This window comes from Nicotiana tabacum, chromosome 11, assembly GCF_000715075.1.
Source record: "Nicotiana tabacum cultivar K326 chromosome 11, ASM71507v2, whole genome shotgun sequence".
In the NCBI taxonomy this organism is placed as follows: Eukaryota; Viridiplantae; Streptophyta; class Magnoliopsida; order Solanales; family Solanaceae; genus Nicotiana; species Nicotiana tabacum.
The window spans coordinates 172,780,217-172,844,795 of record NC_134090.1 but is presented as its reverse complement, the minus strand read 5'-3'; the positions used below and the strand labels follow the sequence as shown (position 1 = coordinate 172,844,795).

At 36.5% G+C, this 64,579-nt stretch overlaps 1 protein-coding gene across 1 annotated transcript; it reads right to left on the bottom strand.

Annotated features, from left to right (window-relative positions):
- Positions 1–10,232: 10,232 nt before the first annotated feature.
- Positions 10,233–18,222, bottom strand: LOC107782287 (E3 ubiquitin-protein ligase SDIR1-like). The gene is made up of 9 exons (XM_016603156.2): positions 18,085–18,222; positions 14,336–14,505; positions 14,157–14,211; positions 14,018–14,070; positions 13,691–13,919; positions 13,451–13,565; positions 12,790–12,835; positions 11,393–11,518; positions 10,233–10,615 (listed from the first exon to the last, which is right to left on the bottom strand). The coding sequence occupies exons 2-9, from the start codon at positions 14,411–14,413 to the stop codon at positions 10,496–10,498; spliced, it is 822 nt and encodes a 273-aa protein (XP_016458642.1). The 5' UTR covers positions 14,414–14,505; positions 18,085–18,222; the 3' UTR covers positions 10,233–10,495.
- Positions 18,223–64,579: the final 46,357 nt, after the last annotated feature.

The window sequence follows — 64,579 nt, the reverse complement described above, 5'->3', positions numbered from 1 at the left end:
AGAATAATTGCTAACTTAATATGGAAAATAAAGACTTACCTTGTAATGGTGGCATTTAGGTTTTACTGGGGGAATATGAACTGTAGCGTCCTGCAAAAGAATTTTATAATTGACTGACGGCGATTTGTATTGAAGGAAGACACGTGAAGTACTTCTCTATAATATACATATACATATAATGAAGTATTTGTTTTAACTGTAACTTAAATTTTATTATATCGTTAAATCTATTGTTACGTAATTACAAAAAATGTTACATTATGTAACGATTGATTTGGTATGATCGCGTCGTTACCTTAATTTTTTCCTTCTCATCTTGCCCTTTCTTATTATTAAATAATAATCTTATTTTATTTTTTACCCTATGTTTTATGTAATAATTATATATGTAATTTACTTTTTATTTATAATATTGCAAGTTTATTCGTTATTATTGGAGCATGACATCATGAAACGACGTCAAATAATACAATATATCCAACATTGTATACATCAAAACAATACATTATAATACAATGCAATATGAAACAATACATAACAACCACCCAAACAAGTTGTTAAGGTTTGCTTCAGTAGTTTGATATATGTTTATGGGTCGCATTCACGTAGAGTCCGAAGAAAGTCTCTATACCTCAAAGGGTATTATGTTGTAGACAACCTACTTTAATGCAAGCATTAGTTTTTACTTTCGCAGCTTGAACTCGTGATCTATAGATCATGGAGACTATTTTACCGTTTTTCAAATGCTCCCTTTCTCGTCTTAGTTAGTGAATTTGCATTAAATATTTATATATATAATAATTGTTTTAAACAAATAAAAATTACTCAATTAGTTCGAACACATCACTCATTCCATTTTGGTCCTTCACTAAACCCTATTAACAAGTACTCACTCTTTTCAAAACTTATGTGTGTTATCTAAACCCTGGCAAAATATTATATTACGCCACCACTATAATGTTGATTATTATTATTATAATCTACACTTAACCATTGTATTTAGCTATAGACGGGTCGTTGAGACAAAAAAATTAGTTAAAAGAAGACCAAAATATTATGGTTTCACGTTAGGCTATGGTACAACGAAGAGTTTGGGGGCAACCGTAAACGTTAAGGCAATGTTACAATGATTAAAAAAATAAATACTTTTGAATCTTATGATTTTGAATATGTTATAATGATCGGGAGCTACAAAAATTTTGAAACTTTTAATTTTAAACATGTCATAATATTTATATGATCGTAATAGCTTCTCATTGAAAATGAATATAAGAAGTTTATATTAAATTAAGAAATAGTTTGCTATTTGTCCCAATTATGTGATATTCTTTCCTTTTTAATTAGTTTAAAAAATAATAACATATTTTTTTTATGTAGTGATAATTTCACTCTAAACTTTTTATTTTATCCTTAATGAAATGAATTATAATCACAAAATTTTAATTGACTTGTTTTAGATCATAAATTTCAAAGTAGTATTTCTTTCTTTTTTTAAATTTTATATCCAATCAAACAACATCACATAAATTAAAATGAATAGAGTATCACTTTTCAAAAACATTGGACTAATAAGAAAATAGTGAAATAATATTATTCTTAACAAAATGTGATATTTATAGCCTGTTTGGCCAAGATTTTTTCTGGGCCAAAAGTGTTTTTTTTTTAGCCAAAAACACTTTTGGCCAAAAGTTGAGGTGTTTGACCAAGCTTTTGGAAGGAAAAAAAAGTACTTATTTTTTAGGAGAAACAGAAGCAGTTTTTAAGAAACAGAAAAAAGTAGTTTCTCTCCAAAAACATTTTTTTGAGAAGCATTTTTGAGAAAAATATACTTAGAACCAGTTTTCAAACCTTGGTCAAACACTAATTAATGCTTAAAAGTACTTTTGAGAAAATCATTTCTCAAAATAAATTAATTTTAGAAACTTGGTCAAACAAACTATTAGTCTGCAATAAAGCCTGCCTATAAGGTCAACCAGTACAAGTCTAATCAATATATAGTAAAGTCTCTGTGAAACTTAATTAGTAGATGTGCCCAATGGACCAGAGAATGCTAATAATAATTATTAACGCAGAGATAGTGACAATCAGAGCCGTAGCCAAAATTTCAATATTATGATTTCTGATATTAGTCTGATAGGTTCTTGTCTTACGTTTGCTAGTGATTAATATTTTTATACTATTCTCCCCTTTTTCATAGCGTTAGATCTTATTTATTGGTTACTGATTATTGTTTTGCTTTTCATCTATTTATTGGTGTTCGTGATGCTGGTATTTTTCCCCCTATGGTTTCTGTTGATAGTACTGATATGCTGTTTCTTTCCTCTTTTTGATTTTTTTTTTATATTTTTGAGCTGAGGGTCTACGGAAATAGCTTCTCTACTGCTTCGGGATAAGGATAAGGTCTACATACACACTACTCTCCCCAAACTCCACTAACGAAATTTCACTGGATCGTTATTATTGTTGTAATACTTAGGTTTAAATTTTAATTTTTATATATATTTAATAAATTTTTTAATATAAATATTATTTGAGCAAAAACTATTAAATTTTGTCGAAGATGTAGCTGACCTAACACCGGCACGGGGACAATAAGCGGCGAACACGGCGTAGTGGGGAGGGGCCTTTTGGGCCACAATTCAATGCAATGTTTAGAATCTGTGCAGATATTTGCAGCAATGCCAAAGCCCAACTCCTCACATTACCTCTCATTTCCGTACGGTCTCTTTGAATTATTCCCACAGTTTTCATTACTTTCCACGCTAGCACTGATGAATGTTTGTTTTCTCTGAGAGATGGTTTGGTACGAGGAACAAGAATAATAATTTCGGGATAGAATTTAGACTTGTATTTATCTCATATTTGATTATAAAATTTAGTTAGTTCCGAAATAAATTTTTATATTAAAATGGTGGGATTGACTATCTTATATAAAATGTGGTATAACTAGTTCCATGTGATATTCCATCCCATAAGATATCTGTATACGGGTGAACTCGGGGTTAGCACACGCTCTGAATTCCCGGAGAGTCAAACGAAGTAAGAAGCATGAGTGTATGAGGTAGATACCGAATCCGAGGACCTTTGAATCAAGGCTAGAACGGGGTGCTCGCCACTGGGCCTGACAAGGCGGCACCCCAAACCTGGAACGAGCTATAAGACCTCGGAAAAAACTACAAACAGTTGCACACGACTAACAGAGGGTCGTGATATCCGCATCCAATCGGATATCACGGCACGGAGCTCGGTAGTGCAACAGTGATTGATGTACAAAGAGGATTTTTACCTTTTTTAGAATTGTACGAGGGGTAAAACTCCCTATTATATAAAGGGGAAGTTTTTTTATTCAATGGACACATTATAACACGCATATCAAGGCAATAAAAACTTATATCTTTGTTTTCTATCTATTGAAAAGTTCTTATTTTAATCATAGTTCTTCTTACATATTTGGCTTTGAATCGAGGGTACGGTCGAGGGTAGAGCGATTGTTAAGCTTAAATCCGAGCCCGGACTCAACGTTACAACTAGTTTGGTTATTTATTTTATCTTTAATTCGTTTATCTAACATTCTTGATTACTTGTGTTGAATCAATCCACATATCCTTAAAACTGCGTACAAATTTAATTGTTATCCGTTTTAAAGGTAAACAATATCCTTGTTTATTCCACCATTATACCAAACGACTTCTAAACATCCATGCTCCGGAATATGATTAACTCTTTGTTTATTACACTAAATAAATATTTGTCACTTTAATTAATTAAATTTATATAAAAATTATTGCAGTTCTAATTAATCTAGATTCTTAAAAAAAAAAATAGTTGAGACAAGTACACGTATAACTAAAACTATTGAAGGGTGTGTCAAATTCTTAAAAGAACAAATACTATGATCTAGGTAATATTTTGTTATTTTCCATCTTTTGGGATGCCTTTCATTTTTTATATTGTTTCTAGTGAGATATATACCAGTATATAGGTAGACTATGCTCTCCACTCCCCTATTCTTCAATAAAATAAAAAAAGTAGCTCGGTGCACTAAGTTCTCGCTATGCGCAGGATCCGAGAAAGGATCAGACCATAAGGGTCTATTGTATGCAGCCATACCATACATTTCTGCAAAAGACTGTTTCCACAGCTTGAACCCGTGACCTCCTGGTCACATTCCTAGAAATCTTTCCAATTTCGTGAAGGTCTGTATCTATGGGAAGAAAATGTATGAGGTTTTTTTGCTGTTAAATAAGTAGCTGAATTCTTCAATATTTGGACAGAACAGATATAAATGAAACTATAACGAGGATTCATATAGTTGATACCAAAAATCTTAAAGTTAAGTTATAATTGTGTTCTTGTATGAGCCCCAAATTTGAAAACCAAAATCACACTCTCATGATGACCTATTTAATCTAGAAAAGGTAATAATATCAAACGTATAACAAGTGATATTTAAGAAGGAAAATTAGATCAATTATCCTATTGTTATCTAAATTTCCTTAAGTTAAATTAGATCCATATTGAAATCTATCAAAAACTTATTAAAGGTAACTGTCAACACTAAACATATATAAGTTGACAACATATAAAATATATAGTAAGTAATATGTTATAAACCAGTATTTGCATCCACAAATAAGTTTAAGAGTTGTATACACCATCAAGATAATTTTTTTATATTATTGGGCCATTTAAAGGATATTTGAAAGTAAGTGGCGTTTGGACATTATAAGAATTGTAAAATTTTAAAAAAAAAGTGAAAAATTTTTCAAGTGAAAATGGTATTTGAAAATTAGAATTGTGTTTGGACATGAATATAATTTAGGGTTATTTTTGAAGTTTTGTGAGTGATCTGAGTGAAAATTTTGAAAAACAGTTTTTTTTTGAGTTTTTCAAATTTTTGAAAAATTCCAAAATGTATCTTCAAGGGAAAATTGGAAATTTTATGAACAAACGCTTATTTCTAAAAAAAATTAAAAAAAAAATTCTTATGTCCAAACGGGCTCTAAATCTTCTTGAAATGCGAGATTTGTAATTATAAAATAAAATAGATTATCTACAACAACAAGTATCAAAAACAACATCTCAACTTTCACAAGGTAGGAATAAGGCGTGCGAACACACTATCTTCCACATACTTCACCGGTGAGATTTTACTAAATTTTTTTTTTATCATTGTTGTTATATCTACTAAGATAATTTGATGGTGATTTTTTTATATAAACTAAATATTAGTAAATCCATTGTTACTGTCGAAAAACAAAACACAAGCACGAGTTTCATGATCAAGTGCAATGACATGACCATTGAACTTCGGAGAAACTAATGTACCTTTGCTTATCATCGTAGGTTTGATTATTCTCATTTAAAATGCCTTAGCTTTTTCACTCTTACCTATGTATATTACCTAAGGATTCTCATGAGAAGTCTATTTGATTTATGTCTGGACAGGACAATAAATTTGTTTGTCAAATCAAAGTTGTTTGTTACCTTTACCGTGAACATCTACCGCCGAAGCTAACACCAATCAAAACTTTTTCATTTTCATTGTTTTGGTAGGAATAAAAAATAAAAAAGAAGAAGTAAAAACTAATTCAAATAACCGTTCATCCAACATAAACAATAATTCAGTGGAGTTCCACAAGTACGGTCTACGAAGGCTAGTATGTACGCAGACCTTACCTCTATTCTCGAAAGATGGAGAGATTTTTTACGATAGAATCTCGGGTCAAGAAAATAAAATAAAAAGTACAAAAATGTAATATCAATAAATAGGGCCAGAAAGTAGGGGTGTTCATGGTTCGGTTTGGGTCGGTTTTTTCCTAAAAAGAAACCAAATCAAGTAAGTCGATTTTTTAAATATTGAAACCAAATCAAACTAATTGAGCCAGTTTTTTATCAATTCAGTTTTTGTCGGTTTTTCGATTTTTTCGGTTATTTATCATTTTTTTAATATGAGACATACACTACCAAACGCATATTCCGACAACTACATTTTCAACGTAACACTATCAAATCAATTGCTCTTTGAGAAATCTATCATTTTCAAGATATATTGATGATAATTGAATCAAATGGTGATGAAGAATTTAAATACTCAATTATAAATCAATTATTTTTAACATGAAATAAATTCTTGTACTTATTAAAAGAAAACTACCAACTAGAACGTAAAGGTAAATAATTAGATTATTATAATAGCAAAGAATTAGACTGAAAATACAAATAACTAATATGTACCATAAATTTTTTGAAATTTTATATAAAAATATACATATATATAAGTGTGTAATAATAAATTTAAATAACTACTTTTATAGTCGGGTTGGTTCGGTTTTTTCGGTTATTTTTTGAATAAAACCAAAACCAAACCAAATTTGATCAATTTTTAAAAAGCCGAAACCAAAACCAAACCAAACCTAAAAAGTATCGATTTTTTGGCCGATTTAGCTCGGTTTTTGGTTTGATTCGATTTTTCGGGTTCTTATAAACACCCCTGCCAAAAAGATAATGACAACAAAAGGTAATATTAGCAACAAGTTGTAACAACAATAGAATACTAAGAAATCCAGGTGGAAAATAATAGGAAAACAGCCTAAACTACTAGCAATCTAAGATAAGAAAAACTACAATATTGACCGTAAAACCATCAGAACTAACCATTCATCCAATCATTTAAATTAAAAATAACAAACAAATTTATAATATTAAATAGAAAAGTAATTTGAGCCGGCTATTTGTATAAAGATTCCCAGATATAAAACATACTCTATAAAAAAACAAAAAAAGAAGTAAAAGGAGTAGCTCAATTTGTGACGACTTGGTTTTTCCTCGTCCACACCTAGTAGCCAATGATGCGGCGAGTTTTGCTTTTCAATTTGTACATAATTTTAGTAGTCATGTCAAGTAATTTTATTACTCCTATATCAAAAACAACAACAACAATCCAGTATAATTTCACTATTGGGGTCTGGGAAGGGTACTGTGTACGCAGACCTTACCCCTACCCTGGGGTAAAGAGGTTGTTTCCTAATAGACCCTCGACATCCTTCCTTCCAAGAACTCCCCATCTTGCTCTTGGGGTGACCCGAACTATTACTCTTATATCATTATGTAAAATATTTGAGCATATGTACCGAAAAAATAAAAAATGGACCATACTATATAAAATCTAAGCAATGTATAAACGTTATCAATTTCTTTGTAACTAATTTAAGAAGAGAAAGTGTCTCATAAGTGATCAACATTAGCCCTCTGTTAATAGTTAGGGTTACCCATAATTATTTTACCGTTAATAGTTGGGGTCACTAGTCAAAATATCCATGTCGTTACAAAACTTGGCTAATTTAGCTCTTATGTACTAATCGACTCAGCTTTGGGACTAATTGATCTCTAATTAACTTGCTTACCTCTAGAATATATCACGTTTCTCAATATTAAGTCTTTTTTTAAGGCGAGCCTTGAGAACGGTAAAGTTGTCTCGATATGACCAATAGATCACGAGTTCCAGTCGTGAAAGCAGTCACTAATATTTGCATTAGAGTAGGCTATTTATATCACACCTCTTGGGGTGCGGCCACTGCGTGAACATGAAATAATTTGTGCACCGGACTGCCCTAATCTTTTTTTTTCCCTTCACTTTCTCCTTTCTTCACCACCTCAACCACATTTTAGCATCACTCACGAGAAGGTAAAAAAATATGTTGTCTTTGATGAGAGATAGTCCGTTCTAAAATGACAAAGGGGTTTGATAGAACGTCTCATTTTTTAAGGTTAGGAGGGTGTGAAGGTCGAAAGCTAGGATAAAAGATTAGTAGGCAGTCGAGTGTTATTCTTCTTCATACCAGTACTATTAGTACGTATTTTCATATTTTCTTACTCTTAGGTTCCTATTGCTACCTATGGTTTCTTTCGTTTTGGTCATCTTACTATATCGTCGTTGTTATTGTTTCGATTCATAACTTCTACACTGTCGTTTTTCTTTCCCAGTACTATTGTGCTTCTGCTTTCTTGAGACGAGGGTATACTAAAAACAACCTCTCTATCTCCACAAGGTAAGGGTAAGTTTTACATACACACTACCTTCCCAGACCCTACTATACGGGATTATATTGGGTACGTTATTGTTGCCGTTTGACGGAGAAATTCACATGAAGGTTATAAAAGTTATGAGCTTAATTAGGCCAACCTACATTTAGATATGAATTTGTACTTGTGTCAATAACCTCAGAAATCGTAAAAAGTGATGTTTGCATATTAATGAGTAGAGTTGAAATCTGCATTAGAAAGATAGCCCAGAAATCTCGCTGATAACATACACATGGGAAGTTGACACATACTACACAACGAGTACTTCATTGCTTGCGCCCTATGTTGCTAGATTTAGCTTTCTTAATTAGGAAACTCTATTGTCCTTTGCCTACTTGTCTCTCTTTTCTTTTATACGTTAAGGATTTAAATTATATGCATTGATAATGTAGATTTTTTATTTACATTATCAGTGTATTTTTAAACATGTTATATAAGATTAGTTTTCGTTTTTATCAGGTTGCCATTGTTGATTATCATCGAGTTTTACACGTAGAATTTTGTTATTGACCTGATTGCATGGATATTTTAGGTATCTTCAGTGCATAGAATTTAAAGTACTCCACTATAATGCTAACATTTTTTTTTGGCCTTTTTTCCCCATACATTTTTGTGATTGTGATTTCATTAAACATTTAAACCCCAATTGTTATAGGAGTAGCATAAATCATAAATTGAATTTTATATATATCAGGAAGTGCTAGTTTTTAAACTGAATTGACGGAAAATATATAAATTGAATTTATATATATATTAGAGCAGATTCATGATTTGAATTTTATGGGTGTAATTTTTTGGAATTTACCCGCCCACCTAATTTACTTGGTCGCAATTTATTATTTGTACTTATTTAGTGAATTTTAAAATGCATATACTGCATTTGAGCTAAATTTACTGAATTCAAAGGAACCCATAATGAGTACTCTACATTTGGCCCTGGATATTGGAAGAGGATCCGTGTAAACAAGATTACATTTGTCATTCATTATTTTAATAAATCCAAAGACTTATGTTGCTAACCATTGATCTGGTAGTACTAATCCTTCACTTTAATGTTGATTGACCAAAATGCATGATCTATGTTTGCTATAATTGTCATTTTTTTAGGGACAATTTCGGTCCATGTGATTTTAGGCTTACTGCATGACCAAACCATATCATCCACCAGTCTTCTCTGATTGTATCCTCTGTGTAGGCTACTTGCAATGTGATCATTTTTAATCATATCGTACATTCATTTGATAGCGTGTTTGGCCAAGCTTATTTTTGGTCAAAAGTACTTTTTTTTTTTTTTTGCCAAAAACACTTTTGGCCTCAATTTGAGGTGTTTGGCCAAGCTTCTGGAAGGAAAAAAAGTGCTTTTGAGGAGAAGCAGAAAAAATAGCTTTTCTCCAAAAGCACTTTTTTGAGAAGCGCTTTTGAGAAAAATACACTTAGAAGCAGTTTTTTAAAGCTTGGCCAAAAACTAATTGCTGCTCAGAAGTGCTTTTCAAACTAATTAGCCAAACACAAACTGCTTCTCACCAAAAGTACTTTTGAGAAAAGCACTTTTAAAAAAAAAACATTTCTCAAAATAAGCTGATTTTTGCAGCTTGGCCAAACGGGCTATTAGTATTCGCACTTTTGCAATAGCCGTGTTACGAATATGTTAGACATCTTTAAGGTCCAATAACACTCCCGTATCACTTTCTTTTATGAAGTAAGAAAAATGGCCTTAAACATAGTATGATCAAACACTAATTTCCGCAGTGATGTGAAAAGACTAATACTCCTATGCGAATGGAAATATTGTGAAGAATCTTTTTAGGTAGTCGCATCAATCAAATGAAAGCCAAATCATGTCGACAAAAATCTAAGGGGCAAGAAAAATCAGACCTGGCTTTCACCATGGAGGAATATATAGACGGCTGACATTGTATATCTGTGGAGTTGATGTTCCATAGCCAATCAGCAGTAGTAATCAGTACAGGGATTTCTACTTTGAGTTCCTCCTTTTGATGCATTTGTTGCAATACAATATTTTTGGTTAATCCGCCATATAGCGATCGGATTAAGCATCGACTCGTGTATAAAAATAGCCACATTCGACAAATACATTCCCTCAACAGCTAAAATTTTCAGAAAACAAAATTTTCAGGACAACGATGGGAGGAAACAGATACATTAATCTGCACAGGCCAAAAGGTACATGTATTTCGTGGAGTCCTCGATCGAGAGCTCTCACCTCTACAGCCTGATTAAGATTAGAAGACTAAGCTAATATTTACCAATGTGACATATTTCTGCTACTTTGCACAATTACAGAGTGCCATACGAGACTCTCAGGCTTCTGCGTGCATATACATGTATGTGTATTGGCGTTGGTATTACAAATAAGTTAGAGATACAGTAGTCTATCACCCTAGAGAAACTACACCATATCATAAGCATCAACTTCTCCTTGTCCATTCTCATCCCACCCGGCCCTAAATTTGCAGACAGGGCAAGTTCCCCGCTGCCTTAGCCATGGGTCAATGCAGTTTGCATGGAACTGCAAACACAAAAGATATAAATTAAAATACACACCTGCTCTGCGACAATATACACATATACATATACTAAATACTATTAACTCCGCTGCTACTAGCTTAAACTAGGGAAATTTTTATCCTCAACAACACCCCCACCCATGGGCGTAGGCACCTTATCTAAAGCGGTGTCATGTGACACCGTTTCGTCAAATTTTTTCGTAAATATGTATGTAAAGTTCATAAGAAAAATGAAAATATTTGGTATAAATATATAAAATGATACAGCTTGTTATTATAGTGATTTATTTATTTGTTAACTTCTTCAAATGTTGACACAGCTTGTCAAAATTCCTACGTACCCCCCCGCCCCCACCCCCAAAAAAGAAGAGAAAGAAAAAAAGAAAACCGTCAGTTGAAAAACAGAAAGGATCTCCTTGAAAACTTGAAAGCATAAATCGTGGGACCCTGATAATAGAGCTAAACTATACTATACCAATAAATAAAACAGAAAAAAGAGACAACACTTGGTTTTCTCTATGCAAGACTATCCACAAGTTCTTCTAGGTGCCTGTTGGTAACTAAACCATAAATCTCTTCCCTGTCTAATGATACTTACAATAATAAAGTGAGATCTCAAAATAGTTGAGATGATTGTCAATAGTAAAAAAGAAAACAAAAACTCTTACTAATCTATGGAAGTTGAGATCTCAAAATAGTTATGATATACTTTGATGCTAGAAGACTACCCTTCTCATGGGCTGGACACAAAAATAAAAGTAACTATCAAAATACTTAACCTGATGTAAGCACGGCAAGCTACGAACAAGTTCCCCAGTATCGACTTGTTCCAAGCAGACACTGCAAGTTAGTTCGTCATCGGGGTTCTTTGTACCTCCTACAGCATTTGCAGGTTCTTGCTTCTTCTGCTTGAAATACAATAATGAGTTCATCATTTTTCTCGTAATGAAACAATAAACTTTTGATGAATAAAAAACAGTTGGCAAATAATATAAGTCAGTCACGCAAAATACAGATCGCCGACATGACTTGGTTTTTATTTCATCAAACATGAGGAAAAAGAAGGGAAGGTTTAGTAGTAAAGGATGCCAATGCAGCAAGGTAGTTCTCGTCTTTTATTGTCTTTATGAAGCTATAATCTCCTCCTTCAAATTTACTCTTCCATTAATTTTTATTCTGCCTTCTTCAATGGTTAGCTTTTCATCCTCTAGATGAAGAAAGAGCTTCATTGCTATAGGCTTAATAGTCATAGATCAAAATGTGCTCCAATCTTTTTGAGAATCTTGGTTTATGGTAGAGTTGAGGAGAAGAACCTCAGAATATAAAGTAAATGAAGCAGTTTCTCAAAGAGCCGGGAGGTTCCTACCAAAGGTTGAGAACTTCTCCGACGAGGCTCCATATTATATTTTCTGTCTGAACATGAGCTCTAACGTCTCTGGAGGAAGACTCTCTCAGAAAGACTAGTTTCAATACGAAGAGACAGACATCCCAAAAGGAAAGAAATAAGAAATGGCTAGGTTAGGTACACAGCTTAGGGGCTGCACAATGCCATGAGCATAGGAGCAGCATCTACTGTAAAACATGAAATTAGATCAATGATTCACTTGAATGCAACCGAAACACCTCTCTAATATTAGATTTAACTTTGCGCACACACTTCATGTCACTGGACAAGGATCAGTTTGTCATCAAAACATAAATTGTGGTAAATACATTTGGAACTTATGAAAAAAGTCATAATTAAAAAAGTCATACGCCTTCTGTTCCATTTTATGTGGTGTTCTTTCCTTTTTAATATGTTCCAAAAAGAATGACACATTTCTACTTTTGGAAATAATCTAACTTCAAATTTCTCATTTTATCCTTAATGACAAGCTTTTTATAGCCAAAAATGTCTATGGTATGTTTAAAACCACAAGTTCCAATAGTCAATCTTTCTTTCTTAAATTCCGTGCCCATACAAACACCTCCATGTAATAAAACAGAGGGAGTAGTGAAAATAGGATGCAGCAACACATTGTGTCTTATAGATAAGTCATGCAAATGCCATTCCTGCAAATCAATTGTTCACTCGAAAAGGACACTAGAATGCAAGGTCAAAAACAACTTCAAAAGATAAACTATTGGGTAGGCATTTCTTTTACAAGCTTCAAGAAAGGGCTAGAAAATGAGGTACCTCAGTGGACCCTGAAGAAGATGCCGGGTGTGTTGATGAACCAGCACTGTCAAGAAGAGCAATCATCAGGATCAAGAGAAGCCAAGATATTACTGAATGCGAGTCATGGCATCATATTATCAGATAAACACTAATCAATTCTAACAAGATTATTGCAAAAAAATATTTTACGAGGAAGGGAGTCTCCGGCACAAATAAAAAAAGAGAACTGACATACGGATACTTAATAGCCCATAACTTCATCAGAGAAATTGAGATAAAAAAATTCCTAACCTTCCAAAAAGGAGCAAGAACAGTGAAAATAATACTATAACTTATGCATTCTAACAAAGCTCGCTGCGCAGAATTTTAGGTTTTGACTAGATATAATACAAAACTATGTTGTAGTTAATAAATTTCCAGCATGCAAGTGACCAAATCAAGGTGGACACCAGCAACCTGAGAGATCACAAGTTGAAACCATAGTTTGGTAATCTTCTGACAACTGATTAAAACTGGCATCAACCTCCTCATTTCGCTAAATCACAAGCCACAGATGGAAGTTAACAAAGAAGAGCGGAAGAAGGCAGTCGACTGTTATAGGTGTCAACTTGGTACAGCAAACGCTGGAAGTCAAAAATATGGGGAAGCTAAAAGTAGTAACAAATTTCACATGACAGACCTTTGGGGTCCAGAAACCTTGTACTTGTGAACAGGAAGAGCATTTATCTCTTCCTCGGTCATTGATGGTGTTGTAGGAACATCATCAGTATCCAGTGCCCTCAATGTTTCATAATCTGCTAGTACCAGAAAAATATCAATAAACTTCCCAGACCTTTTAAGATTATTTTAAGACAAGATTTGGTTTCTGGATTTTATAAAGCCATAAAATGCTCAAGAATAGAGATGCTTGCATTTTCACCTAAGTCATCAAACTCCCTGTCAAGAAGTGCAAGCTGTAGTCTGAGCCCTCGCAACCGTCCTCTGGTTGCAAGTGCTATAGATGGGGGCATATGTAGCCGCAACTCCGTAGGACCAAGAAGGCCACTGGCAGCAACAGCATGAGCTTGTGCCTGGGCTTGAAGCTGCTGACAGGTTGCATACATCCTAAGGGTCGTTGCCATAAAGAAGACACCGAGCACCAACCACAGCTGCAAAATAGACAAAGTTCCAATTAAATAAAATAAGGACCAGATTTAATTCAATAAAATACACATGCTCCAATATCACTCGTTAAGAGGCTACTTACCAGAAAATTGGGTGACATTTGATGAGAGTTTAGAATCATGAACAGCAAGAGCACTGTCATAACAAAGTGGTTACACTGAAAGTTGTAGGTAAATCAGACCAGAAAATAAAAATAACAAAGGGATCTAAGCTACAGGTACCCGTGACAAGAAAAGCTAGTGAGTTAGTATTAACCGGCCGGGCTGCATGGACTCGCTGAATGTGGAAGAGAAAAAAAAAAAGGTACACCGAGATGAGTAAAACAGATAATGAATGTAATTATCACTAGAAGCATTTAGAGTAATCTAGATCAACATCAAGAGGAGATGTAGGAAATTACCACTGCACGGCGCTCGGGGATCAATCCTGGAAAACCAGGTTCTATATCTGCTCTAGTGCCTCGGAAAACAAAACTCATGTTTGAAGTTGTACAAAAGCTATTTCAGCACAAAAAAATTGATAGTTCATAGAAGGTCCAGCACCCAAATACCACTGAAGAGCTGAAATTAACTGGAAATCCAGAGAAAGTGAAGTGAGAAACCATGCCCAGTAAAAACATTAATCTACTACACCAAACAACACCAATGCAAACTGTAATCAATGAAGATTAATAGCTCAATTCACAAGAAGCAGAGATGGACTTGGACAAGAAATACCGAGAAAAATGAATGTGTCCATTTATGTAAGAAGAGTAAAGTATGTACAATACCAATTTTCTACCCATAACGACCTACTGACTATCTTATGTCGTTGTATTATATACTTCCTCGCCGCAATCGATTATGTTACCACCTAGAATCACTGCCAATGTGGCTTTTTCAACACTCCTCAAACTTGAGAGAGTAGAATGTTTAACACCCCTTGCCAAGAAAATGATCATCTAGTGTCCTGCCCAATCTTTTTGCTAAAATTTCAGCTATTAGCTCCTTAGTGGATACTTGTTTGGCTTATATGAAACCTTGTGGAATTTTTTTCTCCCACAAAATGCCAATCAATTTTAATATACTTTGTCATCTCTTGAAATGAATTTCCCCCGATTTGGATTGCAGACGTACTGTCACAATACAGAGCTTCCCAAGCTTTTGCATTTCAACTCCCAGCTGCCTTAAAACGTCACTCAACCTAAAACTTCAGCCACTGCAGAATTCATGCCACTGCCTCTGCTTAGCTCCTAATGGCTAATACAGTATCAAAACTTCAGCCACTGCAGAATTCATGCTACTGCCTCTGCTTAGCTCCTAGTACAGCATCTTGTATCTTTGAATTCGAAGAAAGCAAAGAACTCCAAGCTTCATCATGTATCCCATGATTGATTTTCTAGTGTTGGAACACGCAACCCAATTAAAGTCACATTGAACCACACTGTACTTGGAACAATCTGCAGCCATCAGTATACCTTGCTCCTTCTTATGTATTTGACTACCACTAAAGCAACCTCCAAGCATGATTTCCATGAATAACCAAAGTGTTTGGATTTTTATATACAAAAGCTATATCAAGTCTTGTCATGGTTAGATACAACAATTTGCCAACTAATCTTTGATAACAACTCACATCCTTCAAAGGAGTATGTCTTTCCATCTTCACATACTGGTAATATTTTGTAGAGAATCAATTAAAGTTTATGCTCTAGTGGGTATGACTGGTTTCGCTTCCCTAGCCAGTTCAGATATCAGCAGTAGAGCATATTGTTGCTGATTCATCAATATTCCTCTTTTTAACCTTGCAAACTCCATCCCTCTGAAGTATCATAATTCCCCTAGATCTTAGATTTCTGCCGCAAGCTCCTCTTTGCTTCTTGTTTTAACTCAATATCATTCTGTGTCATCAAATATCATCTACATAGATGAGAATACTGACAACCCTATTCCCTCTTCATTACTGAACAAAGAATAGTCATAGTGGCTTTGGATTATCCTAGATTCCATCGAAGACCTCGTGAGTTTCAAGTTGCATTAATTTGACGCCTATTTAAGGCTATGCAAGGATATTAATAGTTTTAAAACTTTGATCTTTCCCTATATACTGACACCCGAGGCATTCCATATACACCACCCCATAGAGGTCTCCAAGAAGGCATGCATTGTACACATTCAGTATGAATAATTCCAATTTTCAACCGCCACAAGTGTTATAATTGACCAGACAGTGACCGTCTAAGTACAAGTGAGAATGTCTCTTGATTTAGATCTTCTTTGACTATATCTTTTATCACCAGCCTCACTTATTCTTAGCTAGGAGAAAAAACCATCTAGCTAAGAGTTAACGGTTTTCCAAGCGAATAAACTAAATCAAAACTAGACTAGCACCTTTAGAGTCAGACATATGGAAATATAGGGCATGATTGTGATAATCACAATTGAAACCTGAGAATTAGCCATTGAAGACCTTCAAAAATTCGATCTAGGTAACCATGTGATGAAGCTATCTCAAGCTTATCTAAATGCAGTTATGCAATGGAAGAATCAATGCAGAGTTTGAATGCTCTGATACCATGATATCATTTCAAATGAACAATTACCAAGAAGATAAAAGATGGACTGAGTACAAGAAATATTGAGGAGGAGAGAATGTGTTGATTTAAGCAAGAAGAGTACTATATGTATAGTAACTGCAAATTTTCTAATGTATACACACGTGCCCCAATTGACTACACCTCTGTCGTCTATCATTCCTCACAGCCATCACCTAATAACATAGCCATGCCACTGTATCTTCCAACACAAGGGATGCTCGAGCATATTTAATACCTCCAGGAGTACAATGGAGTAACTATAAGCTGAGCAGCAGGCAGGATATTCACATTGTCTTAAGACAATGTTTTAGAAAGAGGGACTAAGTAAACCAGGTAATATTAGTATTGCACTCATAACATAAATGAATTCATACAACTCTTAAGCTAAAAGACTTGTAAACTATCAACTCCGAGATTTCACACTAAGAGACTCGTAATTGGCTGTTAAAGAGCATCTTTAGCAAGCAAAAAGTCCACTTTTTTGTCAGTACATTATAGGAAGCCAATGTATCATGATTTATCGAATACAAAAGTTCCATCCACAACAAGTTAGAATCCCTTTACTTCCACAATGACACAAAAGAAATTTTTCTTAAGAGTCTCCAAGTATAGTCAGATCCACGATTAAAACTTTATGGGTTTGGGATGCCACTTAGCCCACGGACTACAGTCACTGGATTCGAAATTTAATATTTGTATTTTGTATATATCTAGTAGATTTTTTTAAAACATGCAGTGTCTAAGCCATAGCTACTGGGTTTAGCTTAAACCATAACTTATATTGTACATTCGCCCATCTCTCACTGGAAATTTTACAACATGTTTAGTTTCATAAAGTACAATAGAAAATGTTCATTACCTTCTCTACTACTAAAAACAAAATTCCCAGCAAAATACACCTATTATAATCACAATATGAAAAAATACTTATATACTGACAACAAATATAGCAAAAAGATTTAACACATATACAGCGGCTGAGAGAAACCTGCTGGATTCAGCAAGCCAGCTTAACCCATAGCTTATATTGTACATTCACCCCTGTCTCTCAGAAATTACCTTCTATACTATTAAAATCAAAATTCCAAGCAAAATATACACATTTTAATCAAAATATCATAAAACATTTAACAATTGCTAAAACTGCGCATTTCGCCCAAAAACACCCAAATTCAACACATATACAAGGTCTCAGCCAAAGCTACCGGGTTTAGCTTAACCCATAGCTTATAATTTATAACATGTTTAGTTTCATAAAGCACAATAGAAAATGTTTATTACCTTCTATATACAACAAAAATCAAAATTACAAGCAAAATACACCTATGATACTCAAAATATGATTAAAAAACTTAACAATTGCCCAAAACTGAGGCAATTTCGCCTAAAATCCCAAAATTTACCAATAAACAGCTAATATTCGGCACGAATAAAGAAAATTCGGGAAGAGTTACATAGTTTATACAATTAACAAAATTTTCCGTGCATCAAATATGAATCCTTCGTATGACGGAAGCTTCTAGAATTTATACAAAATGGAAAAGAGAGATTCAGAGAGGAGATTAATTACTTACAGCGCTTTAACTAAGACGAATAATTGGAATCGAAAATCGAATAAAGGAATTTGATGAATGATGAGCGAACGAGTCAGAAAAGACCCAGAAATTGACTCGGACGCACACGCACCGCAGTAAAATGTGTGTCTGAAATCGTGAGTGGTTTTTAAAATCGGGTTGCTACGTTGGTACGGCATCGTTTTGGTACAATTTCCCTTCGGCTGGCCAATTGGTTAGAGACCAAAGGGTCCTTCTCTTGGCCCAAAGCCCAAATGTCAAAATCTGTTGTTTAATTATTTTATTTATAAATGGTGTTTCAACAAAAATATTTGGAGAGATAAACATTTTATGTTTAATACAAAAAATATATTTTTTTTATTGATCAATTTTTTTTATAAAGTATTCTTTGGAATGTCAAATTACAAAAAAAAAAAAAAAGACATAAAAAGATTATAGTTCGCACTACTTATGTATATAAGCAATTAAGCATTGATGTGGTGCAAAATTGGGACACGATTTTTGGTTTCAAAGGCACTTCAAAGCGCGAATAAATTAATTTTGGAAGGTCTCCGATTTTGATTTAGAATTGTGATTTCATTGTAGAAAATTAAATTTTTATTAAATTTAAATCCATAAAAGATTTGGATTTTATCTCAAAAGTAAATATATATATTAGTCCAAATAAATATTATGGACCAGTATAATTGGGTTAATTATTTAAACCTAATCAAATTGATTTAAGACAAAGTTAAATGATGAAATAACAACAAAAGTTTGTACCTTAGTGATATCAATAAAAGAGCACTTACAAATATATACCAAGAACAAAACAAATTAAGAAAAATACTGTTAAATAACATGTTTGTACCTTATAAATAAAGGTAATATAATCACAATTATATGTAACCTTTTTTTTTATGGTGATTCTTTAGAGGGACAAGTAGTAGCCAAGTACGTTTTGAATTGAAATACTACTTTACCAATAGTAGTAATTAATTATAAACATAAATTAGTTCTATTTTATTATTCTACCAAATGATACTATTAGAATACATATGCTATTAAAATTTTACTATTTTGGTAACATTATGTGATACTTGACTTGAGATATTCGTGCAATGCACGAGTATATAGAGACTAGTTATATTAAAAATACAAAGATCCTTAGTGAAATATCGTTCAAAATTTTTATTTAAAAATAAAACTCATACAAGATAAAATAGTTATTTAATTATTTTTTAATATATAAATATAATAATTTAAGTACTTTCAATTTCATTCCAGTTATAGGAGTCCTCACTATCAACTCCAATTCCAAACACTTTTCACGAGTAACAAATTCGAGTTAGATTTAGGTATTTTAAAATCCTAAACATGTTACTTTGGAAATATTTATAAGCTGTAATTGTATTTTCTAATTGTCAAATATGAATATGAAAACTGAAATATGTTTATCGTATATCTATATTTATATTATATTAAAAGGAGGATAGTGAAACATAACATTAAGCCAAGTGGCTTATTGAGAAAATGCCACTTGGCACTTTTAAAACATAATCTAAATAGATTTAGACAAATCTAATAATCTATATTATATTAAAAGGAAGGTAGTGAAACATAACATTAAGCCAAGTGGCTTATTGAGAAAATACCACTTGGCACTTTTACAACATAATCTAAATAGATTTAGACAAATCTAACAAGTATTAAGACAAATTAGATTTGGTCAGAATTAATTTATGCTAAAATATCAATTAAGATTGACACATATATTTATAGTAAATAGATTTTGAAAGCTTTTCTAAAATAAGGATTCTTATAGTTAGAAACATTACATTAAAAAGTAAAATGATAGTAAAAATATCATTACCTCAATTAGATATAATGTGTTCAAACAAATTAGAAAATATTTTTTTATGATTATTATCTTAATTGAGTGATGGTTACTTTAAGTTTGAAAGCACAAGAGAATTTTTTAAAAAGGCAGTCCGATTTAATAAATAGAAAGGATAAGACTTATTTGAATTTGAGATGAATTTTTTCTCTTTTGAAATATGATAAGAAAAAAATTACATTTTGGAATATGAGCAATAAAGTCAAAGATACTATTGAAATAATTTTTAATATTTATATGTATTATATAAAAATAAGTGTGGTAGAGGTGGAAATTAAATTCAAACAAGCTAATAAAAAGCCACATGACAATATTATACTATTAAGCTCTCACGACCCCAAAACCAACACGGTCGTGATGACGCCTATCATGGAACTAGGCCAGCCGACACAGACCCAAAACCAATTAGTATTTTTCATTCTTAGGATAAAATCAAATCTATTTAACAATAAACTTTTACATAGTGTTTAAAACAAAATCACAGTGCGGAAAGAAAGCCCGACATCGGGGTGTCACTAGTCATGAGCATCTACTACAACTGTCTGACAACCTCAAGACCAACATGGTCGGGAAAAATCATAAAATACATTAAGGGAGAATAAGAAGGGAGAAAAGCAGGGTTGCGATCGCCAGACAACTACGTTACTAACTCCAATGAACCTGCCACCGAGCTTAGAAATACCTGGATCTGCACACAAAGTGCAGGGAATAATAAGAGTACGCCAACTCAGTAAGTAATTAAAGTAAATAAAGACTTAGCAGTAGGAAATGACAAATCCACATCATGATAAACTCAGTAAGCACAACTAGCTTTCAAATCAGAATATGAGTCAATCGTCTCATTTAAAATCCAGCTTTTGGTAAAAATCATTTGAAGATGCTTTCCAACAATTTCAATAGAGGTTCAATACAGTTTATAGTAAAAATGATGAAAATCATAATCGGCCCCTCGGGCAAAACATAGTTCGTTTACAGCCCCTCGAGCAAACTTAAATCATATACATCTCATAACATAAAAATCTCAGTGGAAATAACAAAGCCAAATCAGTGATTAAATTCCGAACATCTCGTAAAAACTCGAATTTCAATTAAAGTTGTTTAAAAGCATTTGTTCAATATTTTCAACAGAGGCTCAATATAAAGAGGAGTGAAAACAGTAAATTCCTAAAATAAGCCCCTCGGGTAAAGTATATATATATATATATAGCTCCTCGGGCAAGCCTCTCGTCACTCGAGACTCAACTCTCATCAATCAGCGCTCACACTCAGCATTCACGCTCAATAGGTATCTTATAATAACCGCTGCAGCGCGCAACCCGATCCATAAATATATATAGTCGACTGCGCTCACTTGGGGTGTGCAGACTCCGGAGGGGCTCCTACAGCCCAAGCGCTATATCGCTGCGGCGTGCAACCCGATCCATATAAGTATATGTGTGTGTGTGTATATATATATATGTATATGTATATGTATATGTATATGTATATGTATATGTATATATATCGTTGCGGCGTGCAGCCCGATCCATAAATATATAATCCTCACAACCAGGCACTCGGCCTCTCTCAGTCATCAACCTCACAATCAGGCCATCGGCCTCTCTCATTCATCAACTCACAATCAGGTTATCGGCCTCTCTCAGTCATCAACCTCACAAGCCACTCGGGCAATTAATAAAATAGGGTGCTCAGCCCAAAATATCATTTTTATGCATCAAAGGAGTAATAAATACTGAGGTATGAAATCAATAAAAACATAACATGACTGAGTACAGATCATAAGTCAAAACAGTGAGGAAATAATAAGGAGAAGCCCCTAAGGGTCCAAACAACTTGGCACGAGGCCCAAATATGGCATTCAGCCCAAAACATAGTAATATTTTCCAAAAACACAAGAGTATCAAATAGTTTTCAGTCAAATACGCAACTTAAGAGTCGCTACGGGACAAACCAAGTCACAATCCCCACTGTACACGTCCACACGCTCGTCATCTAGCGTGTGTGTCACGTCAATGTAGTAAAACGAAGTTAAATCCCGGGTTTCATACCCTCACGACAAGATTTACAATCATTACTTACCTCAAGCCGGATAAAAATCTACACCGCGATGCCCTTGCCTCTCGACTCGGCCTCAAATTGCCCCGAATCTATCCAAAATCAGAATCATATCATCAATACACGCCAAAGGGACAAAGCTCACGCGAAAATTATCAAATTAAACTCAAAATCCCGAAATTGGACAAACCCGACCCCCGGGCCCACATCTCGGAATCCGATAAAAATTACATCACAGGAATCATCATCCTCCCACGAGTCCATACACACCAAGAACATCAAAATCAGATCTCAAATGACCCCTCAAATCCCCAATTAAAGCTCTCTAATTTTTAGTTTTTAAATCTCACTAATTTCATGTCTAATTAGATAAAAAATATCATAAAATCGAGTATTGAGTTCAAAAATCATATCTTCAAGTGTTATCCCTTGAATCCCTCTTCAAATCTTCTCAAAAAGCTTCAAGGCCGTTCAAAAATGGTGAGAAAAGAGCTGAAAATCGCGAAAGCCTCCATTTATACTTTCTGCCCAGGTGCTTCCTTCTTCGCAAACGCGGTCAAAGCCTCGCGTTCGCGGAGTACAAGAATACTACTCAATCTTTTCCTTTTTCGCGAACGCGAGCTCCTTCTCACGAACGCGAAGCTTCAGCTGCCCAAGCCTTCGCGAACGCGGTCCTTCCTACGCGGACGCGATGAACAAACTCCCACGGTCCCAGCTGCTCCAACTTCCTTACGCGAACGCGACGCCTCTCACGCGTTCGCGACTCACTGGAATCCAAACCTACACGAACGCGTCCCTTGACTCGCGAATGCGAAAAACATTTTCTCTCCCAGACCAAGCTCTTCTTCGCGAACGCGAAGAACAAACCTCTGCAATAGAAATTCCAGAAATTTGATTCCTTTCCAAAGTCCAAATTGATTCGTTAACCACCCGAAACTCACCCGAGGCCCTCGGAACTTCAACCAAATATGCCAATACATCCCATAACATCATTCAAACTTAGCTGAATCTTCGAATCACTCCAAGCAACATCATAACATCAAATCAACCTCGGATTCAAGCCAAAGAACTTAAAAACTTTAAAATTCTATAAACGACACCGAACCCTATCAAATCAACTCCGAATGACCTGAAATTTTGCACACACGTCACAAATAACACTACAAACCTACTCCAATTTCCGGAATTCCATTCCGACCCCGATATCAAGATTTTCACTGCCGACCGGAAAACGCCAAATTTCCAACTTCGCCAATTCAAGCTTAAATCTACCATGGACCTCCAAAATACATTCCGGACACGCTCTCAAGTCCAAAATCACCTAACGGAGCTAACCAAATCATAAAAATCAAAATCTAAGATCGAATACTACGAAGTCAAAACTTGGTCAAATCTTCAAATTTAAAGCTTCAAACTGAGAATTGTTCTTCCAAATCTATTCCGATTATCCTGAAAACCAAAATAGACAATTTACATAAGTCATAATACATCACACGGGGTTAGTCATGCCCGAGAACTGGTGATCAAAGTACAAATGCTCAAAATGACCGGTCGGGTCGTTACATCCTCCCCCACTTAAACATATGTTCGTCCTCGAACGTGCCCAGAGTTGTTCTAAAAACCATCAAATCACTGTGTAACCTTACCATGCACATACCTGGGGGTGATCCCATGTCACCCCATTCCATATAGGTCTGATAGCGCAACATAACTGAAATTTCGCAATCCAACCACGCCCATGAACCTTAGAACCAAATTTCCATTTCCGTGCTTATCTATAATATTAGAATCTCTCATCTGTATGCTGGATAAGTTCGAACAAGCTGTAGCAAACCATATCTGCAACTCAAGATGCAATTACACAATATACCACATAACTCAATCACTCATAGCGATAATTTTAACTCACGATAGTTGCACACAACAACTGAATACCGATAATAAACCTCTTATCAAATAAAGTCTCATTCCGACTCTTCCGTATACTGCCAATGATGAAAGAAACACGCAAAAAGTCATAACCATTCCTCAGATCAACCTTTCATGAAGCTCCCTCTCCTTTGGCAAGGACTATAGTTAGTTTCTAAGCCAAATCCCGTTATTATCCTTCCAACATGCTGAAATCGAATCCGATAGTATTCATTCTAGATCCCAATGACCTCATCCCATCTAACATGACCACTCTAGTGACATGACACATCGATACAATCTAAATCCACAACCCGTGCGACCCGCGCACCAATAAGCAATAGTCCAAATGTACTAAAATCATGGAAAAATGACTCAAATGTGAGAGTTGTACCGCAAGCTCACCAGTACCATCATAATACAATGCTGAGAACCCATTACACATCGTAGAACCAAAACACACGAATCTAACCCGAAGGGTCATAACTCCACATAACTTCGCCGCAATATGCGACCCTATCCAAATACTGGTTCACATGAGACACCCCAAGTCACCATGCTCGAAATCATCAACCAAGCACAATTTTATGCCTAGCACCCAAAAGTGAATCACCATAACCATGGAGAAGCAAATGACGCAATGCCATACTAGTCCGAAAGAACATATCCAATGCGCAACAAATCATGCAACACCCAAATACCTGTTTCGTTCAAATCCCGCTATAAAGCCCAAATGGAACTGCACCATATGTGCATATAACTAACAAATCACAACTCCCCGTAACACAGGAGAGTAACTCATAGATCACTACAGAACACTAATAAGCTCAACAACAATCGAATGGCACATCTCTCAACAATAGCAGCTCGGAGTCAACAAATCCGACCTGGTGCAGAACACATCTATGTTGGGCCTATCAATGAACCCCAAGTCAACTCTGGTCACCCATAACAGATAAATAACCCTCTGAAAGTCCACAGTGACTGAATCACAACATATACTACCCTCTGACTAACCTTAACTACATTTCCACAGTCCACAACCACGAAACCATCTACTCACGAAAACTCTCAGTCTCCAACTCCATTAGAACATATGAATCACCATTTCTGGTCTCAACTCCACCGCCTGAATATCCACACTTCTCCGATTACACGGTCATCCTACGAGGAATACTCCTAAAAAAATTTGTGCCACAAGGCAAAATCTGAACTCTAGCAATTGATCAAACAAGAGAGTGTCGCAATACTAATGAAGTATCCATAACTTAATCACATTGCCCTTTCTAACATGTATACCCTCATCAAGCCATATCAATTACCAATATCATTTGCCTAATCGTCTAAAACTGCCAGTGATGCCTAAGAATTTATGACCTTCCTTTCAGAATTGAACCGTAACCTTACACATGCAAATCTCAATCCTACACAACTTACCGCATATACCATACCATCCTAGGATAAACGTAAGAACTTCATATCCATTCCGAGCCACAAACAACTACATACTCAACTAGCTAAGAACTTTCCATTTGATACCATCTAGAAGAAAATCACTATACATCTCATGCTCCTTACGCCAGTAGAAAATATACATCTCTAACCGTAGTAGAAACCATCAAGAACTCTCCGAATTCCATTTGCACAAAACCAAACCGTCAGGATTGAATCCTTTTAACTCAACCAAGTTATGCAGTTCACCAAAAACCCAAGAGCATTGCCACGAAATACCTATAGAAACTCATTACCTCATAAGCACCAAAAGAACTAATCATATCCCTTACCATGTCGATCCGACCTACTACCAAGCTGTCCTATTTATCCCAAGTTTCTTCTGATTTACCTTCGAATTGATACTTCTTCTTGCCATGATACCGCAGTCCTCAACCCAGACTCACCACACGAGACCAAAGCATAAATCCACACCGCCCTAAGGTTCATAAACCATTGTATTCTTCTGAAGCACCCCCAAAAATATCACAACTGAGATACTCGCTCTGAAGAGACCTTCTGCGAATCTAAAGTCATTACTTTCGCCTTCCTAATACTGGTATGTAGAATCCATAATGATACAAAAATGTCACAAGTACTGATATCCTCCCATATAAATCTCAGTTTCTAGCCAACACACATCCTGCAGATTCCCAATCACTACATGTAAATCTTGAATCCTTCAAAACCATTCTGGGGAGGCATTCACTCTACTCAGGTTTCAATTAGACTGATCAAATAAATCGAAAGACCGGTGCGCTATTAGAATAAAAACACCTATGGAAGTAACCCCACCTTAATGCAACCAAATGAATTCATGCTCTATCCACCGTACATCCTTTACCAATAACAACTCAAGTCATTCCGTGATTCTCATACACCCATAAAGCATAACATAACCTTTATAAAAAAAATTCTTTACTCGAGCCATCCTCGATCTCAACCCCTGCAAGCCACAACTGATTCACTAGTATACCTCAAACTAAAACCAATACAACACATAACCGTGCAATCAACTAATCAATAATAGACTCCCTCACTTGGCTCAAAGCCATAGGTCAAAACACATAGAACTCACAATGCCCATACTCTACTACTGCCATAATACCGTGGTGAGATTAAACTAAATCCTTCATAAGCTCATGCAACACAAACCATCTAGTACCTCAAATCATCTCCAAATCTCATATTCATCCTCGTAACAGACAAGCCCACTCTCATAAGTGACCCAAGCTCAAATTGCAACAACATATATATTTCACTGGTAGAGAGGATTCCTAACCAAGAACATAGGGGTCACACAACCCCCAGAACACCCCGCATGAGATAACTCACCTGCTTTGCCTCAAACTGACATCTCTTCATACTCTTCCACCGTCATAAACATCACGCAATCACCTAATCTTCCTGAGTCTAAACTCATATCATAACCTGAAATCTACTCCATTCTCCAACTAGACAACATGAAAAGATCCTTCACACACCCATAAATCGGGGCTATACATCAAAGTAAGATGGAAATCAAGCACTAAACAGTTCTTTCTATCCTCAAGCAAACCCTTCTCGTCACATTCAAATCATATGAATACATCTCGCAGTCACATCATGCTCATCACATAGCCATCCAGTCATCACTCCCACTAATAGGGACATTATCGAACATATAAATCCAAAAGCATGCGCTCACACAATCAATGCCTCAGTGCTCAAGCTACAGGCAAAACCCGGCCTCAAGTCCTCCAGACTGGCCCAACATCAATACATAGAGATCGCATCTAGCCCCTCGATTAGGGAATCACAAGCTGTCGATGCACATCTAATACTAAGCGCTCATGCACACACGAACGTGTGGAAGGAATTTCAGGAGTTACATTTCAAGCTGAATCAATGACGCACGATAATAATTCAAGGATGTGTGATTTCTTAAAAGTTTTGCAGCCTCTCGAAGATAAGTACAGACGTCTCTATACCGATCCGCGAGACTCTACTAAACCTGCTGTCATGACTCGTGAGACCTATGTAACCTAGGCTCTAATACCAACTTGTCACGACCCCAAAACCAACACGGCCGTGATGGCACCTATTATGGAATTAGGCCAGCCGACACAGACCCAAAACCAATCAGTATTTTCTATTCTTAGGATAAAATCAAATTTATTTAATAATAAACCTTTATATAGTGTTTAAAACAAAACTGCAGTGCGGAAAGAAAGCCCGACATTGGGGTGTCACTAGTCATGAGCATCTACTACAACTGTCTGACAACCTCAAGACCAACATGGTTGGGGAAAATCATAAAATAAACTAAGGGAGAATAAGAAGGGAGAAAAGCAGGGCAACGATCACCAAACAACTACCTTACTAACTTCGATGAACCTGCCACCGAGCTCAGAAATACTTGGATCTGCACACAAGGTGTAGGGAGTAATGTGAGTACACTAACTCAGTAAGTAATAAAAGTAAATAAAGACTGAGCAGTAGGAAATGACAAATCCACATCATGATAAACTCAGTAAGAACAACCAACTTTCAAATCAGAATATGAGTCAATCGTCTCATTTAAAATCCAGCTTTTGGTAAAAATCATTTGAAGATGCTTTCCAACAGTTTCAATAGAGGTTCAATACAGTTTATAGTAAAAGTGATGAAAATCATAATCGGCCCCTCGGGCAAAACATAGTTCGTTTACAGCCCCTCAGGCAAACATAAATCATATACATCTCATAACATAAAAATCTCAGTGGAAATAACAAAGCCAAATCAGTGATCAAATTCCGAACATCTTGTAAAAACTCCAGTTTCAATGAAAGCAGTTTAAAAGTGAAAATAGTAATTTCACAAAAACAAGCCCCTCGGGCAAAGCATCACTCATATATATATATAGCTCCTCGGGCAAGCCTCTCAGTCACTCGAGACTCAACTCTCATCAATCAGCGCTCACACTCAGAACTCACGCTCAATAGGTACCTTATAACAACGCTGCGACGCGTAACCCGATCCATAAATATATATAGTCGACTGCATTCACTGGGGGTGTGCAGACTCCGGAGGAGATCTTACAGCCCAAGCGCTATATCGCTACGACGTGCAGTCCGATCCAACATATCACTGTGGTGTGCAGCCCGATCCATATATAGTTGCGGCATGCAGCCCGATCCATAAATATATACCACAACCAGGCCCTCGGCCTCTCTGAGTCATCAACCTCATAATTAGGCCCATGGCCTCTCTCAGTCATCAACCTCATAAGACACTTGGGCTATTAGTAAAATAGGGTGCTCAACCCAAAATATTATTTTTATGCATCAAAAGAGTAATAAATACTAAGTTATGAAATCAGTAAAAATATAACATGACTGAGTACAGATCTTAAGTCAAAACAGTGAGAAAATAATAAGGAGAAGCCCCTAAGGGTCCAAACAACTTGGCATGAGGCCCAAATATGACATTCAGCCCAAAACATAGTAATATTTTCCCAAAACACAAGTGTATCAAATAGTTTTCAGTCAAATACGCAACTTAAGAGTCACTACGGGACAGACCAAGTCACAATCCCCAATGGTGCACGTCCGTACGCTCATCATCTAGCGTGTGCGTCACCTCAATATAGTGAAACAAAGTGAAATCCGGGGTTTCATACCCTCATGAAGAGATTTACAATCATTACTTACCTCAAACCGGACAAAAATCTACACCGCGATGCCTTTTCCTCTCGACTCGGCCTCAAATCGCCCTGAATCTATCCAAAATCAGAATAATATTATTAATACATGCCAAAGGGACAAACGCCACGCGAAAATTATCAAATTAAACTCAAAATCCCGAAATTGGCCAAAACCGGCCCTCGGGCCCACGTCTCGGAATTCGATAAAAATTACATCGCAAGAATCCTCATCCTCCCATGGGTTCATACATACTAAGAACATCAAAGTCGGACCTCAAATGACCCCTCAAATTCCCAATGAAAGCTCTCCAATTACAAGCCCTAATTCTTCAATTTTTAGTCTTTAAATCCCACTAATTTCATGTCTAATTAGATAGAAATCACCATAAAATCGAGTATTGAGTTCAAAAACCTTACCTCCAAGTGTTACCCCTTGAATCCCTCTTCAAATCCTCTCAAAAAGCTTCAAGGACGTTCAAAAATGGTGAGAAAAGAGCTGAAAATCGCGAAGTCCTCCATTTATACTTTCTGCCCAGGTGCTCCCTTCTTCGCAAACGCGGTCAAAGCCTCGCGTTCGCGAAGCACAAGAATACTGCTCAATCTTTTCCTCTTTCGCGAACGCGAGCTCCTTCTCACGAACGTGGAGCTTCAACTGCCCAAGCCTTCGCGAATGCGGTCCTTCCTACGCGGACGCGATGAACAAACTCCCAGGGTCCCAGCTGCTCCAACTTCCCTACGCGAATGCGACGCCTCTCACGCATTCACGATTCACTGGAATCCAAACCTACGCGAACGCATCCCCTGACTCGTGAATGCGAAGAGAATTTTCTCCCCTAGACCAAGATCTTCTTCGCGAATGCGGGACAATCTTCGCGAACACGAAGAACAAACCTCTGCAACAGAAATTCCAGAAATCTGATGCCTTTCCAAAGTCCAAATTGATCCGTTAACCACCCGAAACTCACCCGAGGCCTTTGGGACCTCAACCAAATATGCCAGCATATCCCATAATATCATTCAAACGTAATCGAACCTTTGAATTACTCCAAACAACATTAAAACATCAAATCAACCTCGGACTCAAACCTAGGAACTTAAAAACTTTCACAAACGACGCCTAACCCTATCAAATCAACTTCAAATGACCTGAAATTTTGCACACACGTTACAAATAACACTACAGTCCTACTCCAATTTCCAGAATTCTATTCCAACCCCGATATCAAGATTTTCACTGCTGACTAGAAAACGCCCAATTTCCAATTTCGCCAATTCAAGCTTAAATCTACCACGGACCTCCAAAGTACATTCCGGACGCGCTCCCAAGTCCAAAATCACCCAACGGATCTAACCAAATCATAAAAATCCAAATCCAAGATCGAATACTAAGAAGTCAAAACTTGGTCAAACCTTTCAAATTTAAAGCTTCAAATTGAGAATTGTTCTTCCAAATCTATTCGGATTATCCTGAAAATCAAAACTGACGATTTACATAAGTCATAATACATCACACGGGGCTAGTCATGCTTGAGAACTGGCGAGCGAAGTACAAATGCTTAAAACAATCAATTGGGTCGTTACATAAGTATTGAATAATGTTATAGCAAAAATAAAAAACAAATAAAGAAAATAAAAAATTTAAAAATTCATCATAAAGAAAAAAGAAGGATAAACTTTATTTAAGTTTGAGATGAGAATTTTTTTTTTATTATTCTAAAAGGGTCATATTGTGAATACAACTACATAACACAAGTCTAATAGATAAAATAAAAAATATTAAATAATAAAAATAAATTATAGATAATGTGAGAATATTTATATAGAGAATTAGTTTAGAAAATAAAATACAGTAAAAAAAATGTACACTACTTATAAATACTATTGATAAATTTAAATAATCTAAGAATTTCGAGCTATATTTTTAAAATAAAATAAATATTTATTTCTAAATTTAAAAAATATATGTATATGTCTATATTATAGTAGTGGATAATGATATTGGATAATGATATTAAATAAATGGTAAGTTAATAAAAGCAATATGAAAATGTGATAATACTATATATTTGACAACGTAAATTAATAAAATTAATTAAAAATTCAATATTAGAAATGGAAGGGAAAGATTATTTAAGCTTAAGATTAGAAAATTCTTAAATTATAGATGAGAATGCTCAAGATATGATAGGAACACGGAACTAAAGTGTTACTAGACAAAAAAAATGTACACTACTTATAAATACTATTGATAAATTTAAACAATCTAAGAATTTCGAGCTATATTTTTAAAATAAAATAAGTATTTACTTCTTAATTTAAAATATACATATTTGTCTATATTATAGTAGTGGATAATGATATTAAATAAATGGTAAGTTAATAAAAGCAATATGAAAATGTGATAATACTATATATTCGACAACGTAAAATTAATAAAATTAATTAAAAATTCAATATTAGAAATGGAAGGGAAAGATTATTTAAGCTTAAAATTAAAAAGTTCTTAAATTATAGATGAGAACGCTCAAGATATAATAGGAACACGGAATTAAGTGTTACTAGACAAAAACATTAATAAAAAATATAAAATAAATGTCTAATGTAAGTAATTTTACTTATAAAAATTAAAGTCAATTTAATAATGAAACTAAAAACGAAAGAAAATTTAATTGAATGTAATACAAAAGATAATTTTGAGAAAACTCAATAGATTTGAAACATAATAATCAAAGAACTTATGTATTAATAATTTGGACTATCTCAAGGATATAACACGAGGCGTCGTCAACGAGAGGCTAGAGATTTGGAGACATGCTCTTGAGTCTAAAGGTTTCAAGTTGAGCAGGACGAAGACGGAATACCTCGAGTGCAAATTTGGAGTTGAGCCGACGGAAGCGGGAGTTGAAGTTAGGCTTGACTCTCAAGTCATTCCCAAGAGGGGTAGTTTCAAGTACCTTGGATCGGTTATTCAGGGGATCGGAGAGATTGACGAGGATGTCACACACCGTATATGGGTGGGGTGGATGAAGTGGAGGTTAACGTCAGGAGTCTTGTGTGACAAGAAAGTGCCACCGTTACTAAAAGGTAAGTTTTATAGAGCAGTGGTTAGGCCTGCCATGCTATATGTAACTGAATGTTGGCCGGTAAAGAACTCACACATCCAGAAGATGAAAGTAGCAGAGATAAGGATGTTGAGGTGGATGTGCGGGCATACAAGGATGGATAAGATAAGGAATGAAGATATTCGAGAGAAGGTGGGCGTGGCCCCCATGGAGGACAAGATGCGGGAAGTAAGACTCAGATGGTTCGGGCACATTCAGAGGAGGAGCACTGATGCATCGGTGAGGAGGTGTGAGCGACTGGCTGTAGTGGGCACGCGGAGAGGTAGAGGACGACCTAAGAAGTATTGGGGAGAGGTGGTCAGACAGGACATGGCGCGACTTAGGATTACAGGGGACATGGCCTTTGACAGGGAATTATGGAGGTCGAGTATTAAGGTTGTAGGTTAGGGGAGAGTTGTGAATATTTCTACAGCACAATAGAGTGAGACTAGCCAGTTAGGAGTTAGACTAAGAATGTCATTGGTCGTCTATTGATGCAGGGCTTTACATGCTAGTTTTACTATACCAGCCATCTTTTTCGTATTTCGTATTCTGTATTTCATATCTCTTGTATTGCTGTTATTTTATTATGCATTTTTATGGTACTAATATATCGGCTCCTGTTGCTTTTTGAGCCGAGGGTTTCCTGGAAACAGCCTCTCTACCCTTCGGGGTAGGGGTAAGGTCTGCGTACATATTACCCTCCCCAGACCCCACTTGTGGGATTATACTGGGTCGTTATTGTTGTTGTTGTTGTTGTTGTTCAAGGATATAATTTAAAAATAAAATGTGATATTATTTCAATTATAGGTAAAATATTAATGTAAAAAAATTATTAAATTTTATAGTACGGAAGAGAATGTACAAAGAGGAAATAGAGATTGTACGTGGAATCTCATACTTTAAATTAATTTTAAAATAAATTAATTAAATTATACTTAAAAATATTATTGATAGATTTAAATGATAAAAGAGTTCCAGAGGATAAAAGCTTAAAATATATTAAATTTTAAAAATAAAATAATTTATATTTATCGATGGTTATTAAAAGGGTAGTAAGCAAGACATTAAGTCGATAGGTAAGCTAATAAAAGATAACATGATAATATATTAATATTAAGTAATAAACAGTACAATAATTATAAGCAAAGAGCAAAAAAAAAAGAATTGTGTAAAAATATAGAAGAATAAGATTTATTCGAATTTGAGATGACAAATAAATTGATAGTAAGAATTTAGTCATAATAATGTGATCTAATATGCTCACACAAGACAGATTACAACATAACATATTTAATATTATTTTTAAATATTGACAGCAAAACAAAATATATGCAAGTACTAAAATCAAGAGATTGAGTTGTTACAAATATAATAAAAAGAAAACAGGTTATCTTTTGCGAGATTTGAGAAATAGTTTCATGCCTCACTTCTTAATTAATATCTAACAATTATATATAATTTCTATCTGAAAGATTTATATTTCAAGGTTATTTACACATAATTCAGATAATTTAATTACATTTGATATGATTTGTGTCCGCGCATCGCGCGGGTACTAATACCAGTTTGGTTTCATAAGAAAAACATGACTATGTACCCATATTTATGTGTTTTAACATATAAGACATAAACGTACAAATACTTAGTTTCATAAAAAAAATTAGAATACGAAACTCGAACATTCATAATCAAATATGCATACGTTTGAACGTCAAATATGTTGATGTAATTGTATTTTTGTTCGAAGGTAGTAACTTTTATTTGATAGAAAAGGAAGGAGGAAAATGAAAACTCGCCCCCTTTTTTCTGGTGATTTAAATGCGGTTCCATTACTAGAAATTATTTCAAAGTCGCAAGTCGAATGCTACAGTAATTTAACATATGATCTTTATTTGTCGGATCATATTAGATATTTGTTTAATTTTAATAACTGTTAGAAAATAATAATAAACAAAATTGGCTTTGAGGCATGAAAATCGATTGTCCTTAAAGAGTTATCGCCTGTATACTAATTTAGGGAAAATACAAAACGATTCTCTTCAGGATACAACAAAGCCTGCAGTAACACTTGTGATTTTCTATCTCATTTCGTTGGAATTCTTGTGTATTTATAGGCAACCAACAGACCTTTTCAGAAAAGATGTCTTGTTTCACAAACAGACACGACTATTTATTCGAATTTTGAATTTAAAATTCAAATAAATTTGATTTTTCTGTTAAAAAATAATTAACTTTAGGATCTCGTGCCTGTTGAGTCAATTTCGTGCCTGTTGAGTCAGTCTCGTGCCTGTTGAGACAATCTCGTACCTGTTGAGTCAGTCTCGTGCCTGTTGAGACAATCTCGTGCCTGTTGAGTCAGTCTCGTGCCTGTTGAGGCAATCTCGTGCCTGTTGAGACAGTCTCGTGCCTGTTATGTGCTATTTCATAATGATCAGTTCCGAGGCTAACAGGCACGATACGAGTAAGGTCGGTCTCGGGAGTGTTTCACATGACAGGCACGGAACTTCTTTCTTCCGATGTGGGAAGAATCCCACTTCCAACTTGCCAATAATAAACTATCTTACAATCCCCCACTAGTTTGTTATTTCACTTTATAACACTTGTGAATAATTGAAAGTATCTTTTACAGATTTGAACTTTCCTTTAGTGTAAGTATATTAAAGTTTTGACGAAGTTAATGGTATCTTAAGATTTGAACCACAAATTCTTGTGCCAAAACCGAAAGTACCACACACACATCGTTATCTAGTAGCTTAGAAAATCCAGTATTCGCTTTAGCACGTTTACGGCCATGTGCTCATCCTGAATTCATGAATATTTACAAGATCAACCCTTTAAATCTTACTAGAAGCGGCACCACTTCAATATTCATATAGGTGGAATTAGTTACTATGTCCCTGTTACTCCAGACATTAATAATTTCATTAAGATTAGTCAACCTCTTCATGTAACAGTATGCACTTTGGAGTTTGTCTTTATGCCCCTGTTATAACAAGCATTTAACAACTCCTTAACTCCTCATATAACAGTAAGTAGTACAATAGAATTAGGGCTCCTAAAGAGGAGATCAGTGCTTAAACAATACAAGTAACTTGTTATTACCCATTGAACTTATATTGTTAGAGTGTATACTAACTCAAAGTGGGGTTCCTATTCCTTGTATTTAATTTAAGGGTCTCAGCCTCATCCCTCCACAAGTTTGTTGTACTACATCTCTACCTAATGGCTTCGTAAGTGGATCAGCCAAATTCTTATTTGATCTCACATATATTATAGCTATAGCTCCATTTGTAATTAATTCTCTTATATAAGCATGTCTCAAGCTTATATGTCTCGATTTCCCATTATATATTTTATTGTGAGCAACACACATTGTAGTCTCACTATCACAGAATATGGAAATGACTGGCATAGGTTGTGGCCACAACTTTATATCAACTAACATATTCCTCAGCCATTCTGCTTCTTTTCCAGCAGCTGCTAATGCAATAAATTCAGATTCCATAGTAGAATGGGAAATACATGTTTGTTTCTTGGATGCCCAACTAATGGCTCCACCGCCTAGAGTAAATATCCATCCTGTTGTGGATTTATTATCATTAACACTTGTAATCCAACTTGCATCAGAATATCCCTCTAATACATTAGGAAAACCATTATAGCAAATGCCTAAGTGCTTTGTATATTTTAAATATCCAAGTACTCTACTTATTGCTTTCCAATGATCATTACCTGGATTACTGGTAAACCTTGAAAGTTTACAAACAGCAAATGCAATGTCGGGTCTAGTGCAATGCATTGCATACATCATACTACCTATCGCACTTGCATACTCCAACTGTGCTACTGCTCTTCCAGTATTTGCAGTTAGCTTAACACTAGAATCATAAGGAGTATTATACCCCTTTATTCCTAAATGACTGAATTTAGTAAGGATTTTATCTATATAATGTGCTTGTGACAAAGTCACTTGCTTGTTATCTCTTTTGACCTTGATTCCCAAAATAGTATCAACTTCATTTAAATCCTTCATTTTAAAAACTGAGGTTAGATACTTCTTGGTCTCGGTAATTCCTTGTAGATTCGTACCAAAAATCAGCATGTCATCGACATATAAACAAATTATTACTCCATATTCTTTTGTAAATTTAGAGTAAATGCACTTGTCTGCATTATTATGTACGAATCCGGTTGATAGTATTACACTATCAAATCTTTCATGCCACTGTTTAGGCGCTTGTTTAAGACCATAAAGAGACTTTATTAATTTACAAACTTTCTTCTCGTTTCCCGGAAGAACAAATCCTTCAGGTTGTTGCATATATATTTCTTCACTAAGGTTCCCATTTAAAAAGGTTGTTTTAACATCCAATTGATGTACGTAAAGATCATAGATAGAGGCCAAGGATAAAAGGACTCTAATGGATGTTATTCTTGCAACAGGAGCATATGTATCAAAATAGTCTATGCCTTCCTTTTGAGTGAAACCTTTTGCAACTAATCTTGCTTTGAAGGTTTGGACAGAACCATCTGTATTGTACTTTCTCCTAAAGACCCACTTACAACCTATAGGTTTTGATCCAAGAGGAAGATCAACCAAAACCCAAGTGTTGTTGGATACAATTGAGTCCATTTCATCATTAATGGCCTCTTTCCAAAAGGCAGCGTCTCTAGAAGACATTGCTTCTTGAAACGTCTTTGGGTCTTCTTCAACATTTAATACAACAGGAATTTGATTACAAACGTTTGTCCTATCTCCTTCAACAAGAAATACTATAGATTGTGAAGAAATAAAATCAGAACCAAGATTTTTTTCTTTTCTTATTCTTTGGCTTTTCCTTGGTTCTATCTGCATATCATCACTTCTTTCCTTAGTTTTAATAATCTCAGAAAGCGACAATTTATTAGCATCGATACGTTTTCCATTTATTTCAGTCATTTCATCAACATTGTCTTTTATAAATCTATTTTCAATAAATTCAACATGTATAGATTCTATAATGACATTAGATTCTAGATCTAGCAGTCTATAAGCTTTGGAGTGTTGTGCATATCCTACAAAAATACTTTTAATTCCTCTAGGACTCAATTTTGTTCTTTGATGGTTAGGTACTCTATAATATGATATACACCCCCACATTTTAAAATAATTTAAATTTGGTTTTCTACCATTCCAAAGCTCATAAGGCGAAATATGCATACTCTTTGAAGACACTCTATTTAAAATATAACATGCAGTTAGTAGTGCTTCACCCCATAAATTATGTGGCAAATGTGCATTAAGTAACATAGCATTAACCATATCCACCAAAGTTCTATTTTTTCTTTCCGCTAACCCATTTTGTTGAGGAGTATAAGGGGCACTCATTTGATGTATTAGGCCATGCTCTTCACAGAACTTATTAAATTTGTTAGGAAAATATTCTCCGCCTCTATCACTTCGAATAATTTTAATTTTCCTACTCCTTTGATTTTCCACAACAGACTTGTATTCTTTAAACTTTTGAAAAGCTTTGTCCTTAGTTCTAAGTAGGTAAACATATGTAAATCTAGAGAAGTCGTCTATAAAAGTAATAAAATATCTTTTGCCTCCTCTAGTTAATTCTCCATTTAATTCACACAAGTCTGAATGTATTAAATCTAATAGTTCTGTGGATCTTTCAACTTTACGAAATGGTTTCTTTGTCATCTTTGCTTGTATGCAAATTTCACATTTTATATGTTGAGTTTTACATGAGATATAACCATTTTTGGACATATAATTCAAGGAGCCAAAATTTAAATGTCCTAGTCTAGCATGCCATAAACAAGAATCAGACTCAACGATGTAAGCAGAAACATAATTTATTTCATTAATACTCAATTTGAACATGCCGTTACAGTTATAGCCTTTTCCAACAAAAACACCATTCTTAGACACTATTACATGATCAGACTCAATAACTATCTTGAAGCCTTTCTTTGACAGCAAAGCAACGAACATTAAGTTTTTCTTCATATCAGGAACATGATACACATTCAGTAACGTCAACTTCTGGCCAGATGAGAAGTTAATCTCAATACTTCCTTTTCCAGCAACATCTGCCGCAACATGGTTTCCCATCAGACTTGTTCAGAATCCTGCACTTTTGCATATGTCTTGAACATCTTCTTGTCATAATAGACATGAATAGTAGCACCCGAATCTAGCCACCAATATTGAGTATTTGTAGTAGCGATAGCCACATTCAACTCTGTGACCATACCAATTTGCATTGCAGAAACCATGACAACCAGTCCTTGGGCAGAATTTTCCACTATGTTTGCCTTTTCAGAATTTCCACATTTTTCAATCTTTCCAGACTTTTCGGTATTGCCTGCATTGAAATTTGTTCCTGCCTTTCTATATCTGCAGTCCCGAACCATATGGCCTTTCTTTCCACAATGATGACAACTAAAGTTCTTTCTCTTTTTAAAAGAAAACTTTTTGGAAACTTTCAGATGTTTATTCCCACTTCCTGAACCATTCTGACTGACAAAATTGACTGCAGAACTCGAAGGCTGACTAACAACATCACGAGCACGAGTCTCACTTTCAATTTGAATGTGAGTACGAAATTATTCCACAGTCATTTAATCCATAGAATGTAGGATTTTCTTTCTATAGTCATTCCAAGAGGAAGGCAATTTCGAAAGAATAGCACCTATTTAAAGTGCATCAGGAATTTTAACTTCAAGATCACTTAGTTTTGATACTAAGATTTGCAGTTCATGAATCTGATCCATTATAGGCCTAGTATCAAATATTTTAAATTCAAAGTACTGCAGAGCCAGGAATTTGTCAATACCTCATTTTTCATTCTGGTATGCAGTTTGTAGAGCAGTCCAAATCTCTCTTGGCGACTTCAGATTGCAGTAAAGATCATAGAGTCGATCTGTCAAAGTATTCAGAATATGGCCGCGACACAACAGTTCATCATGTTCTCGTTTCTTCCTTTCTTCCTTAACTACGTCAGAATCTTCTGTTGTGGGCTCACGCATCGGAGGCAAGGCAGAATCAAGAACATAGTAGATATTGAGAGTGGACAACAAGAATATCATCTTGTCTCTCCAACGGGTAAAGTTCGTTCCATCAAAGCGATCAAGTTTGATGAACTCCTTCGGATTCTCAACAACAGACATCAATTTCTCCATAGCAGAATAACTCTTTAAGATTGTTAGAAAATAATAATAAACAAAATTGGCTTTGAGGCGTGAAAATCGACTGTCCTTAAAGAGTTATCGCCTGTATACTAATTTAGGGAAAATACAAAACGATTCTCTTCAGGATACAACAAAGCCTGCAGTAACACTTGTGATTTTCTATCTCATTTCGTTGGAATTCTTGTGTATTTATAGGCAACCAACAGACCTTTTCAGAAAAGATGTCTTGTTTCACAAACAGACACGACTATTTATTCGAATTTTGAATTTAAAGTTCAAATAAATTTGATTTTTCTGTTAAAAAAAAATTAACTTTAGGATCTCGTGCCTGTTGAGTCAATTTCGTGCCTGTTGAGTCAGTCTCGTGCCTGTTGAGACAATCTCGTACCTGTTGAGTCAGTCTCGTGCCTGCTGAGACAATCTCGTGCCTGTTGAGTCAGTCTCGTGCCTGTTGAGACAGTCTCGTGCCTGTTATGTGTTATTTCATAATGATCAGTTCCGAGGCTAACATGCACGATACGAGTAAGGTCGATCCCGGGAGTGTTTCACATGACAGGCACGAAACTTCTTTCTTCCGATGTGGGAAGAATCCCACTTCCAACTTGCCAATACCAAACTATCTTACAATAACATGCTTATATTTTTTTATCCACGGCTATAAAATGTGCATGAAACTCTTATATAAAATGTACAGCATATAGTGTTGTCCAATAATGCTTATGGGCCAGTTATTTGGACGGAGGCTAGCCAAGCTGTTGGCCTAGGGCTAAAGGGAAAAAACATAATTAGACAATAATCGAGAACATTTTGCAAAATCTTAGCAGTAATAAGTAATTAACAAATATGGCAGCTAATTAACTACATTTGTAGCACAATCCCATTAAAATAGGGATTACTATTTGATAGCACTTCACAAATCTTCCGAATCCATTCACACAACTTTCTCTTCCTCATTTAATGCATTACCCCAAGATGCTCTCATTTCTATTTATTATACTTTGTAATATATTAAATTGAATAATTCATTGTGTTGTATAATTGTTGAATACATGATGAATAGCATATATTCATAATAAATTAATGATACATATTCATATGTATGTATTATACTACTATCATATACAACGTATTTATGGTATACACAATATGATATAATTATACTGTTATAGTCATTCACAAATTCTTCAGCCATTGTATATATAGAATGTATATTAATGTTAATGTTAGTGAATAATTATATATATATATATGGAATAAATATATACACGGTATTATAATAGTAAATAATTATGTATAAATATATATACACGATATAATGATGGTATTTAATAGTGTATAAATTACAACGATATTCTAGTATATTATATACACAGTATACCAACGATAATTAAATAAATAAATTACAGTGATATTCTAGTATGTTAATTTTATATGTTATCATATTAGTTTCTCTTTAACGTTCTTCTCGTTTTTTTAGCCACGGTGGAAAGGTCATTGTGGAGCACAGGTGGCTGCTAAGGTTTTGAATGGAAAAGAAATGTGATATAGTTCATGATAAATGAAAGAGAAAGAGAAATAAGATAATACATGTAATCCCTAATCTTGTGGAAGAGTTACGTAAGTTACATACAATTAAAGGAAAATTGTATTTTGTTTGAACGTGCTACATTTGTTATAAAATCTGCTTTTATTGAAATAAACCAAAAATAGTAATATTAATACAAATACTTTTTTGTTAGTGACCTACAATGTAAAAATCTCCTGCGAGGAAAAGGCCAAGAAATTAGACAGCCCAACAAGAGATTTGCTTGGAATCCAGGTTGAGTAAGGAAGCACGTGATAAATGGATAAAAAGGGATTTATCGACAGTTTTGAGAATTATGCGAAATGTTATGAAGTATCTGTATTCCCCATCCCCTTCGTCTGAGTTCTGATTCTCATCCCTATTCTTATCTTTATCCTTAGTTACTTGTTATTTCAATAGTTTCCTTTGTAATTCATTAGTTTGAGTGTTGCATTTGATATCTCAAGGTTGTAACCAGTATTCCAGTTCTTATCAATATAGTGAGGAAGTTCGGTATTGTTACATTGGTGCTTTCATCCATTCAGACTCCAATGGCAGCGGTGGTACTAGATCGATTTAATGGCATCGGCAATCCAGAGAGCTGGATTTTTCGAAATGAGCAGTACTTCACCTACCTTGGGTTCTCCGAGAAGGACTGGCTACCTCTTCCTTCATTCTACCTTGATGGTGAAGCTCTTACTTGGTTCAATTGGTTATTTCGGAACAAGCAATTTTTCAATTGGGCATATTTCAAACATATTGAATGGTGTCATCAAACAAAACATCCAAAATATTCTGTTTTCATTTTGTTATAGGAGATTTATAAATAAATTAAAATACAAGAATTTTATGTAAATAAATTTTTTGATTTAAATTTCACTAGCCATAGACGATCATGTCCTTGTTTGGGACTAGTGGTGTCTTTGTTTACCCGTAAAATGGTACAATTGAATTTATACGTGATTTCTAGATAAATGAACTAATTTGATTAAGAAATAATAAAGAAATTAGAGAAATAATATTATACTTAGCCTCAGAATGTAGATAAATAGCAGAAATAACGATTCTGGGAGCAAGATATCTGGTTAAAGCAATGATGAGATCAAAAAGCAAGAAAATAAATGATATTAAGCTTTGTATAGAATGTAATATAAGTTTTCCAGAAAATTCTCATCTCTTATAATGATAACTGAGCTCTCTATTTATAGATATGTCCTGGGAAGGAGGTTAAAAACGGAATGTAAGTATCAATTATGAGGGCCATTGATGAAGGTGTAACGGTGAAAATAAATGTCAAATTTCTTGTAATGGGATACCGTTCTTAATACTGCAGATTATTCTCTATTAAATACTACCGGACGCAAAGCATTTAATATACCTTTATGAACATTCTCTCCCGTTGGCAGGCAGAATAGCTGCGTAAGATGACCATCTCCATCTTGGGTTCCACGTGTCCTTCCTTTAGGTGACCACGTGTCATATCATATTCTTTCCTACACAAATAGTCCCCATGCTTTTCGATGACACAATCTTGTATTACCGGGAAGTTGGTAGAAATACTCCTTTTGGCGGGAATTAATATAATTCTCTTTGTATGCTTGTGACAGTTGATTAGACGCACGTCTCTCCGCATTTAATGACCTGAACACGCGTCATCCCACGATTCAACACAATTTTTGCCGATTATCGAGGTAATCATGACCATGAATTTAGCCGCCAAAACTTTACTTATACGCATCACCCTTCTCCTATCTACTTCATAATTTCTCAAACTTCTAACTTGCATCTTTTTCCTAATTCTCTTCGAACTAAAACCCTTCTCCTTCTTCTTATTCAATGGCTTCTTTTTCCAAATGCACTGACTCTTCGAAGAAAAAGAACAAGGCTGAGGATTCTGCTCCTTCAATGGTAGGTTCCATTATCCCTCGAAGTCTTAACACCACAAAAGACTTCGAAGAGAAACTCTCTACTACTAACCCTCGTTCATGGGCTGTCAGTAGGTATCCTTCTTCAATTCGCCCCTCCAATATTCCTATTATGAAGGAAGACTGCCGCTGCCATGAGTCGGACATCATTGCTCCTGATCTATAGGAGCGAGTGACCCTTCCCAGGGAAGGTTTTATATATTTTTACATGTATCCCTTTACTTTGGGTGCGTTTTCTTTGAGCGGAGAGATTGATTCCGTGATTGCGGAGTTTTACCTTCTCTACCAAGTATGCTTGGCACATGTGAGCCCTTCAGTGCAGAGGACGGTTGCCTTCCTTCGACGCCTGTGCTAGAAAATTGGAGAAGAGCTATCATTAGCTTGTATGATGAATCTTTACTCCCCCAAGATTTTTCCGCGGGGGAATGATAAACCTCTGCAAATGTGGCCACCATGCTTTGTTGACTAGCATGGATGATAATAGCGACCGTGGGTGGATGGAACGGTTTGTTGCAATTGCCACCAATAATATTATTCCATCAATGACATCATCCTTTTCGGCAGCTTGGAATCGTACTCGTAAGACCTTTATTCAGTATATTTTCTTTTGCTAAATATTCTTCTATGCCTGCATTGACTCTTTATTATTTATATGTTTCAATAACTCGATAGACCCCACTGGCGGTGGAAGGCCTGGACCGATGGGTTTAGAAGATTTTGGACAATACGACATCCGAAACTCGTTTGTGGAAAGAACTAGCCCTTAAGTACAGGTGGAAGGTCAAAAATCATAGTAATTCATACTTACCTGATTTCAATTTTTCATGTGAAGAACTTGCCTAATTTCTTTTATCTTCTTCTTGAAATAAGTTTACCTGCAGGCTCAGTTGTTATCCCCTAGGAGGACGTTTTGGCTGATCCTGCTAATGCAACAAGGATGCTTTAGGAGGTGCTTATTCGAATAGGTGTCTTTAAGCCTACTTCGGGCATATATGTTTCATTACGGAATCCCCGGCCAAAGAACAAGCAACCAAAGAGAACGTTCCTATGCGGCCAGGGAAAAGAATAAGAGGGTGAAGACTACTGCCCCCGTGTCATCTTCGGAAGTTGTGATCACTGGCCCTCCTCCTGGGCCGGTCATAGACATCGTGATGATTGGTGAGGATGGAGAAGCCAGTGATGATGTGGCTTCTCTACACTGAAGGAAACGTTCATCATTAGCTCAACAGAATGCTCCATCTACTAAGTTAACTATTCCAATCGAGGACGACGTCTCGGTGCTCTAGGGGGTTTGATTTGGTAGAAAATGCCAACTCCTACTATCGGGTACCAATAACTGTGCCCAGTACTGCGGGGTCGAGTACCGAGTCCCTGCCGTTTTTGGTTGCCGAGCATCGCACCAGCACTGCACTTGATGCAAGTACTTCACATCCTTCTACTCCATCAGCTTCATTTCCATCTTCACCACCACCAGTAATTGCTATATCATTTCCATTTTTATCTACTCTTCCAACAACAATTGCTACATCATCTCCATCAGTCGCATCTAGTCATGAATGAGATGTTCCTCCTCCCCATTCCCCAGTTCAAGGGAATTTGGGGCAAAATTTACGCTGCCCATTTTGAAGATCCACAAAGGAGGAGGAATGTAACTTTTTGATCTCTATCGGGTGTAATTTGATTTCCTGGATGGTGAAGCTTGCTAATTATCTGAAGCCTTTTGGCTTCGGAAAGAGATTGGAAAAGGATCCAAGCACTCTCGGGAGAGTGTTTGATAAACAATGTCATGCATAATGCTGCAACAATATGTTCCTTTCTTCCTTTGTAATTTCTTCTACTTTTGCCTAAATGTATTCTAAGTTTTATGTCTCTTATTTTGTAGGCCAACTTTCTTGCTTCTGAGGGACTTCAAAAGCTGATTCGCGAGAAAGAGTAACTTACTTCTGAACAGAATCAGCTTTTGGCGGAACGGGACCAGCTTGTCCTCTACCTCTTGGAACTGGAAACCAAAGCCACTGAAGTAGTTATGTTAGAGGCTCATTTGCAGCAAAGCGAGTTGGAGGTGGTGAACCTTAGCCAAGAAATTGGGCTGTTGACGGTTCGATTCGATGAAGCTAAGGCTAAATAGGCAGAAGTCCAGGATGTCGTTCTTGTTGCAATCGAGCATGAGGCTACCATTGATGAAAAGTGATTGACTTAAAAGCAGCCTTGGACTCCAAAATCGAAGAGCTTGCTGCAATGGAGTCGAGTGTGCCCAGTTGGAGGAGAAGTACAAAAAACCTATCGAGCATAATAGGCTTTTTAGTTCAACTATCTGCGACCTTGATATTAGCCTCCAATCCGTTAGGTCCGCCCGGAAAAGCCTCTCTGAGGAGGTAACCCAACTCAAAGAAAAACTCAAACGCCGAGCGGCTTCCCTCATTGTTGAAAAAAATTATGCCATGTACATCATGAGGAGAAAACCTTAGAAGAGCCCAAAGCATGCATCATTGACTTTGATGCCAAAATTGATAGGGCCCGAGAGCTTGAGTTAGCTGCTAAAAATAGAATCCTGACGCAGTTTGATGCTTCTGGTTCTTCTTGTTCAAGTTCATAGTATTCGGGAACTGAAGAGGAAATGAAGGATAATGATGCTGAAGACCAAACTGGGAAAAATGTCGAGTCATCGGCGAATCCACCTATTTCTCCTGGGGGCCCAGACACTTCTCTTCCTCTTCGTTCCGGAGATGCTGCAGTTTAACTTTTCCTTTCTTTTTCCCATTCTTGTCTCTTTGCCATTTTTGGCACGTTTTTGTAAATAAGTACACATTTTTGCTCGAGTATTGTTTGAGTCTTATTTTCGTTGGAATATCCATTCAAGTCTTTAATTTTTGCATTTGCTTAAGAATTTTGCATACGTTTTCATTTCGTGCTTTACTATGGTTTTGGATGTGCTTTCTTTGAAGTACTTTGATTCCGAGCATTATCCCTTTTACATAAGTATTTCTATAAATGTTTGCGCAAGTTTACTTTTTTGTGTCTTTTTGTATACATCTTTGGGTGCATTCTTTGCCCGAAGGCATTTTGGTTTCGGGCATAGATTCTTCCGAAACCAACCATTTAACGTGAGAATTTTTATAAGAGAGGACCCTTTTATGTTTATGATGCTCTTGTACTTTGTGCAACTATCATGCCCCCTACGTCCCTTTTCTTGGACACACCACCAGACTGTAAGGCCTTATTTGTAGCTTGCAAGGCCTCGAAGTTTGTAACCATTCCGCTTTTGATACCTTCTTCAATCCTTTCACCAAATTTGATAATGTCGAAGAATTTGTGGCTCTCGATCATCCTTAGTCGTTCATAATACTTCGAGTCTTGAGCCCAAACAAAGAATTTGTTCATTTGTTCCTCTTCTAAGGCAGGTCTGACCTTAGCAGCTTCGGACCTCCAGTGAGTAGCATACTCGCGAAACATTTCTGTAGGCTTCTTCTTTAGATTCTGAATATACAACACATCTAGCGCATTCTCTATGTTAAACCTGAACCTGTCCATAAAGTCGAATGTCATGCCTACCCAGCTTGACCACTTCTTTGGATCTTGGCTGATGTACCAGGACAACGCATCTCCTTTCAAACTCCTCATGAACACCTTCATGCGAATTATCTCATCTTTCCCTACTCCAACCAGCTTGTCACAATACGTCCTCAAATGGACCCTTGGATCCTCTGTACCATAAAACATTTCGAACTTCGGAGGTTTGTACCCCTCGGGCAGTTCGACATCGGGCTGTATGCAAAGATCTTCATAGTTCAGCCCCTCGATTCCTTTACTTCCTTCAACGCCCTAAATCTGGCTAGTCAATTTCTTAAGTTCCTCAGCCAGGTTTCTGATGAACAGGTCTTTTTCATCAGACTTGAATGTGCTTGAGATAGGTTGGGTGGAGTGTGACATGGTCTCTACGTAGATAAGGGTGTTATGGCGGGTGAGAGTGGTCCTTTGTGAAGTTTTGGAGTTCTGGGATGAGTAGTGGAGTGTTGTTTGGGGTATGTCAGGTGTTGCATTGGGTTTTTAGTGGAATAGTGTGAGGGGTGGGATGATTCTGTTGTTTTGGGATGTTTTGAGGCGGTGTAGGGTTTTGAGTATTAGGAAAGGTGATATCTGGGGTGCTGAGGGAAGATGACAAGCTTGATAGATTCCGAACCTGATCGAGCTCTTCTTGGAATTTCAATAGCTTTTGTTCAAGTTGGGATACATTATCCTTAGGAACCTGAGTACCATGGCCATTAGTGGCCTCTACCCGTTCAGTTGGATTCTCCTTTCTGACGTTGTTCAAATCTTCCATCTTGCCTTTGTTCTTGTTTTTGACAGGACTAAGAGAAGGAGTGGGTGGAGGGCCCCTGGATCTCGTGGAATAGGATGATGTTGCCAGAGTGCACGAACTAACCTTCGGGGAAGGGAATAATAAAGACAAAAACAAAGAATAAAATAAAAAGGTAACCAAGTTAGTGAGGAATATAAAAAGTATTGCACTATTTAAACACATAGTGCGGGAATGTAAATCACGTCCTAATTGGGGGACCTCTGTATGCTTGAGGTGGGCTAACAAAAATTGATATTGGAGAACTTAGGATGCTAAATGCCTCATTTTATTGATAAAAAGTATACGAATCCCAAATTGACACTAAATAAATAGGAAATAAAAAGTCACTAATGGCCCTTGGCCTTATTACATTTTATAAAGCGAAAAGATAAACTCCTATCTATTTGGTCCCAAAAGGACCTTCCCCAAATTCGGCATCACTGGCTCTGTCGAATAGCTTTCCCGACTCGCGAAGTCCCACCAACAGGTAGGCTCTGGCTAGATGTCCACCTTCAACATTTTGACAATCTTCGACCCTTCTGAGAAACTTTCTCTCTCCACTATACCTCGCTCCAAGTATCCTAGTCGCTTGTTGGCACTAACAGTCATGTCCTTCCCTTCCTCAATCAGCTTCTGGTTGGACTCTTGTATCTCGTGGTGTTCGCCTTCATACTCCCGGATCCTTTTGCGCAGTTGGTTGTATTTGACCTGTGCCTCGGCCCTTTTGTCTATAATCCTGTGACCTCGAGCAAACCCTGGTTGGCCCAGACCATCATGATTGTCTTCCAACCAATCGGAGTAGAAAGGAGCGCAACCAGCATGATACCTGTCTGGCTCGATGGTATCTCTCCCCATTATAATCTTGCAGTGCTACATATGCTGAGCTTGGCACTTGTAAGGATTATCATCATTTTGGAAGTTAGCCCGGAAATGACTCATCTTGTTGACCCTGGGTATAACCTGCTTTCTACCAGCTTGTCTCATAACTCGGAGAAGGACATAAGGATATGTTCCCCTCAGACCAATCAGTATCAGAAAAGGAGCATCTCTAGATCGGGCGATGAATTCCTCGGTCGGAAACCACTCAAACATCCATTGAACCAGTTCTTCCGCTAGATTATCAAATAGCTCCACCCATCCTTTGGCATCCTCCGGTTGAGCGAACATATAGGGGACATAATTCATTCACTTTGGATGATGGAAAGCGATGTGATCATTCTAGTCCCTTTGTTGAATCTCTTATCGGTATTCACCCTTTTGGAGATGCTCCATGAGCCAGAGTTGAAGTAATAAATTCCAGCCTTCGAAGTGCTTTGCTCCTCGTTGACACTTCTCTAAGGCTCGGTATATGTCTGCAATGATCATGGGCACGATGCTGAATGGCTGCCCACAAATCCCTTTCATTAGGGTCTTAGTTACCTGTGGATTCTTGCTTTCTTCATCGGAAACACGATCAGCCCCAGAAAATAAAACATGAAGACGAAGACCCTTCGATGGATGTGCCCCAAGAATGTGATGGCAAACTTGTCAGGGTAGGTATGGTGGGATTTTCTGTGACCGTACCTTTCATACAAATAGTCAAAAGGAATGTAGGATTCCTTCAGGCATGTCAATTCTGGATTCTTCTTTAAACCCATCATTTTGAGGAAATCCCTGCCTTTACGGTTCTTAGGCAGCAACAAACCCGGAGTTACCCATACTAGACCAGCCGCTCCTCCTATCTCCTCTAGCAAGGGTGTCATTTCAATGTCCCCAAAGCGGAATACAACCCTTTCACAATCCCAAAACAGTGTGGCAGCTTCTATGATCTTGTTGTTAGGTTGGATCTCTAGAAGGGATGGTAGATTTTCCAGATATTTTCGGATGAGGGTTTGATCACTAGAGTGAAGATCTTTCCACCAGCTTAGCAGTCTTGGGTGGATATTGGTGACCATGCCGAATCTAGGGACTTCGTGCCTCATTTTCTGCAAGACAAAATGGTTAGGCCCTTACCCCTAACAGACTCGACTATTTAATATCAACAATTGCCATAAAGCATTTAGTTCTCCAAATAAATGCACAGAACGTGGTAGTGTCCGTTTGGGTTCAGGAAAACCCAGTGGACTTTGGACAATGCTATCTTAAAGGATCATTATGTGGACAAAATAACTGACCCGGCTAGGTTTGACTATGATGCATGCTCAATTTGAACAGAGTAAGGTTTGTACGGGGTTTTAGACTGGTACCCTTGAGCAGGCAATTCAAGGGGGAAGGCACGGAATCACCGCTGATTGACTGGTTTTACCGCAAATATTCCTTTCCGAATTTAGGGGGTAATGATATAGGAAGAGCGCAACCACTCATTATAAGCATTGCTATGGTATTTGTTTGGCACGAGTGGAGTATGATGTTGATCATGATTATGCAATAATTAAACATGTTGTCACATATTTGCACGTTAAGAAAGCGATAAATACAGCAGTTTCATAATTTAATGTAGCAATAAAGGAAGGAAACAAAGAAGATAAGTCAGTTTCGCATCTTGAAAAAGAAAGTAAATGCTTAAAGAAATCTAAACAAGTAATTGCACATAAGGGAGACACAAATTCACAATAACAATTTGAAATGGTAAAAGCCTAAATATCCCCGGCGGAGTCGTCATGCTATCGCGCCCACTTTTTCCCTCTTCGCATCGGAAAATCGGGTTTATGAAATTTTTGGTATAGGACAACTCATTCCTTTTGGGAACTGGGTTTTGCATTTGAAGAGTCGTCATCTAATGATTTAAGATGCATTAGGACACCTATAGGGTTCATTTCTAAGTTTGCTTGATAACCAAAGATAGGGTAAGGGCTTGAAATTATCCCAAGGGGAAGGTGTTAGGCACCCCTCAGGATCCACTAGTGTGGTTCCCGGCCAGACAGTTTTGTAAATTTTGTACAATTAGCAAATAGACAAGTATAGGCTCAAGTAGTAGGGGATTTGAGTTTGAACACATAAGAGTTTGAAAATAATTAAAAGGAAAATTTTGAAAAAGATGAGTTATAGTTCTACAAATACTTGAGAAAATAAAAGGAAAGGAGGGGGGGGGGGGTCCTAGGTTTATTTATAATATGGATCACATCAATGCGATATCCAGTATGACACTCCTCAGAAGAGGGGATACACGTGGTATTAGCGTACCGGTCATCATATCTATATCTACCCTTCCCACCCCGTTAAGGTATTAAAGCATGGATTGGTCTCGAACTCTATTGCATGCTATTATCTGTCCCATTCCTATTAGTACCGGAGGAATTTATGACTAATATTCCTATAAGAGGGAGGATTTTAGGCTGACTCTTGAGTTTTTAAAGGTAAAAAGACTAAGGTGACATTCAAAACACATAGGATTGCATATTAGGGGAAACATATAAACAACTAAGAGGCTCATATATACCTTATCAAGTAAAGCATATAAATAGCATGACTTAAACACATTTAGGGTCAGAATTTAAAGTACTAAGGCAGGGTCGTTTTAATTGTTGAAGTAGAACAATTTATTACATAACTCAAATAAGAAGTCTGAATCAGGTCTGCCTGCTGGTTGTAGAAGTTGCTAATTAAACAAAGGCGGATTCAGTTTTATCATTATTACTTAAGGCTTGCCTGAGTGTGTATTGGTGATGTCCTATAATCATGATGTCTATTACTGATTAGGAATGCAGTAAAGCAGTTAAGTTTAAACAGGCGATTTGGAACCTATAGGCATGATATCTAAACCGTATTAGCAAAAGGAGCAGGTTGTTTAAACTGATTCAGAATAGTACGAGTCAAACTGATTTTAATTAAACTAAAATGGTCTCAGATCTTATAGACATGCTCTCTATTATAGCTGATTTTAATTCCTATAGACATGGTATCTACGTATTAAAAGCTGATTTTGGTCCTATAAGCATGATATCTAATTGAGCATGAAGTGAAGTATGGCATGATTTATTTGGTTAAAGCAAAATTCCTACTGGCAGGATTTCTATTAAAAATACTAATTTCAATTTTATAGACATGATGTATGATTATAGCCATTTAGACCCTATAGGCATGTTATCTAAGTGTAGAATTAAAATATGCAGAATTTTAAAAAAACAGATCCTATAGGCATGTTATCTAAGTATGAAAGTAAAACATGCAAAATTTAAAAACAGATCCTATAGGCATGGTATCTAAGTGTGGAAGTAAAACATGCAGAATTATTAAAAAATAGATCCTATAAGCATGGTATCTACCCTCCTAATAGCTAAAACATGCATAATTATACCATCCTTCGTCACTAACCAACCCCAATAATTGTTACAAATCATTACAGACCAAAAATGAATGAATTACACCAGAAAAGCAAAATAAGAAGTTACAACCATAAGAAGCATGATTCTGACTTCCTCTTTGAGTTATGGAATAAACCACCTCAAGTACCACTTGTTCAAAGCCTTTCTTAGACCTGAGTGTGTCAAATTTTCCTAAGGGTCTCAAGGGACCCCAAGCAGTGCTTACACCTAGGTTGCATAACCAGACAGAGATGAGTGCAGTGTGGAAGGGCCAGCCCTTATGTGTCCAAGTTCAGAGGGAGCTCAAGGGTCCTAAGGCAAGGCTCACACAAGAGGGGTAGAACTTAGGTTCTAAGAATATAGTGGAAGTCCAGAATATAAAGATTATTTAAAACTGGGTTGAAAATAGTAAGTGATAAGGGTGATTTGAAAACAGTAGCAATAAAACTCAAACTACACAAAATCAGCAGTTACACAAAGGGGTCAGGGGTTTTGGGATTACATTGCATGAAGCATATGATCCCAGAAAGGGTCAGGTTTGGTCATGCACAATAATAGATGATGCTGGCATGCCCATAAACCAGCCAAAGAATGCAAACACATAAAGGGGATGTGGGGTTTGGGATTCATACACATAGGAGGGCATTAATTTAAAAGGGGCAAGAAACATATTTCACATGTTAGTAATATAACTTGATTGCAGAAACATAAGCAAAAGTAGACAAGAATGAGAGAAGTTGGAACAATTAAAGAAACATGTTGTTGTTGGTGCTTCAAAATTAACTAGGACATACCAGTAAGAAGCAAAGTGCAGAAAGGAAAAGTAAGCAAATTTTCACAGCCTAGTCTTGGCTTTCAGTCGGCTAGACAAAGTAGTAGCACAAGTGGTAGTAGAGAAAAGAGAGAGTTTTAAGTGAAGTGTGTGTTCTGAACTCAGATGGTTCGTTTCTTTGAAAGAAATGAGGGTGGGTATTTATAGTTTTGAAAAAAGGTGAAGAATAAGGTAATAGGTAAAGTCTTAACACAAACATGGAAACAATCACAAGTCAGAATCAATTACCACAAGTGATTCCCTTTAATTAAGGAATCATTATTTAACGGGTAGCAACAGGTCTAATTAAGGAAAGAAAATCTGTTTGGGGACAGATTGATTGTTGCCATAAAAGGGGCAGTAAAAGCATGAAGCAAACAATCAAGTCTAAGTACGAAATATATGCTTATTTTGGAAAAGATTCAGCAAGGTAAAACATCACAGTAAAGGGAAAGGAATCAATTAATTTAAATAAGCGAATGAAATTAGGGCTCATAAAAGAGAAGCTTTTGCAATCAGTCACAAGATCAAAATCAATCAAGGAAGAAACATAATTCTGCACTTCAATATATAAATAGAGTGTATAGAAGCATCAGACATGCGAAGCCAAACATATTGGCAAAAGAGATAACACAATCATACAGTAGTGGTAGAAACAAGCTAGGATTCAGTAGTAAGAAAGATATTCGAAGCACAGTAGTCAAGTATGTCAAGTAGTCACATAGAATCAACAGTGAAGAAAACATAGCAACAGGTAAAGAGAATTAGAAACAAGTAAAGGTCTCACAGTATCAAGTGAGGAAAACCTTTTAAGAAATTAGGGCTTTGATAGTAGTCGAGTTTTTAGTGATGATAAGAACTCAAAATCAAACAATTCAAACAAAGAAAAGAGAGTCAGAAACAAAGAACAAGTATACATTTAGGCAAACAATTTCAGAATTCGGATAGGACCAAAATGGGACTAGGGTTTTAACATGCTGAAACAGATAGAAGAACGACATGAGCAAAACATAGCAAAATCACAAACACATTAAAATTAGAGAAGAGATCTTTTGAAATAACTTAAAGGAAAACCCTAATCGTCGAAAAAAATGAATATTCGTTTTAAAAGAAAAGTTGAAGAACCTTCGAGAAAACACTTAAGAAATTCATAGTAAGCATAGATCTATGGTAGATCTGAAAGAAAACCAAAAGATCTTAAAGATTAGGGTTTCGAAAGACCTAGAAAATGTTAGAAAGACCTTGAAAGTTACCGATCTAACCAAGAGAGTCAAGGATCTGACTCGAATGACCATGGCTGGCCGGAGAAAGGTCATGGATGACCGGAGAAAAGCCATGAACAGAAGTCGAGGAAGGACTGGACCAGATTACCTCGAGGTCTGGCCAATGAACCCACAGAAATAACCACCCAGGAGCCATAGGAGGCCACTACACATATCCAATTGCCATGGGAAACCATGGATTAGGCAGGGTTTAGGGTGGATTAGAGTGGGATTAGATGGCGGCGACTAGGGTTCATGAGGGTTTCAGAAAGAATTGAGAGGGAAAGGGAATTCAATGGCGGCATTTGGTGAAGAATGAGGTAGGGTAAGGGGCCGTTTAAGGTTAAAAAAAGGTAAGGGGGAACGGTGGCCGTTAATCTAAATGATCAACGTCCTAGATTTAAAAGGGTAGGTGGGGAATCCGGGTTTGGGTCGGTTTAATTGGGTTGGGGGTCGGGTTTAAAACGGGATTGGGCTGGGAAATTAGGTTTAAATTGGGGTCAGATTTAGGCTATAATTGAAATATAATTGGGTTGTTATTTAAATAGCCAATTTTTACCTTTCAAATTTATAAAAATAGTAAATTAATTTTTGGAAATAAATTGAAAGCACTAAAATGATTTATGACATATAGTTAACAATTTAAAAATATAGGACTCAATTTTATGAGTATAAAATACAATTGAATCTTAAAAGGGCTAATATTGCAATTATATGCAATTAAGCTTAAAAAATACTAAATAAATTTCTAAAGATATGCAAAAATTAAATTAGCTATATTTTAGCATAAATATAAAAGTCCAACAAATGAATTACCAAAATAATGAATTTGGAAATAATTATTGGATTTTTATTGATAAAAGGGGGAAATAAATTGATTTAAAAACCTTTAAAAATTATGAAAATAATAATAAAACATTTGAACATGCTTATATATATGCCATTTTGAAGGTACTTTATGTATTGAAAAATATATAGGACAAAATTGGGTATCAACAGGTATTAGAGCACTATGTTACATAGGTCTCACGAGTCATGAGCAGGTTTAGTAGAGTCTTGCAAATCGGTACGGAGATGTATGTACTTATCTTCAAGAGGCTGCAGAACCCTTTAGGAAATTCCACATTCTTGAATTCTTATCATGCGACATTGATTAAACTTGAAGCGTAATTCCTTGAATTCCTTCCACGCATCGTGTGCACACATGAGCACTCGGTATCTGCTGTGCATCGACAGCTTGTGATTCCCAGGATGAGGTGCGAGATGTGATTTATGTGTGTGATATTGGGCCAGTTTGGAGGACTTGAGGCCAGGTTTTGTCTGTGGCTTGAGTATTGAGATTTTGATTGTGTGAGCACGTGTATTTGGGACTTATATGTCCGTTTGTGTCCTTACTGGTAGGATTTGTGACTGGATGACTAGGGGTGAGTATGATTGCGAGATGTGTTCAAATTTTTTGAATGTGACGGGAAGAGTTTGCTGAGGATGTAGCAAGGATTATTGGGTGTTTGACTTCTGTCTTGAGTTGGCATATGGCCTCGAGCTATGGGTGTATTGAAGGACCTCTCGTGTAGTTTAGTTGTGGAGCAAAGTAAATCTTCATGTTGTGTTATGAGTTCAGGCTCAGAGGGGGGTTAAATGATTATGTAATAGTTATAATTATGGAAGAGTATAGAGAGATACCAGTTTGAGGCTAAGCAAGTGGATTATCTCCTGCGGGATGTTTTGAAGTTTGTGTGATCCTTCTGTTGTTGGTTGGCAGTCCTCTTTTACCAGTAAAATATACGTGTTGCAATTTGAGTTTGGATCGGTTATAATAATGGGCTTGACTATTACGAGAGTGAATGCGAGATTTGCAAATGGTTTGAGGAATTAGATGGGTTATGTTGCATGAGCTTATGAAGGATTTAGCTTAATCTCATCTAGTTGGGGCAGCTCAACCAGTTATTGCGACATAGGCCGATGACAGGCCTGCCTTGTCTTTTGAGGCTTTGCTGAGATTGGATAAGTTTACCTAGCTATTTCCAGTCCATTTCAGTGGTACACCTTCTAAGGACCCGTGGGATTTTTTGAACTGCTTCTATGAAGTATTGCAGAATATGAGAATAGTTGAAAGCAATAGAGGTTGATTTTACTGTGTTTCAGATGACGGGTTCTACCAAGAGGTGGTGCAAAAAATTAGGTATTTACTAGACCCGTTATAGTTCCATCTGAAGATGCGAACGTATTGCGAATATCACCTAGTGAATCATGTAGGGGTGTAACGGACCTTGACGTGTGGTTGATTTATATGAGTTACAAATGTCAACATTGTGGATTATCGAACGTTGTGACCCATAACTTTGCGCCAAATGGGGATGTCTACTATCAATGAATGGATCGAATGGTCATGTGTTATATCAATTTTGACCTGAAATGCATATATATATATATATATAAAATGTATATAGTTATATATATATATATATGGTACTGAAAGGCTCCCCAATAATTTACACATATTTAAGGCCTGAGACATGTAGCAGATAAGGTTGGGACTTGCGGTATGTCTGCCTTTTTAATTATCAAATACTTCAGTATCAAAGGAGTTAGAAAAAAACCTTAAATTTATTGAAGGTCCGCTTAGTGTGGAAGTCAAGGTTGCAGATTTTCGGATGCTTCAAAGGAAGTAAAGTGGTTGACGATCTTCTGGACTATGTAGTTTGTTCCAAGATTTATCTTGATGGAGCTATACTTTTGTGATTATTGTGCATAATTAGGGGAAAAAGTTACCCCAAAGAAGAATCGAAGAGTATATGAATAAATAGGTTAGCTCAGCAGTGTTGAGTCAACATAGCAAAAGAAGAAATTAGCTGCCGATGTTTGTGGCAAGCTTATGAAGAGGGCAGACTAGCCAATGCAACACCACCTACTCAGCTCCGTTCTCAGAAATGTTTTTGAAGGAGTTTGTCTCCCGGATTCTCTGTAATATGTGGTATATGTGGTCTGAACGGTTGTTTCAGGTCACCATGACAGTGTCAGAATATGTCAGCAGGTTCAATAAGTTAGCCGTAATACTCCTACTTTGGTTCCTAAGCTAGAGAGCGAGTCCACAGACTCATTAAAGGACTCAATTATGATCTTGAAATTTAGTAAAACCCGGGAAGCTACAGGATGATGCTTCATTTCGGCTAGTGGTAGAAATTTCCAAAATGTTAGAATATGTTCTGGACGAGGAAAAGAAGAAGCTAAGAAGACCAAGAGGTATCGAGGTTTCAAAAGATTCAGCGGATTCTACTCTACAACTACAAATCATTATGATAGGGGCTCGGGCAGCCCAGTCAATATATTTGATTACTCGGGGTGCTCCAGTAAGTTCTTTTAATGCACTACCAATACGAGGTTCATATAATGGTTATTCTAGTTATCTATCATAAACTCAGTATGAGCAGCTGAACCCTCAAAGGGATTGTTATGAATGTGGTAGTACTACGCACATCATGGGAAAATTGTCCTAGACTTGGGAGAAACATAATTTTTAAAAGCACTCAGGCTACGCGCCCCATTGTAGTTACTACTCCACTTAAATGACTAGTCAGAGGTAGGGATCAGGATGTTAGAGGTGGAGGTGAGACTCCTAGATGTGGAGATCCAGCCCGTTGATATATTTTTCTATTGTATGCCTGAGGTCGCAACACTAGATGGTATCGTTACAAGTATGGTCTTGAATTATTATAAGGTAATAATTTTCTTAACTTGATTCGGTTATGAGTATCGAGGCAAGTCCTCCTATTGTGCTCCCCTTATGAGTGAGCTTCGTAATTCTGAAATCTGCTTATGTGAATACTCCTGTTGGGAGATTCGATTGAGATAGCTATGTCCATCATTATGTGTTGTGATTTTGTTAAACAAAAAATATTTGAAAGAAGAAAATGAAATATTTCGCTTGGCACGAGGTGCATAATACTTGTGATTCAGAACTAAGGACGAGACCCTCACATTTTAATATATGAAAAATATTTAAACTGGGCTACAAGCTGCGGTAGATATTATATAAAGACGAGGTCCTTGTGGTGAAAAAGAAATTATGTGTTGAAATTCTCCCTTTGTGAAATTAAAATTTGTACTATAGTACTTATAGTGAGTCGTATTGAAAATTCGACTTATTTTCCAGATTTATAGTACTATTAGACTTATTTGAAAATTCTTGTATGAATATCTTTGTGCATAATTTGCCAGATTTATATTGTAATTATTGAGTTTTAGACTACGAGGTGAGTGCCCGGGAGATGTAAATTGTTACTCGTTAATCCGGATAAGTAATTATGAGATCCTCATGCCTAGTTGTTAGTAAACTGGAGGTTTGAAATGATATTTTATTAATATGAGGTTAATTGGCGATGTTATAATCTATTATGAACAACTATTAAGACTACAAATGTGGTTATGGTCATACATATAATGCGTTTTATGTCAAGATATCATTGTGATAATGTCATGCTTGTAATGCGCAGGTTAGTGTTATTGTTATATACCTTGTGGTGATTTGTTGGGTTGCGTACATGTTGTTAGGAGTTGTTTTGGTGTTACTCTGACAGATGGATAGGCCCAATTACAGGGGAGACTCTGCCAAAATTTCTGAAAAATTTGGGAGTAAGAAAATTTTGGGATATTGAGATGTGCAAAGAAAGAGATAAGTTACATTATGTGTTTGAAGACGGACTCTACTTCTCATTTGAGGACGAATGACCCTAAGCAGGGGAGAATGTAATACCCCATATTTGATGGGTGCATAGGCACGAGTTGCTATAGCCAGTCGAGACTAATATCATGTGTTGACGTGAAAATCAGACCTTTCTTGAAATGATTGGAGTGTAAGAAATTTGGTCTTCAAGTTTACAAATATGGATAAAGGAAATAATCTCAATTGAAATGGTATTGTCAGACTTATGTCGAATGCCGTAATGTGGGATCAATCACAAATATTTGTATAAAAGTAAAATCATCAATTTGGTAACCTGAGAATAATTCTTAGTACGTTCGACGATGAACGTTTGTTTTAGAGGTGGAGAATGTGATGACCTAAAATGTTATCTTTAAATTAAATAATCATCTCAGTGTTTTAAGACCTTGAAAAGCGCTATTAATTATTTTTCGATTTGCGTGCGCAGTCCGTATAATTTTCTGGAAGGTTTTTATGTGAAAAATGGATTAAGTTGTGAATTAGAGCTTTAAAACTCAACTGAGTTGACTTCGGTCAACATTTTGAGTAAATGACTCCGAATTGGAATTTTGATGATTCTAATAGCTTCGTATGGTGATTTCGGACTTAGGCGCATCTTCGAATTTAGATTTGTAAGTCTGTAGGATAATTCAGCTTGGAAAGTTTGACCGAGGGTTGACTTTTTGATATCGGGGTCGGAATCCAGTTCTGAAAATTTATAGCTTCGTTATGTCATTTATGACTTGTGTGCAATATTTGAAGTCAATCGGATTTTATTTGATAGGTTTTTTACATCGAATATAGAAGTTGGACATTCCTAATTTCATTAGGCTTGAATTGGGGTGCGATTCACAGTTTTAGCATTATTTGATGTGATTTAAGGTTTCGACTAAGTTCATATGATGTTTTAGGATTGGTTGATATATTTTGCTGAGGTCTCGAGGGCCTCGGGTGGATTTCGGAAGGTTAACGGATCAATTCAGACTTGTATTTATCTGCTGAAATTTTCTGGGCACTTTCTGCATTTTTCGCACGTGTGAATAGTGACCGCACCTGCGTGAATAGTAGCCATGTATAGTATCCATGAACAATAACACGCGTGAATAGTACCGCGAAAAATTCTGGACAATGCATAATGAGCAGTCCGAGTTTTCTTTTATTTTTGGACTCCCAAGCTTGGTTTGGGCGATTTTCATAAGCAAAGTTCACCACAAAACTTGGGGTAAGTGTTCTTGACTCCCTTGTGATTATATTTCATGAATAAATCTTCATCTTTGGTGTTAGATTATTGATATTTAAAGAGAAATGGAGGAATTTTCTAAAATTCCATAAAGATGATTTTTAAGATTTGAAAGCCAATCCGATGTTGGATTTTGGTAAAATTTATATGGTTGGACTCGTGGTTGGATGGAGGTTCATATTCCGTGACTTTTGTCGGGTTCCGAGACATGGGCCCCACAGGCGAATGTTTAGTGCAATTTTGGATTTTTAATGAAAAATGCAGAATTTCATATGGAATTAATTCCTATAATTTTTATTGACTGGATCGAATTATTGTGGCTAGATTCGAGGCATTAGGAAGTCGATTTGAGAGGAAAAGGCATTGTGGAGTAGGATTTTGCTCGGATTGAGGTAAGTAACGGTTATAAATCTGATCCTGAGGGTATGACACCCCGGACATTGTGTCGTATGACTATTTTGGAGGTGATGCACATGCTAGGTGACGGGCGTGTGGGCGTGCACAGTAGGGATTGTGACTTGGTCCGTCCCACGAGATTGTGGAATCATAGAAATTGATTGTACTTCATGTTAGAAATCATGTTTAGGCCTTATGTGATCACTGTTGAGACCTGAGAGGTCGTGTACTTGCTGAATTAGCTGCTAAATTACTGTTTGTACTTAGTCATAGCTTTTCTTGCTTATTATGCCTTTGTCTCTTACTGTTTATTGTTGACACATGATATTACTTCTGTTTGGGTTGTTTATATGATTTCTGAGAGTCCGAGAGACTAGAGAGATTGATGACTGAGTAAGGCCGAGGGCCTAGTTGTGAGATATTGATACTATAGCACGTGAGTTGTCCGTGCAACACGTGAGTTGTCCGTACGGATCCAGATATTGATACTATAGCACGTAAGTTGTCCATGCAGCACATGAGTTGTCTTTGCGCGTGAGTTGTTCGTGCAGCACGTGAGTTGTTTGTGCGGATCCAGATATTATATTATAGCACATGAGTTGTCCATGCAACACGTGAGTTATCCATGCAGATTATAGCGTTTGGGCTGAAGGAGCCCCTCTAGGAGTCTGCACACCCCCAATGAGTGCAGGTATATGATAGCACGTGAGTTGTCCGTGCAGCACATGAGTTGTCAGTGCAGTTTATAGCGTTTGGGCTAAAAGAGCCCCTCCGGAGTCTGTACACCCCCAGTGAACACATGTACCTATTGAGTATAATTATTGAGGGTTGAGAGCTGAGTGATTACGCTGTTGAGATGAGCTGAGTGACTGTTGCCTTGAGATGCCATATTTGTTTTTAGTTAATTGCTACACTTAGTTGGTATTTGTCCCTGTCGTACATATTTCTGGAATATTTGATATCTGGTTTATTTGAGTATACATTGATGAGACTTAAACTGTTAAATCGAAACTATGACTATTCTTATTTGAAAGTTATTGAAATAACTGTATTTGCATAGCTCGTCACTACTTCTCAATTCCTTATTTATTTCTGTTACTTACTGAGTTGGTGTACTCACGTTACCCCATGTACCTCGTGTACAGATCCAGACACTTCTGGTCATGGCGGTTGCTGATTGAGGAGTTAGACTTAGGAGACTATTGACGTAGCTGCATGGCATTTACTGACCTTGACTCTCTTTTCCTTTCATGTTGTATTGTTCTATATTTTCAGACAGTGTTAAATCAGTCGGATGTTGTTATCATTTAGATGCTCATGCACTCAGTGACACCGAGTTTTGGGGATGGATTTTATAGTAATTTTGGAGTTATATTCTATTTTTAAAAGGATTTCTTTAATATTAACTGCTTTCGCTTTTATTTAAAAGTTCTACTGTTTTGAGATGTCAAGTTGAGGCTTGCCTAGTTCCACGATAGGCACCATCACGACAAGTGAGATTTTGGGTCATGATAGAAAATTTCAACAATTGGTGATATGCTGAAGGCACAACTTTCATCTCATGTAACTATGGCCTTCCTAGGATAATATGTACCCCATGTCTCCGTCTACAACTTCAAAGAGAGTTGTCTTCATTACTACTTCAGCATTTGTGAGCATCAAAATCTCTCCCAAGGTTGTCTTCATTACTACTTCAGCATTTGTTGTCAAAATAATGCTTCCGATGAGTTTGATTTGCTCTAGTACTCCTTATTGTATAATATTAGCTGAACTTCCTGGATTCACTAGAACATGTTTAATCTTAAAATCTAATACATTTAAAGAAATTACCAATGCATCATTGTGTGGAAGCAACAATCCATCTGCATCTTCCTCCATGAAAGTGATATCATCTTCCCTGAGCCTTTTACTATGAGTTATTGAAACTTTCGTCTTCTTCGCTGCCGAAAAGGTGACCCCATTAATCTCATTCCCCCTGAAGATCATATTAATCATTTGGCGTGGGGGTTCTTCTCCTACTTTCGAGGGTTCTGCATTGACTTTGTTCCGACCATCGTTTTTTGGCTCGGTCACTCAAGAATTCTCTGAGGTGACCATTCTTTAATAACGTTCCACTTCTTCCCGAAGGTGTCGGCAGTCCCCTGTCTGGTGACCGTTTGTCCCATGGTATTCACACTATAAATTGGGATCCCTTTGTTCGGGATCGAACCTCATTGGTTTTGGGAACCGTGCCTCTTTGATGAATCTAATTGCCGACACGAATTCCACTATGCTGATATTGAAGTTGTGTTCTGATAACCTGGGGTAAGAAAGCTCTCGTGACCCTAATGTTTCTTTCTCCTGCAGCGATCTGTTATTCCGACCACGATCGGTCCTTCTATCAACGTTGAACTTATCTACTATTCGTAGGTTTCTACTATGGCCTTCAGTCTACTTGTAGGGAAAAAACTGGCCCCTCGAAGTCCGTTTGTCATAGTCATCTTTTGATTTTCCTCTATCCTTCTCTCGTCCTTTGGCCGACGACGGAAAGCCAACTTTGATCATCTTCGATTCTTATCTTTAACTCATACCGGTTGTGGACATCTGCCCAAATCGTAGCCTGAAACTCAAGAAAGTTTTCCTTCAACTTTCGGGAAGTGTATGAACTTCTCGGATTCAGTCCTTTACTGAATGCTTCAGCCGCCAATTCATCCAGGATAGCCAGGAGCAACATTCTTTCCTTCTGGAAATGAGTGACGAATTCGCGTAGAAACTCGGACTTTCCTTGTGTAATTCTGAATATGTCGGACCTTTGGGCCTATACCTTCTTGGCCCCAGCATGACGCTTGATAAAAGAATCCGCGAGCATTTCAAAAAAGTCAATTGAATGCTCGGGTAATAATGAATACCACGTTAGAGGTCCTCTCGTGAGAGTTTCTCCAAATTTCTTTAACAACACATATTCAATTTCGTGAGGAGCTAGATCATTTCCTTTTTTCGTTGTTGTGTAAGTGGTAATATGCTCCTGAGAGTCTGAAGTTCCGTCATATTTTTTTGGCACTTCAGGCATTTTGAACTGTTTAGGGATCAACTCTGATGCAACGCTCAGCTTGTACGACAATTGAGTATACTTCTTCGAATTTGGCCTTTCAATATTGGTGGAGCGCGCGGGATTTTGTCCATGCGGGAGTTTACCTCCCTCATAAACTGTAAAAGTCACTCTTGAAATGATCGTTCTCATTTGTCATGACCTGGTTCGCCCTCCGTGAACCATCGCGACGGCACCTAGTCTCTACGATTAGGTAAGCCTAAAATGCGGAAAGATAAACCAATTTGCGGAAGAAAAAAATTAAAAACAAAATAGTGAAGTAAAAACAGCGTTTAAAAGTGCCGCTCGACATACACAATATCAACTCTCAAAACTAATACATTTTCCTAAAACCCGGAATCTCACGAACACAAGCCTTTGAATATATACCAGTAGATAACTCCAGAATATCTAACAAGGAGAGAAAAATACAGAAGGCCTAATACTTAAAAGGGAGAGTAGAAAGGGACTCTTCGGTCTGCGGACGCGGAAGATATACCTAGGAGTCTCTACAAAATGCCTCGTCTCAAGCGTGGAAAGTCTGAATGGAGGTACCTGGATCTGCACATGAAAACATGCATAGAAAAGGGCATGAGTACACCACAGCGGTACTCAGTAAGTGCCAAGCCTAACCTCGGTCGGGCAGTGACGAGGAAGGTCAGGGCCATACTGAGATTAAATAAAATATAAGGGATGACAGAATAAGATGAGCAGTACAGTTGAAAGCAGACAATAAGAATTGAATACAGGATGCTAAGGAAATACAATAACGGGAACAGAGATGAAAACAATCCCAAGGAAATACCACTCTTCGCAAGGATAATAACCGAGGATCTCTCAGTATCACGAAGATCTCTTAATACTCTCAATATATGCCAGAGATCTCTTGGTATCCTCAATATATGCTAGGGATCTTTTGGTATTCCAAAGATCTCTTGGTATCCTCAATATACGTGCCAGGGATCTCTCAGTATCCCGCACCTCAACTCAAATCATAAATATGTACAGGGGATCTCCCGGGATGTCGTCCCGTAGTCCCAAAGTAAAACACACAGCCACAACACAAAGAATACTCAATTAAGCTCAATTTCGTACCAAGTAAAACATGTAATTCTAACCTAACATGCATCATATAATACAATTAAGGAAGTTTAAGCAAATAAACAATTAAGTCAATTAAACATGCTTTTTCTAAGCTAACAACAGGCTTAAATTGCAAGTAGTATTTAACAGGAAAAAGGAACACAATTGAAATTACTTAAGGAAAATCAAATTTTCAACAATTAGCTCAAGTACGCACTCGTCACCTCACGTACAAAGCATTTCAATTATCAAATATACCAAATCCTAAGGGGAAGTTCCCCCCACAAGGTTAGACAAGTCACTTACCTCGAACCAGCTCAAAATCAACCTGAAACCACGTCTTTGTCACGAGTACTCGACTTCAAATGGCCCAAATCTATTCAATTAAATTTCATAATGTAAATAACACTTCAAGTAACTAATTCTACAATTAAATTCTAAGTTAATACGCGAAATTAGGTAAAATAACCAAAACATCCCTTAGGCCCACATCTCGGAATCGGGTGAAATTTATATTTTCAGATCCTCATACTCTCACGAGTC

Bases quoted from the DNA above. Each gene is read 5' to 3' on its own strand.
- LOC107782287 (XM_016603156.2), bottom strand. From the start codon at position 14,413: ATGAGTTTTGTTTTCCGAGGCACTAGAGCAGATATAGAACCTGGTTTT. The intron at 14,071-14,156 runs GTACCTGTAGCT...TTGTTATGACAG, and splicing joins ACTAGCTTTTCTTGTCACGG to TGCTCTTGCTGTTCATGATT. The intron at 11,519-12,789 runs GTACCTCATTTT...TATTTCAAGCAG, and splicing joins CTTCTTCAGGGTCCACTGAG to AAGAAGCAAGAACCTGCAAA.